The 72,089-nt window shown below is 38.9% G+C and overlaps 2 protein-coding genes across 5 annotated transcripts in view; one reads left to right on the plus strand and one right to left on the minus strand.

Moving 5' to 3' along the window:
- Positions 1-20,393: 20,393 nt before the first annotated feature.
- Positions 20,394-44,244, plus strand: Parp1 (Poly-(ADP-ribose) polymerase). Of its 2 annotated transcripts, none has more exons than XM_045741779.2 (20): positions 20,394-20,551; positions 22,516-22,657; positions 23,247-23,404; positions 25,676-25,881; positions 26,076-26,265; positions 26,990-27,072; positions 28,058-28,183; positions 29,537-29,626; positions 30,613-30,779; positions 32,865-33,010; positions 33,597-33,648; positions 36,089-36,195; positions 36,636-36,739; positions 39,483-39,678; positions 40,652-40,777; positions 41,001-41,249; positions 41,932-42,162; positions 42,325-42,444; positions 43,172-43,332; positions 43,442-44,244. In XM_045741779.2, the coding sequence occupies exons 1-20, from the start codon at positions 20,438-20,440 to the stop codon at positions 43,692-43,694; spliced, it is 3,021 nt and encodes a 1,006-aa protein (XP_045597735.2). In that variant the 5' UTR covers positions 20,394-20,437; the 3' UTR covers positions 43,695-44,244. The 2 variants fall into 2 exon arrangements, with proteins under 2 accessions (XP_045597735.2, XP_045597736.2); XM_045741780.2 differs by lacking the exon at positions 20,394-20,551 and adding an exon at positions 20,710-20,731.
- Positions 44,245-61,990: 17,746 nt separating this feature from the next.
- Positions 61,991-72,089, minus strand: part of LOC123757880 (tolloid-like protein 1) — a 230,328-nt gene continuing 220,229 nt past the window's right edge. Inside the window, exons 17-19 of one of the 3 annotated variants that reach the window (XM_069338662.1) lie at positions 71,807-71,920; positions 71,088-71,272; positions 61,991-63,327 (exon numbers count right to left, since the gene is read on the minus strand). In XM_069338662.1, coding sequence (XP_069194763.1) covers positions 63,241-63,327; positions 71,088-71,272; positions 71,807-71,920 — 386 coding nt within the window. In that variant the 3' untranslated portion in view covers positions 61,991-63,240. Of the gene's footprint in view, positions 63,328-71,066; positions 71,273-71,806; positions 71,921-72,089 lie in introns of all 3 variants that reach the window. The other 2 variants (XM_069338661.1, XM_069338663.1) reach the window with 2 other exon arrangements.

Raw genomic sequence — 72,089 nt, forward strand, 5'->3', positions numbered from 1 at the left:
TGTTTGGGTCCTTGATGGTGATTGTTTAGGTGCCAGGTCTTGGGTTGTTTGAGTGCTTGATGGTGATTGTTTAGGTGCCAGGTCTTGGGTTGTTTGGGTCATTGAAGGTGGTTGTTTAGGTGCCAGGTCTTGGGTTGTTTGAGTGCTTGATGGTGATTGTTTAGCTGCCAGGTCTTGGGTTGTTTGAGTGCTTGATGGTGATTGGGGGTCAGATTCGTTATACTTTCAAGCGTTGTTTGCGTGACAGACGCCAGCTGCTTATGTAGCGGTTGTTAAAAAGGCCGAAAACTGGTTGTTTATTAATGATTCAGTAGTTTAGTTACTGGTTTAGTGGGTGAGGGTGATGAGGGAGTGGGTAAGGGAGAGGATGAAAATAATGAGTGGGTGAAAGAGAGAGAGAAGACAGTGGGTGACGGCTATTGGTGAACAAAGGCTGGTAGGGAAGTGGGACGTAGATAGTGGTGAAAGGAATGAGACGTAGCTAGTGGTAAGGGGAAGTGGGACGTAGCAAGTGGTGAAGGGAATGAGACGTAGCTAGTGGTAAGGGGAAGTAGGACGTAGCTAGTGGTAAGGGGAAGTAGGACGTAGCTAGTGGTAAGGGGAAGTGGGACGTAGCAAGTGGTGAGAGGAATGGGGCACAGCTAGTGGGTATGCGAGGCAGGTGGGTGGCCGCACACTTAACATTCAGTGACAGGCGGGCAGCTATCTGTTATACTCCAGCGAACACCTCGGCTCCCTCACCCACCATCATCTTAATGCTTCCTTCCACAATTCTCTCCCCCGGCATCTTGCCTCCAAAGTGCCGGATTTGGGGAGAAATGTTGACCAGGGGAAGAATGTCAGCTTGGGGAAAAATTGCAGACCTGGGATTAATGGTGGCTTGGGAAAGAATTTGGGGACTGGACAAAAATGGAGGGCTTTTGAAGAATATTGAGTCAGATAAGAATGTCGGAGTTGGGAAGAATGTCGGGTCTGGTAAGAATATCGGATCATGGAAATATGTCTGGGAAGAATGTCTATTTTGTCAAGAATTTTGGATCTAGGAAGAATGTAAAGTCTTTGGAATAATATTAGGGGTTTACGAATAATTATTAATATTGAAATATGCAAAAGCAGAATAGTTTGATCAAACAGACGAATAATGATTAGTGACGAAATTATAATGCTGGATCAGGGAGAGAGAGAGAGAGAGAGAGAGAGAGAGAGAGAGAGAGAGAGAGAGAGAGAGAGAGAGAGAGAGAGAGAAAGACAGACAGATGAATCAACACGTCAATTACTCCCATATTCTCTCTCGAGATTCCCATTCCTCAAGCTGGTGTCTTCTTTGAGGCTTCCAGTCCCGTCTGCGTCTCCTCCCAAAAGTTCCCATGCCAGATGACCTCACCCCCCCCCCCCACGCTTGACCTCTCTATGGCTGACCTCCAACAAGACTGACACTTCCCCCATATTTCACCTCACGAAGGCATCGTTCCCATAACACCAACCTGAGGCCAGATTCACGAAACAGTTATGCAAACACTTGCGAACCTGTACATCTTTTCTTAATCTTTGGCAGCTTTGTTTACAATTATTAAACAGTTAATGAGCTCCGAAGCACCAGGAGGCTGTTTATAAGAATAATAACAGCTGATTGGGAAGTTTTCATGCTTGTAAACTGTTTAATAAATGTAACCAGAGCCGTCAAAGATTAAGGAAAGATGTACAGGTTCGTAAGTACTTGCGTAACTGCTTCGTGAACCTGGCCCCAGATCTCCAAGTGTCTTAAACAAAACTCTCCTGTCTCTCTTTGTATGCCATCCAGCCTCTCACCAGGTTCTTGGGTTGGAGTTGGGTTTAAAGCCTATCAAAAACAACTGAGCGTTGCTAATAACACCCAACATACCCTCCTAACTATCCAGTTGACGCAAATTGATCATGTTCAATCTTTTTCCAAGCAGTGCTTCGCTCATTTCTTACGTTCGAATCGGTCATCTCTAAATGATTCACAAAAATACCGCAAATATCAACAGAATCAAAACAGCTAATATAACGTAGCCTAGGCCTAATTGTAAATTGAAGTATATATATACTTCAGGTTGTGTGTAAAGTACAAAATTAAATTCCGTTCACATATCTTATGAGTGGCTGCTAGAAGGCGTGGCTCTTGGCCCTTTGTTTGGAATAGGGTCCCAGACACCCTTAACAAGCGTCCAATGAACACCATAACTCATGTGATCAACTCGAGAGTTAATGAGCTGTTGTCGACTGCTACCCGGCAGGTGATCGAAGTGTCTCGGAGTCAGTCAGCTTATAACTCAAAGACACAAGTTGGGAGCAGGTTCCCAAACTCTAACGAAGCATTAATTGGACTTCTGAAACTGTTGAACTGATGAGTAGTTGGCAATAAGCATGATATAAGTTCAGGAAATTAGCTAGTAAAATATTTGTCAAAATGTCGATATGCTTAGTTTTTACTTAAAGGCAAATTTTCACGTAAAATATGAGGATTTAAGTCAGTATTAAGACTTTACGAAAACGTAAACATTGAAATAAGCGGAACGTGAGTGTAGTGGGAATGTGTGTGTTTCCTGGCTACGATAACTTGAGCATTCACATCCATAACAGCATCACTGAACCACAGTGTTACGGGGAGCTGGTGGCTGAATGGACAGCGCTCTAGGCTCGTGGACCTAGGGACTGTGGTTCGATCCCCGCAGCCGGCGAGAAACAATGAGCAGAGTTTCTTTCACCCTGATGCCCCTGTTACCTAGCAGTAAATAGGTACCTGGGAGTTAGGCAGCTGCTACGGGCTGCTTCCTGGGTGTGAATGAAAAAAAATAGTAGTTAGTAGCAGTTGATTGATAGTAGCAGTTGATTGATTGACACTTGAGAGGTGGGCCGAAAGAGCAGAGTTCAACCCCCGCAAGCAGAACTAGGTGAATACAGAATTACAATTACATGACATCCTCACACTACACCATATCCTCAAACCACACTGTCACATCTCACATCATCACACCACTTCACCAATCCAGACTGTCAACCCACATCACACCATATATGTGCAGTATATATATATATATATATATATATATATATATATATATATATATATATATATATATATATATATATATATATTTGGTACCCAAAAATATATCTTTTTTATATTTATGAATGTTTCGTTAAATATTCTGTAGTGATTTTTTTTTCTTCTTTGGGGCTTCTATCCCTCTAACTAGTGCTCTTGCCTCTTGGTTTAATTGGAGGATTTCTGCAAATGTCATATTTGTACGAGAAGAAAAATAAATAATTAACTGTACAATGTATTACACTTATTATAAAATTACAAAATGTTTCGAACCTACATGGTTCATTCTCAAGTGAAAGGACAGTGCTTGTTGTTGTTGTTGTTTCAGATTTAGCTACTCAGAACGAAGTGTCTATGTAGCACGGGTTATGGTGAGCCCGTAAAGGACAATGCTGGGCGTATTGGAATTTATATCATTAGTGAGGTCAGGTACATAATACAGAAAGGTGAGGAGTACATCGTAAAGGAAGAATAGGGCATAAATTGTGAGGGATAGAGGACGTAAATAGGGACGAAGAATGTACAAAGATTAATCAAGTGTAGTGGACGTGGCATGTTGAGCAGTGTCTTCTATGTTGGCATCTTCACGTTACGGTCTTGTAGTATTAACTACAGCATTGTAGTTAATAACTACAGCATTGTAGTTAATAGCAGCGACAATAGTAGTGGTAGCATTAGTCGTAGGTGTAGTAGTAGTTGTGGTTTTAGCACTAGTGGTAATACTAGTAGTAATAGTAGTATCAGCAGTAGCAGAATAAGAAAAGTAATAGTAATAATGGTTGTGTTAGTGATGCAGTAGTAGTAGAAGAAGAAGAAGAAGTAGTTATAGTAGACACAGTAGAAGTAGAAATACTAATAGTCCTTTTATTATTATTATTATTATTATTATTATTATTATTATTATTATTATTATTATTATTATTATTATTAAATCACATTCACAGTAACACAGGTGTTCGTTATCAACATTGGATTACAGTTGTTTATTTTCCAACAACGTGTAACTACTGTATTGTTCAATTACATTCTTATTGTTGTCGGGGTTGATGAGCTAATAATTATTTAATATTGATTCTTTTAAGTGTTTTTTTATTAGATTTTTGTGTTTTTATTCACTTTATGTTTTTTATTTATGTGTTTTAATTTGTTTTGTGTTTTTATTCGTTTTACATTATTTTAATCATTATATGTGTTTTTATTGATTTTTGTTTGTTTTTATGGTTGCTATTTTCTGATACTTTTGCATTTTCAATTGATTTTATATCACGTTTGTGTTTTTATTATGTTTTGTTAATATTAAAATCGCTTAACATTTTATGCAAATTTTTTTTACATTCACTACATTTTTATTTGTTTTTGTTTTTGTATGTATGTCCTTTTTCTATTCTTGTTTCCGCTGGTATATATTATACTTCATATTTATAATAATGCTCCCGTTTTTCTTGTGGGAGGGGGGGGGGGGTTTCCTTATTTTCACTGGTACAAATATTTTGAATCTGGCGCGGTACTGGAGCGCTGCTTCTGCTTGGTCCTTGTAGAGTAGTCTGGTAGTCCTTCCCTGAGGGGCTACTGTGCCTCCTGCTGCCTGACTCCCGTAGGGTAGTCTGGTAGTCCTTCCCTGATGGTCTACTGTGCCTCCTGCTCCCTGACCCCCGTAGGGTAGTCTGGTAGTCCTTCCCTGATGGGCTACTGTGCCTCCTGCTGCCTGACCACCCTTAGGGTAGTCTGGTAGTCCTTCCCTGATGGGCTACTGTGCCTCCTGCTGCCTGACCCCCGTAGAGTAGTCTGGTAGTCCTTCCCTGAGGAGCTACTGTGCCTCCTGCTCCCTGACCCCCGTAGGGTAGTCTGGCAGTCCTTCCCTGAGGGGCTACTGTGCCTCCTGCTGCCTGACCCCCGTAGGGTAGTCTGGTAGTCCTTCCCTGATGGGCTACTGTGCCTCCTGCTGCCTGACCCCCGTAGGGTAGTCTGGTAGTCCTTCCCTGATGGGCTACTGTGCCTCCTGCTGCCTGACCACCCTTAGGGTAGTCTGGTAGTCCTTCCCTGATGGGCTACTGTGCCTCCTGCTCCCTGACCCCCGTAGAGTGGTCTGGTAGTCCTTCCCTGAGGAGCTACTGTGCCTCCTGCTGCCTGACCCCCGTAGAGGGAGGCACAGTAGAGTAGTCTGGTAGTCTTTCCCTGAGGGGCTACTGTGCCTCCTGCTCCCTGACCCCCGTAGAGTAGTCTGGTAGTCCTTCCCTGATGGGCTACTATGCCTCCTGCTCCCTGACCCCCGTAGAGTAGTCTGGTAGTCCTTCCCTGATGGGCTACTATGCCTCCTGCTCCCTGACCCCGTAGAGTAGTCTGGTAGTCCTTCCCTGATGGGCTACTGTGCCTCCTGCTCCCTGACCCCCGTAGAGTAGTCTGGTAGTCCTTCCCTGATGGGCTACTATGCCTCCTGCTCCCTGACCCCGTAGAGTAGTCTGGTAGTCCTTCCCTGATGGGCTACTGTGCCTCCTGCTCCCTGACCCCCGTAGGGTAGTCTGGTAGTCCCTTCCTGACGCGCTACTGCGCCTCTTACTCCCTGCACACGCAAGCAACTCTCCCACAACTAGAGAGGGCCAGCAGGTGGGAGCAGCCCCACATTACTGCTTTCTGATGCACCCGGAGCAGCTCCGGCCGTCACATAACTACACCAGTAGGAACTCCAGCAAAACAAGCGAATAAATTCCACCCCCTCCTCCCCCCCCCCCCCCCCCCCCCCCCCGAGCGTCCGTGGACGAGAGGATAGCCTCCCCGTGGCTCTCCTATCCTGCACTTCATTTTCCTAACACACTCCTCGCTTACCCCCCCCCCCATATTTGTTCCGTTTTTCATCTGTTTTATTTTGTTTTTCTTCGGTACGAGACGTAGTTTTGTTTCCATTCCGTCTGCGGGAGGGAGGGACAGTAAACTCGTATTTCTAACGGCAGAATTTTTTATATTTTTTTAATCAAGAGACAAGTTTATGGATAAAGTTTGCTAGCTGGATTTGGAAAAATTATGAACCCGCCGAACCAGCGTATTTCTGTGTTCTACGTGAATCATAAACTTTTGTCAGGGAGGAAATATACGAGGACATTGTGGAACTGTTACCTGCCGGCGGCCAGCCCGAGGAACCTGTTCTTTGGGAGAACCTTGAGCTGGTGTAGACGGAGCCTCTTTCTTGCCAGGTGAGGGGGAAGAGCCACACTGTCACGGGAACCGCCGGGTACCCTCTGACTCCACGCACCTCCAGAGAGAGAGAGAGAGAGAGAGAGAGTGAGAGAGAGAGAGAGAGAGAGAGAGAGAGAGAGAGAGAGAGAGAGAGAGAGAGAGAGAGAGAGAGAGAGAGAGAGAGAGAGAGAGAGAGGAACGAAGAAAGAGAACGCGTTCAATCTCCAGGACAAGGATTTCCCATTGATGTACAATAGGACCTGAAATTTCCTCAAATATCCCACAGCAGTCTTTCCTCATTTTATTTACTTTTATTCTTGTTCGCTGATATTATTATTATTATTATTATTATTATTATTATTATTATTATTATTATTATTATTATTATTATTATTATTATTATTATTATTATTGTTGAGAAAATTCTGCAGGACCGTAAAGAGGGCGCGAACCTACAGCCATGGCATTGCCAGCCGCAGACTTTACCACTGGACCACGTTAACTTGTGAAAGTCATACAACCGGATTTCGCAGGAAGTACTGAAGACAGTCCACAGCCTACTGAAATCCGGTTGAATTTTTTTCTAACAAGAGCCTGTGGTTCAGCGGTAGAGTATGCAGCTGACAATGCCTTGGTCGTAGATTCGCGCCCATCTCACAGCCCTGGTGGATTTTCTCATTTACCTGAGTTTACCTGAGAGCCATTAACACTAGTGGCCTCGACGAGGACAGGAAGCTCCTCCTTCCACACATTAACGGCTTCGGCAGGTAGGCTGTTCCATGGGTTAATAACCCTGTCGGTGATAAAGCATCTGTTGTTCTCAGTCCTACATTGTGGCTTGTTGAAACCGTTGTTCCTTGTTTGTGTTCCACCCGACCTTTTGAAGTCATTTTCCGGATCAGTATCCTCCAATTTTTTCAGTATTTTAGACGTTTCAATAAGATCCGGCCTGTCATGCCTCGTTTGTAGTGTTGTTAGCCCTCTGGCCCTCAACCGTTCCTGATACGTGAGTTGACTTTACTCTGGAATGACTTTTGTTGCCCGGCGTGGCACGTACTCCGGAGCAAACAATGTCCTTCTGAAGATGAGCTCTCCATGCTTGGGTACAGTAATCCAAATGGGGGAGCACCAGAGATTTATACAATTGAATCATTACCTTCTTTTCCTTTAATTTATATATATCACGTTAGTGTGACTTCTGTGTGATTATTATTATAATTATTATTATTATTATTATTATTATTTAACAGATTTAATTTTAGGTTAATGACACCAGCTCTATTCTGTGAACAAAGATACCCATGGGAAGCTGTTCTGTTTAGATCTATGAAGGTACACACTTCTTTAATTTGATTACAAACCTCCACTCTCTGTGTTAAGTGCGAGGGAACGGAAACTATCAGGAGAAGGCGCCAGGAATAGTCAGTGCCCTTTTTTTTATACAGTTGTAATAGACATTGATTCTGAATTATCATGTTGTATTTCTGTGCGTGTTAGTCTGTTATATTTAGTAAATACGCCTGCATGTAAACAAGCCACCCTGAAGATGAAACAGGCAAACAGTGCACCCTGCTCTGTGCAGGGTGATGAGGGAGCCGGCGGCTGAGCGGACAGAACACTGGACGCGTGATCCTGTTGTCCCGGGATCGATCCCGGGCGCCGGCGAGAAACGCTGGGCAGAGTTTCTTTCACCCCTGATGCCCCTGTTACCTAGCAGTAAATAGGTACCTGGGAGTTAGTCAGCTGTCACGGGCTGCTTCCTAGGGGGTGGAGGCCTGGTCGAGGACCGGGCCGCGGGGACACTAAGCCCCCGAAATCATCTCAAGATGACCTCAAGATAACCTTCTCTCCCGTACACAACCTTACTGTCCTCATGCTGGCCTCTCAGAGCACGTCATCTTGCGAAAACATTTTATTTATTATTAACATCTTTATTGACAAAATTGAATTACAATTTTGCCTAATCTGAGGATTTTAATTAAGTCTTATTAAAGTGAGGATAATGCTGGTATTCACTGTCAAGCAGGACAGAGGGTCATACACAAGACAATAGGTCTAAACTGTAGGCTGAAGCACATATATAATATCATGGTTACAGTCAATGTTGTAATGTATGAATATGTAAAATCAACTTTCTATTGTGCACTGCCACACAAGGGCAGGGATGAGTTCATTAGAGATGCAGCTTAAAAAAATATAAAATTGTTCTTCATTCTGTAAAATGGACAAGCAAATTTTGGATAAATTGTTAGGATGTCGTCCAGTACACCAGATTCAATGAAATAGTTACACAGTTGGTGGTACAATAGGCCAGGAGGTCTAAAATCTTTTACGGTTTTACATTCAACAATATAGTGTTCTAGTGAATACATTAAAGGTTTATCACAGAGTTTACAATCTGAATATTCTGGTAGTGGCTCAGCCTCACTAACCTGCCAGATGTGTCTAACTCTATAGCCAAGGCAAATTCGCGCAATGACTACATCACATTGCCTGGTTCGGTTACTGTGCTGACCATACGAATACCTATTATTACAAAAGTTGTCATAACTTTTAATACTGCAGCTTTCGGGTCTCTGTGCATTTCTTAGTTCATCTAAATCTGAATTAATTTATTTAATTTGTATGTTTCTAATAATTGCATTAGATAGTCCAAAGTCATAATCAATGTTTTCTTTCCTGCAAGCCTCATTGGCCAATCGATCTACAAAGTCATGTTTTCCAACTCCAACATGGGATGGGATCCACACAAATGTTATACAATAGTTATTATCATTGGGAAAAATTACATTCCATTTAATATTTCAAGCTACTACAGACATACATTGTGATAAACAAGGCCAGTTTCGCCTGACTTCACACGACCTGCTTTCTGGACCCATTGTAAACTATACCAGCTCACACGACACTCTCTCTCTCTCTCTCTCTCTCTCTCTCTCTCTCTCTCTCTCTCTCTCTCTCTCTCTCTCTCTCTCTCTCTCTCTCTCTCTCTCTCTCTCCCCCTCCCTCCCTCTCTCTCTCTCTCTCTCTCTCTCTCTCTCTCTCTCTCTCTCTCTCTCTCTCTCTCTCTCTCTCTCTCTCTCTCTCTCTCTCTCTCTCTCAATCTAAATCTAACGCTATTTTTCTCCTATTTCTCTATTTCACTGCTGTTAATATCATTTTATCTTCTCGTTGTTCTATCTATAATAATTTGCGCCGTCGCTTGAAGCAACAAGTATTAAGTATAGTACATATCGCTGTGTACATGTGTAGGGCACTTGACATCAAGAGGGTGTAGTGTAACAACTTACATGAGGTAATACAACCCACCAACAGTTAATAACTGAACTTTCACCTTCGTCTGCTGAACTGTAATTGAAATAATTTGTCCTAACTAAATAACTATAGAATGTAATAGGTTGGATAAAAAAAATAGGAATTGTTCATTTAATTAAGGTAGTAAATATGCAGAGTATTAATTAGCAATATCCATTGGCGTAATTATAGATTTAATCTCAGTTTTCACATAAGGTGTAACAAACCTCAGGTCCCGAGTGTATCCAAGCACCGCAGAACCTTCCATTTAGGTGCCTAAATACGTTTGCCTCGTGTTTTAAGCCTCATAATCTCTCTCATTTGTGTAAGCAAGCCCATTCGACGATGCTCACATGTCTGGAGGCGGCACGGGGAAAAATTATGGCATATATACACACGAATTCCTTTGTTTACATTCCCACGTCTGAACTTGGGCACTAAACTTGTGGGTAATGGATTCAATTTGGGGAAGAATGGCGTCTTGTCCCCTCCCAAGAAGACTTTAAAAACAAACTTCAAAATCCTCTTAACTGCCTCTGTGTGCAGCTGACGGTCGTCTACGAAGTTTCCCTCAGGGGGGGGGGGGGGGGAAGGCGCTAAAATCGATGGCAGGTTTGTAATGTCCACCAGTTCCTCCCACACCAGGTGGTACAATTGAGCTCATCATGTTCCGCAACCAGAAGACACAACTGATGAACCAGAGATTCAGCATCTATATATAACGCCTCACGAAATTATCTCCTGGAAAGTCAATCATAGCAACCCATCCTCCTGTTCAGATAGTACTTTTTGTAACTATGTTCACCATAGTACAAAGATTGACGTCAAAGGCAATTAGATAGTATAATTTGGTACAATTCGCTTTATAAGAGTCCGAAAGAAAATAAAGGTAGAAAACAAACTTCCATATATCTGAGCCTACTATAGCACATTTATGTACTATATTAGGCCTCAGATAGCGTGTATTAGGCTGAGGAAGGTTAGGTTAGGTTAGGTTAGGTTAGGTTAGGTTAGGTTAGGTTAGGTTAGGTTAGGTTAGGTTAGGTTAAGTTAAGTTAGGATATATTTGTAACATTAAATACAAAACCTTTTCCGGTTTGTCCAAATTTAGTGGTAACGATTTTTAATTGTCCCATTACGTCATATATGTACTATGGTTGTCATCGTTACTATAAGTAATAACTAAACAGGAGGATAGGCTTTAAAATTTACAATAAAGAAAATAAGTGTGTTTACAAGTGATGATATATCACGGATCTTTATCTTTTTTAACAGTCTGTAGCAGTTTATGTGTTGCGGAAACTATTATATTAATCGCCAAACAATTAATAGTTTGGCGATTAATCGTGTTCTTTTCGTATATAGCAAATAACAATTTAAATTTATCTTTAAACATCATTAGTTTGGTAAGTCAGTTAGCCTAGCTCTAGATTTTGAAATTGGCTCATTTCTAAGCTTAATTTTGTTTTAGCTTTCTTCAAAACTTTGTAATTAGCTTAATTATGGTAATAGTTTTTTCTTATTAATTAGTTAAATTATTATCTTAGTCATTAGTTGTCTTCTTTCTTTAGACCTAAGCTTTGTCATTACCTGTTACATTTTGCTTACTTGAATAATTAAGTCATCAGTCCAATTATTTAAATATTCTCCAAGTTTTTCACGTGCCTAGCAATAAGCTTAGTAATTGGCTTCCTAATTAGTTTAATTCTTGACTTTGTTATTACTTAAGTCCTTTAATTATAGTACACATTCCGGGGGTTAACCCCATAGTGCCCCGGGTTCCCTCCTACCCCTGCTCCCTCTCCACGTCTCCTCCTTACTCCTAATCTTCCCCTCTCTATCTCGTCTCTCTTTCCCTATCCTTCCTTTCTTCCATTTTCCCCCCTCAGCAATTTTCTCCAATCTCACGTTTCTCCTCCCCTGTCTTATCCTCTTTCATATTCTCCCACCACTTACACCTTTCTACCCCCACTCTCCCCTCTTCCCCTCACACACTTCTCGTCCCTCTGTTTCCCTCTCTACCGATCTCTCCCCTCTGCTCCTCTCTTCCTCTCCACCTGCCTCCACCCCCTCTCTTCAAATATCCACGTTTCTGTCCCCTCTTTTCAATCATTCCCCCTATCTCCTTCCTACTCTCCCTATCTTCATTCATTTCTGTTTGTCTAGCTCTGTCTTTCTCTGTGTCAGTCTCTGTCCTTCTGTCTGTCTGTCGCTGTATCTGTGTGTGTGTGTCTCTCTCTTTCTGATGCATCACGTTAGTGTGATCTCTGTGTGTGTGATTCAGGTAGACAATGTTAACATTACCAGTAAAAATGAGGGAAAGTTCCTTAGCCTACACATGGACAAGAGACTGAACTTCAGCAGCCACATACAACACAGCCAAAAAGTCTCAAAAACAGTCGTTATACTTTCTAAAATCAGATACAGTATTATGTTCCCCACTCTGCTCTCCTCTCATTATACTACGTGTTAATCTATCCCTATCTAACATACGGTATCTGTGCATGGGGTTCAACCACTGCAAATTACCTTAAATCTATCATCACTCAGCAAAAATCTGCTATCAGAACTATAACAAACTCTGTCTTCAGACAACACACAGCCCCTCTATTTAAGTCCCTTAACATGCTAAACACACACTCACTCCACACATTCTCATGTGTTATCTACATGTACAAAACCTTGAAACGCTATGCGTGTTAGTGGTTTTACATGAATGTAAAAATACCAATCTTATGTAATCTCACCAACCCATTGTACATTCTTGCAAATAAATTATTATTATTATTATTATGATGATGATCATGATGATGATGATGATGATGATGGTCTGGCGTAGCTTTGTTGGGGGACAGGAACCTTATTAAGATTCCCCAAGAGCATGAAAAGGTTGTCTGCACTCTCACCTATCCAGTTATTTGCCAAACTCACAAGTATTTAACTAGACTGCTCGAGTGATGCACACTTCATCCACAACACAATATATAAACACCAGCTTCCCCTTCTACATATCACCTTACCTAAACACATTGCATAAACATTAACTCTCCCCCCACAAAGACCTTAATCTGCCACACTCACTCTAAACACCAGCATTTCTCTCCCTCCTTCCCACTACTTCCCTTCGTTGATTCTCTCCTCGTATATATATTTATCCTCCTTCCCCCCTAGAGATAGGAACCTCTCACTAGCGAAAACTGGAATAATCCTTTGATGTCGCTTGAGAGTAATGAAGCATGGTGGCGGACATGTTATGATGCGGCACGTCCTGGGCCCCAACCATATCCTAATTTATCAACCAGACCGCCGCTCGGGGTCCACTGGCCGGGCTGTTATACGTGACTCCATCCTTATTCTCACTCGCTGGAGCCTCCCCCCACTCTGCTGCACACCCCCATCCGGAGGAGAGCCCCACACGCGTCCTCAGGATACAGAAGGAGGAAGATACGTTCAAGGGACGGCGCGGAAGACTTTCCTTTATCGTCAACCGCCTCGGTGAGTGCAGATTTACAACCTTCATGACTTTGTTTTAGTTACCCCTTAAGGGTCTTTACAGAAAATAGACTTTTAGGATTAACACGCGTAATTTAAGTGCCTTGAAGAATGCCTCCCAAGAGTCTAATGATCCGGATTGCCAGGTTCTTACTTGAATTTTTATATTTTATCTTAACTGGGAAGTGGATAACCTTTCTGCTTACGGCAGAGTGCAAGAACCGCGAGGGGTAGTCGTCGAGGTTGTCGTAACACTGATAATGGTTAGCTTAATTTGAATAATTAATACATAGGAATAATGAAAAGGCAATTCATGGAATAAATTTTGTACACAGGGTTTATGTAAAGAGTTTAATGTAAGGAGTTAAATATTATGGCTAGATCACTCAAGCCGTGATGTTTAAGTCGTGTTATTAAAGAGTCTCGGTATTACAGATAATAATAATAATAATAATAATAATAATAATAATAATAATAATAATAATAATAATAATGATAATAATAATAATAATAATAATAATAATATTTACAAGAAGGTACAATGGGTATGTGAGATTACATAAGATTGCTATTTTTACAGTCTTGCTATGCCACTAACACGCATAAGCGTTTCGGCCAGAACAGATGTATTTGTTCGACTCACAATCGGGATTTTCGGGTTCGAATCCCGATTGTGAATTCGAATTCAAGACAGAAATGGTTGGGTACGTATCCTTTCACCTAATGCATCTGTTCATCTAGCAGTAAATACGTACCTGGAAGCTAGTCAACTGTTGTGGGGGGTAGTATCAAGGGAAGGGTCAGTAGTTTCACCTTGCGGGGGTACCTCGACATAAGCCTAACATATATATAAATACACATATACACATGTAAATACAAACAAATGTAAATACTCCGCGACAAAACGAATTATAAACTAAGCCACAATGTAGGACAGGAAATAGGAAACGCTTTTTCAGCCTAAGGCTCACAAACCCATGGAACCGCCTACCCGCTGAAGCTGTACATAACGAAATTGCTGAAATTCAAAATCCAGCTGGATAAAATCCTCAGGGAAAAAATGAGGGGGGGGGGAGAACCCTTGACAAGCCTCCTGGTTCATATTGTTGTCGAGGCCACCAGAGAGATAGTGGCTCTCAGGTAAATTCAGGTAAAATGCAGTAACATAAATTTCCAAAATAAATTATGCATCTGGTGAAAAATAATTCAGATATATTATTAAATTCCACAACTATATACACTGTGTATAACTGAATAATTGTGATAGTTTTAACACACATACACACACACACACACATACACACACACACATACACACACACACGGGACCAAAGAGCCAGAGCTCAACCCCCGCAAACACAACTAGGTGAGTACACACACACTGCAACCCATTCTCGCACTTTCTTTAAGTCAACATTGACTTATTAAATACGTGCATATGTGACATACTAATTTATTGTGAATATTTTAGTTTACCTTGAAAAGCTTCATAGAAAACACCGACCTTACCTAACCTTCTTAGTATGTTAAAATAAGCGTCTTATTGCTTCGTAATTACAATTATTACTTAACCTATACCTATATTAGGTTAAGTAATAATTGTAATTACGAAGCAATAAGATGCTTATCTTAACATACTAAGAAGGTTAGGTAAGGTCGGTGTTTTCTATGAAGCTTTTCAAGGTAAACTAAAATATTCACAATAAATTAGTATGTCACATATGCACTTATTTAATAAGTCAATATTGACTTAAAGAAAGTGCGAGAACGGGTTGCAACCACACACACACACACACACACACACACATACACACACACACACACACACACACACACACACACACACACACACACACACACACACACACACACACACACACACACACACACACACACACACACACACGCCAGACCTGTCCCCTGCAGCCCATATCAAGAGGATAACATCAGCGGCATATGCCAGGTTGGCCAACATAAAAACGGCATTCAGACACTTGTGTAAGGAATCATTCAGAACTTTGTATACCACATATGTCAGGCCAATTCTGGAGTATGCAGCCCCAGCATGGAGTCCATATCTAATCAAGGATAAGACTAAACTACAACACACACCTCTGTTTTAATCACCGTTCCTATATCTACAGCACAACGCAACAAGCACCTTGGTAGCTCCATTCATCTTCAACATAAACGTGTCCAACAACATCAGTACTGGTGCAGTCATCGGGAGGACAAACCCTTCATGCAAACTGCACCGACTATCAACAAGAAGAAGAAGAAACTGAAAAAGGTTCAAAGGTTTGCCACCAGACTAGTACCCGAGCTGAGAGGTATGGGCTACGAGGAGAGACTACGGGAATTAAATCTCACGTCGCTGGAAGACAGAAGAGTTAGGGGGGACATGATCACCACATACAAGATTTTCAAAGGAATTGATAGGGTAGATAAGGACATTCTATTTAACACAAGGGGCACACGCACTAGGGGACACAGTTGGCAATTGAGTGCCCAAATGAGCCTCAGAGATATTAGAAAGAACTTTTTCAGTGTCAGAGTGGTTGACAAATGGAATGCATTAGGAAGTGATGTGGTGGAGGCTGACTCCATACACAGTTTCAAGTGTAGATATGATAGAGCCCAGTAGGCTCAGGAATCTGTACACCTGTTGATTGACAGTTGAGAGGCGGAACCAAAGAGCCAAAGCTAAACCCCCGCAAGCACAAATAGGTGAGTACACACCTAAGGAACTGGACGTAACAAAGGCAATAGGACCCCGACCAGTTACCACCATGGTTACTGAAGGAAGCTGCAGGGAAACTGTGTTACCCCATTTACTAAACAGTTCAGCGGCACAATCGAGACACGAGAGCTTCTGGAACCTTTGAAAAAAAATGCAAATATAGTACTAATTTTCAAGAAAGATGACAGACATGAAGCACTAAACTATAGATCAGTGTCATTAACATGCATTCGATGCAAATTGCGGGAAAAGTCATCAGAAATTGGACTGTTGAACATTTGGAGAGAGTAAATTTTATAATAGGCTTCAGAAAGGGCAAATCATGCTTAACAAACTTGACTGAATTCCATGATAGGGTCACTAAAATAAGACAAGGGATTGAAGGATGGGTAGACTGCATCTTCCTAGACTGCCAGAAAGCTTTTGAAATAGTCCTTCAGGAAAAAAAACTTACACAATATGGAGAGACAAGTGGGATAACAAGCAAGGCACTGGACTGGGTACGGTAGTACCTGGCGAACACGACAAAAAGGGTCATATTTAAAAGTGGATATGTCAGACTGGAGAGGAGTGGAGAGTGGTGTTCCACAGGGCTCTCTCCTAGGACCATTGCTCTTTCTGATTTATGCAAATGACCTCCCAGAGGGAGTGAGTTCGTACATGTTAATGTTTTTACATGATGCAAAGTTAATGAAGAGAGTAAGAACTATAAAGCACTGTAAGGTGCTGCAAGAAAACCTTGACATACATCAGGAGTGGGCTGACAAATGGCTACTGGAATTTAATCCAAATAAGTGCAAAGCATTAAAAATGGGTAAGAACTATGAGTTATGATGAAAGCCTACATGAACTGAGCCTCACATCGTTGGAACACAGAAGAGTTAATGACCAAACCACATCAGAAAATGGAGAAACGACGTGGTTTGGTCATCATATATCCAGCCACATTATTGTGACTCATCGTCTACACAAGAGTTTAGGGAGACATGATGGGAATTGATAACGTTGATAAAGACAGACTATTTATCACGAATTGTACTCGCACAAGGGAACACAAGTTGACCAAAGAGCCAGAGCTCAACCCCCTCAAGCACAACTAGGTGAGTACAGGTGGCATTTTAGTACCCAAATGAGCCACATGCAGAGACACTAGAAAGAATTTTTCAGTGTCAGAGTAGTTAACAAATGGAATGCATTGTGCAGTGATGTGGTAGAGACAGACTCCACACACAATTTCAAATGTAGATATAATAGGAACAAACAGGCTCAAGGAACCTGTACACGTAGTGACCGACAGTTGAGAGGCGGGACCAAAGAACCGAAGCTTAACCCGCCACAAGTACAATTAGGTGAGTAGCGGTGCAGCTAGAGAACCACCAGACCACAGTGGCCAGAACTCAACCCTCCCAACGAGACAGTGTCGAAGCCACTGTCATACACTCCCCATCAAATGTCTAATAAAGTTTATCGACGGTGATCACAGAGAGGGAGTAACATGAGGGAGGGGGAACTGAGGGGAGGATCGAGGAGGAGAGGAAGAGGAGATTATGAGGAGGAGAAGGAGAGGAAGAGGAGATTATGAGGAGGAGAAGGAGAGGAAGAGGAGATTATGAGGAGGAGGGGAAGTTAGGTAAGGAACTAATAGAAGATAGGTCCCATTTACCATGGCATCTTTGGTATGAAATTGTTCCCATTTACAATGGCCAACTTTGGTATGGAATAGGTCTCAGTTACAGTGGCAACTTTTGTATGGAATAGGTCGCAGTTACAGTGGCAACTTTGGTATGGAATAGGTCGCAGTTACAGTGGCAACTTTGGTATGGAATAGGTCGCAGTTACAGTGGCAACTTTGGTATGGAATAGGTCGCAGTTACAGTGGCAACTTTGGTATGGAATAGGTCCCAATTACAAAGCGGATGAGACTAAGGAGAGTAGAGGCGGATGAATACGGAAATAGGATGAATTTAAGGCATGCACAATAAATCAAATAATTCATGAGACAACATAAGTCGGAAGAATATTCCGAACTTATCACGAATTAGCGTACATACCGAATCACATAATACAGAGAGGAGAGCTTACAGAGGGGGGGACTTACATGGCACAGGAGCGGGGCTGTAACTGTCCTTCCTAAACTCGTGCCCAATTGGGGAAAAAAAAGTCTTCCAGTGGTCTCCGGCAGAGCATGAGCCAAACGCCCACCACACCAGGAGCTCACCAAGACCCACCAATTTCTTTCACTTCTCGGCCAAGTCGGCGTCAAACACCATCATTCCACCCGAAAATCCAACCAGAAAACGAAAAAATCTATTATTTCCCCCTGTGACGCCAGGTGGCGATACGTACGTCTCTCGTCTTATCAATGCGGGTCGTTGAAGAAGACTAAGTAATGGCAATATCGAGACCCATGATGATCTCAATACCGTCATGAGTTCCGGGCGTTCCCAGGCATTGCAAGGCGACAAGGTTATACCAGTTCATTCCTTATCTTTTCTGCGTTATGCTGTCCATGAAAGCTGTATGTCACTTGCTAATTTTTTTTAGGAATTTATATGCTAACTTCTTGTTTAGTGTCGTGTCTGCCTCATTAAATTTACAAATAAGCTGTCTTATTTTAAGTTATGCTCGAAACGCTTTGCATATTAGTGACCTTATTAAATATGCATAATCTTTAACAATTATTATACCACTATTTCATGTTTTTTTTTTATATTTTTAAATTAGTCCTATATTTAAAATTTGTCATATTTTCCCATTTCCCGAAACTGTTGTTGTTGTTTAAGATTCGCTACTTGAAACAAAAAGTTCCAAGTAGCACGGGCTATGGTGAGCCCGTTGTGGACTTACCTGGCACAGGAGCGGGGCTGTAACTGTGCCCGAAACGCTGTGCGTATTAGTGCTTTAGGCACTTCATGTACTAGCTCTATCTAGAAATCCAACATTATGTTTGTAACTCATCTTGAATGTATGTATTCTAGATGAGTTACAAACTCATCTTGAATACATACCTGAATACATACCTTTACCTGAATAAACATTTGATTTGATTTGATCTGAAATAATAATTGTATTATTATAATTGATAACTGTTATAGTTAGAGTCAGATATTCGCTTCTCTTACTGTTGTAATGAATACGTTTTCTATGGATGGTTGTCTGGGTAACTTCAAATGAATTTAACTAGATAAGATAAGATGATATTTATTCAGGTAAAAGTTCATACATTCAAAATGAGTTACAAACATAATGTTGAATTTCTAGATAGAGCTAGTACATACTATGTCTAAAGCCATTAATGAGCACAACGTTTCGGGCAACTGTAAATATGAAGCTGGTGGATTGCGAAATGTCCCCCCCCTCATTATTATCTAGACTTTTTTACATTTATGTTTTGGGCTGACACGCTATCTTGGTATTTAAGGCAGCGGCGAGTAGGCCGCTTATTTATTTATTATATCTTTAATAATAAAGCGTCTCCTGTTGTGTCCTACATTGAAATTGAAATTGAAATAAGTTTATTGAGGTAAAATACACACAAAGGGATGAGGTAGCTCAAGCTATTCTCACCCCGTTCAGTACAACGTGTTAGTACATACATATACACACATCACAAACAATAAACATGTTACCAAACATTCTGAGAGATAAACATATACATTTCCTCCTTCACAAGTAGTATGGTAACAGACGTACACACAAATACTTTTATGACATTGTGGCTTGTTGAGCTTAATGCTGTTGCCTCTTGTGAGTTACATTGCACTTTTAAAAGAAGTGGTCTGAAAAAATGTTTTCCAATTTTTTCAGTATTTTAAAGGTCTAGATGTGATTAGCCCTATTATGTCTTGTTTGTACAGTTGGTTTCGTGCTGGGGACAGAAAGCCTGCTAAACTACAGAGGTTTCCCCTGGTTCATTGACTGACCTTCCTCGGGATGTAATCCACAGTTAAATAATTTGATACCTACGTACTGTTAAAGGTGAACAGTGAAGTGTAATAATGATTGTGGCCCAGTTTGTTAGTGGATTGGAGCTATCTAGTTAGAGCTTTGACTAATTTGTTGTCTATACCGCCGTCTTTCTGTTGCACAACGTGATGGTGGTCCGGAACGGACTGAGGTGTCGTCGTTTCTTCGTTTTTCTAATGTGTGGTTTAAAATCGGCTGGCTATCATCAATGAGTTTGGGTGGCTATAAATAGGAGTTGCCACGTGTGGGCCAATAGGCTTGCTACAGTTTCTTTAATTCTTATGTTCTTATTTCATATGCAGTACAATTTCATTATATATAGAGCTGTCTAGTCTCAATTCCCGTATCTTTTCTCACTCCATTACATAGTGATATAGAGTGTGTAAATAAATTTGCTGACACAGTTTGCACCTTCTTGTAGGTAAATAAATAAATAAATAAATAAAATAAATAAATAAATAAATAAATAACAATCTTTCATATCGGGTTGCAACTTGTTTACACTTTCCAAGGGTTATAAATATAAGAACGGCAAAACTTTACGATAGAAGCGCTTTTATTTAAGATTTAAAATGTCAGATTTCCACAAGAGCATAATGTGTGGTGGATACCTGAGTAAAAATGACTGACTACGGGGAGAGAGGTAGAGAAGAGAGCCGTGGAGAGGTGCATCGGTACGCTCCCTCCCAAACACCCGGTCAGTCATGGCGGACGAACTTCCCTACCGCGCCGAATATGCCAAATCTGGCCGCGCCTCCTGCAGAGGATGCAAGGAAAACATCGGAAAAGAAACTCTGCGACTCGCCGTGATGGTGCAGGTGAGGGGGGCGGGGTTCTCCACTCGTGGTAATGTGTATGTGGTGAGAAAGTGGGGTGTTGAGGGCAACGGGGCGGCGTTCCCGCCACGGCCTGCGGGTCCCGAGAGGCGTCGGGAATGCCTTGTTTCTGAGGTCCTGAAGGAGGTTATCGGGGATTAATTAGCCCATTAATGAATTTAGGTTAATGAAGCTGTTCATGTTTTGTCGTTGACGCGATTCAGTTTTGTTTGAGAGGTATTTCAAGGATAATTTGTGTTGTGGATTTCTGGTTTTCGCCCATGTTTCAGCTCTTAGGGATGTATAAGGGTGTTCTATTGGCAGTATAACATTGTCTGGGACTTGAAGTCTGTTATCGGGGTTCTCCTTGCCGAAGGCGAGGCAGTGCACGGCCACCTTTCTAGTTACTGGCCAGACCCAACTGCTTAACCTGACTGACTTTAGTGACTCGTATTTCATTTACTGCCCCAACTTTGGTCTTGCCACGGCCTGTACTGTCAACTGGGATACATGTTTAACTTAGAAATAAATCTTTAGGACATTGATTATTTAATAAATGATCACATAATACGATTTTAATATAGTACACTCAAATAAAAATATTTATTTTTTAAACCTGATTTCACACTGTCCATAAAATTCACTTTACTTAAATTTACCCGAGTGCCACCATATCTCTAGTGACGTAGATGGGAGCAGGAAGTGGGCAACTCGTCAAGGTTCTGATTCATTATCCGCCGATTCATACCATTGAACGTTAACAATGTACATTGCTTTTAAGGTGCTCTGTACATTTACTTGGTTAAAAAGAGTATTTACACACCATTACCATGTCCCATAATATTAAATCTTAATGGTTAGAGGTCCCCAAGAAACATACCACCAAACTTTGGTATATTTATACAAGAAGGTACAGTGGGTTTGTGAGAGTGCCTAACATTGGTGTTTTTTATATTCTTGCCAAGCAACTAACTTAGTGATTTTGGCAACTTTACCCCATATATTTTACCTACATTGAAACAATTTATCTCTTCCACATCTATTATATCTCCATTGTACTCCCTTGTTAATTAATAATTTTTTTTTTTATAAATTAAAATACCTTTATAATGCATGTTCCCTAAAAATTACTTGATATATTGCATGATACATATGTTCGAGTTTTTAACACTGTCTTGATAATGTTGAGCACTAATTGGTTTGGGCTAATTTTACCATTTTCTTTAATTCTTGGACTGTGTTTATTCAATATACTTGTCATATACTGTATAGTGCAAGCCACAATACAAGTACAGTACTGTACTTTGAAAGCTATTAAGCTTTTATAAATTTTGTGTTCTTATTCTCGTAATTTAATGCCTTGAAATTACAATATTAAGAGCATAAGAACAAAGGTAACTGCAGAAGGCCTACTGGCCCATACGAGGCAGCTCCTATCTATAACCACCCAATCCCACTCATATACATGTCTAACCCACCTTCAAACAATCGAGGGACCCCACCTCCTCCACGTTACGCAGTAATTGGTTCCACAAATCAACAACCCTGTTACTGAACCAGTATTTACCCAATTGGTTCACTTTGACTTCTCATAATCGGACAGGGAGCCTGATAGGCCTATCAAGGTTCCCCCCCCCCCCAGGCCAATTCCTGGCCTTTCCTCAGGATGCAATCCCACAACAGTTGCTAACTCCCATATATGTATGTATTTACTGCTAGGTGAACAGAGGCTCAACTGAGAACAGAGCTGCGTGGGCCAGCCAGAGGCTTAGGGCCCACGCAGGAATATCCCTGCAAAAAAAAAAAAAAAAAAAAGGTGAAAGGAAACATTGCCCAAATACTTCTATCTTGGTGTGGAAATCGAACCTGAAACCTTTTAGTGGTGACTTGACTGGGGTAAATGTTTCTTACCAAATTTACCTAACATAAGCTAAATGTGAAAACATTTTCTTTGTTCTTTTTTTCAGTCGCCAATGTTTGATGGGAAGGTGCCTCATTGGTATCATCAAATGTGCTTTTTTGGAAAACAACGTCCCCGCACGGTAGCTGATATTGCTCACTTTGATACTTTGCGCTGGGAAGACCAGGAGAAAATTAAGGCAAAAGTTGGTATGTATTGGAGTTTTTGGGTTACTGGCTCAGACATCAAGAATTAAGTTTTTTTTTTATTTTATTTGTTATTGAGCTTATCAGTGTACTTATCAAAAGAACTGTATTATATAATTTAGGTAAGGTTATAGCATTTAAGTTCATGAGCTTATATTTGCATGTTTAGATGTGGATGCTTAAGAGAAAGGTTGTTTAACTGCATAACTCAAGCGACACGTAGAGATAATTATATTAAAGTTCTTACTCTCGCACACTATTTAGCTTATCTACTTAGCATTTTCATGTAAAGCAACTATTATACCCAGTACAAAAGGTGTGTGTTTTATTCTGATTCATTATAAATTTATAAAAATTTAGTAAAGCATTTAATAGGAGAAATATTATGTGGTAAGTGCTGCATTCATTTACACAAAATAGTATAAATGATCATTCACATTTATTTTGTGAATCATTTTTTCAAGGCATTCGGAATAAGTTCTGAAATTTATTCAGAAGTTGGTATGAATAGTGATTACTCGTATAGTCATTGACCTGTTTTGTTATCTACTTTTATGATGTGAAAAATTGAATATATACATCAATCTTACAGAAAGTGGTGGTGGTGGTGGTGGTAGTGTCCCAAGTGGCAATGTTAAGGCAGGGAAGAAGGGGAAGAAAGCAGCAGCAGGTGGTATGCTGGATTTTCTTACTGAATATGCCAAGAGTGGTCGGGCTATGTGTAGAGGATGTGAGACCAAGATTTCAAAGGTAGGTGTAGCCTGGGAAATAAGTGCCATACCTGCATAAAGGTAGCAGTTTTCTGTATGTATTAGTAAATTAGTTTAATAGTCAATAACATATTGCTTATTCTTGTTTACATTAGTTTGGTCATATTACTTTTTATGCAAAGTTTCCATCTGATTTCTTGACTTGCACCGATTTGTTCATTGCACCGCCTTGAAATTTACAACACTTGCATATGATCACAAAAATGAGCTACTGGTTAAAATCAGGATTTTTCCTTTGTTTCCATCCATTCTCTCTTTGTTTGGGCTTTAAGTCTGCTGTCCTAGCAAGTGTCCAATACAGTACTCCAGGCTACAATCCTTTTACCATGTCGTGGCATAGTTATCTAGAGCGTGTGCCTGGGAACACCCAGCGCATAGGTTCGAACCCTTATCACGGCTCCTGATTATCTGACTATACATTGTCATGCACAATTACGAACCACTAAGTCTGTCTGGTGGATATGGTGGTAATGACCATGGACAGCACACACACACACATCCTTCAGACCATTCCAGCAGACGAAGCAATGCGATGAAGCAGAATGTGTCACAATATAATATGCATATCACTAATTCAAGGCATAGTGTTGCTATTATTATCAGCATCTTGATAACAAAAGTGTGTAATTTGATAAATTTATGTAATAAAATGTGTGGAACATTAGTATACTCAAAATATGGTGTGCATACAGAGAGAGTAGTCACACTAACGTAATGTAACAAAGAAAATCCGTAGGAGCTGTGATGAGGATTCGAACCTATGCGGTGAGTAGTCCCCCCCCCCCCACACGCCCCAGACAATTGGATCACGACATGATCAAAAGGATTGAAACCTGGAGTTCTGCTGAACACATGAAGGTTTCCTGAGGCTTCCACTGAAGCATCTAGGAGTGTTCTACCTCTGACACTCTTCTTTCAATACATAGATAAAACAAGCTAAAAAAAAAAATTTAGTAACATAAATAAATAAGTAAAAATATCTTTGTAGCATCTCCCACCCCGGGGCAGACCATGGCGGGACAACTGTTCTGTCAGTGCCTGTAAATTGCCAGACTTCCTGACTCCACCACAGCCATAGTATGTCGCATTCAATTTTTTTCCTTGGTTAGTGAGCGCATATAAATAACATTATAAGGAAAACAAATTAATTTTTTCCATGCACTGTGGGATTGTACATGGTGCATGGAAAAATGAGTAATAGGCATGCAGCCCAAGGGTAAAGTACGGTTCTTAACTTCACTACTCACATTGACAATTGTGTAAATGAGCAGATTGATCATCTCTCTGACACTTACATTCTTTCGAGAACTATCAAACTATATCTGAATTCATCACGAGTCTGATGTTCCTCCTCTGGATTTTTAAACCAGTAGCAGTTGCCAATTGACGTTGCTCACTGCACTTTAGGTTACAGATAACTTTCCGATCCCTGAAGGTTGGAGAGAATCGCTTCCACAGTGCTGACTGAAGCATTACACAAATGAGGGCCCACATCATCTATGACTTACCACAAAACCACCTTACTGCTATAATACTTCCTAATCCTTGAAGTCACCTCTATTGTGATTAATTACATTGCCTTTCATTGCTAGAGTACATAATTTACTCAACAAAACAAAACTTACTTGGCTTATATAAACTTATTCTGCCAAGAGGAAACTTCATTGGCTTACTGTTCTTATGGCCAATTAGGATTAGAGTGCATTATCATGGCTACTTTGGCAGTATTTTCTTAAATGTTCTCCAAATGGTGGTGATGTTACTAATGTTATGTTGCCAAAAACATGCCAGAGAATTCCTCACGGCTCCACCATCTTAACGTTACTGTCTAATCGGTCATGTGAATACAAAAGTGAGGTAAACACCCCCCCCCCACACTAGTTACTCATAAACATTTCTGTATTTCCATATTTAAAAAAACATAAACACTGGATATACTGAGTAAATACTTAGCATATTTATGGCATGCTGTGGGTACATGTTGAGTTAGAAATATAGCAAGACAGTGATGCACCTCGTCGCACTATATAGTAGGAAGTTTCTTCATGGTAACCAAAATTTGTTTGTCATTCATGTGTCATATTCTTATCATGTGTCTTGATAATTTAGGTCAGTATACCTAAATCCATATTACAGCAGTATTACATTATTTTGTTTGTATTAAGCCTAATCTTCTTAGGCATGTCACTCTAGGAACTTAATTAATATCATTTATGACTACTTATCTGATTACCATAATTATATCTTACAGGGTGAAATAAGAATTAGTAAGAAAGAATTTGATAGCGATCGGGCAAAAATGTATGGGCCAGTAGACCAATGGCACCATGTAGATTGTTTTGTCAAAAAACGAGAAGAGCTGCAATTTTTTGAGAGTGGAGACATGCTTCCTGGGTATAACACACTTTCTGCTGATGATAAGAAGACATTAAAGGAAAAGCTGAAGAAAATTGAAGTGTGAGTAGTTCTTGGATTACTACTAAAAAACAAACAAAAAAATTTGTTTAGATTCCAAGACTGAAAAACTTTTAAAACAATTATTAGTCTATTTATATCCTAGAGTTTGATTTTTAATGCTGTTTTTCATATGATTCTCAGTGGGTTTATTGTAAATTTGTAACGGTTGTAGTTAAGTGTACTCTTGCTTTTAGGAAACGCAAGGCAGAAGATGAGCCGGACACTGTATCTAAAAAAATTAAAACTGAAGATGAGGAAGCGGTGCGCAAACAGAGCAAGACATTGTATAAGTGTCGTGATGAGTTAGGCAAATGCCTTACTAAAAAGGATCTTAGCAATATTTTGGATCACAATAATCAGTTTATACCCCCTGGAGAGAGCAAGGTAAGATAATTACTGTTTTCAGTTTTGAGAATGATAATTTTGTAAATTACTGTGGCATATTAGACTGTGATGATGGGATATGTATTTTAAGTTTAATTTATACTTGATTTTGCTTTGTTAACCTATATAGTAGATTTTTGTCTAGGTGTTGCATTGTGAATTTCAATGACAAGCAATTAAAAGGTTTTTGTTGGTCCTGAATAGTGATGTCTATTTTCAGATGTCATTTATTTCTGGGGCAACTCGAAAAGAATTTGCATTTCTGTCTATTGAGACTTGTCTTTTTCTCCAATATTGATGTGATTGTATTAGTGCAAGTGGTAAAACTTCTATTTGTGTACAGTATATTATATGCCAAAGATACATAACAAATTCTGTTTTAGAATTTCCTTTGTTTATCCAAACATGGAAGCCAGACGATTGAGATATAACTTGATGATTCTGCCAATTGCATTCAGATTTCTATTGAACCAAGTTCTATTTGAACAAGACTATTGAGATTATTGTAATTAGGTGTATAGTTCAAAGGTCATTGTCAGCATAACTTTAGCTACATGCAATAATTTTTTTTTCTGCTACACCTCAAAAGCATATCTTTGATAAATCTCTGATTGATAAATTTAATTTGATATATTTGTTAAGTTTTTAGGTTAACACAACATGGGCTATGAATATTTTTCCTTTTTTGCAAAAACTGAAGTAATTCACTTTTGATATTTTGCAGATGCTTGATGCCATTGTTGACATTATGACTTTTGGGGCATTGGAGCCTTGTGAAGTTTGTAAAGAATGCAATTTTCGTTATACGTAAGTACCTTTTTTTTTTATCTTGAAAATATTAATCTGTATAGTACAGTTTTACTCTTAAGTCTGTCTTGATTATTAACCAGTATTCTCAAGCCAGTCATACAGAATTACATTTAAACACTTGATTATTGTGCCTTTATCATCCCTGTGAGTTCATGCTGAGATTAACTGCCCTTTTAATCAAGGGAAACTGCATACAAGTTGTCCCATTTTCTATAATTCCTAATTCATATTGTTAATTTTATTAATTCTTTTTAATTATCATGCCTGAAATGCTAGGTAAATTTTGATTAGTTTATATTTGAATTAAAGCAAATTTAGTGAAGTCTGATATCTTAATCTTTCTCCTGGAGACATGTTAGTACATGGTTTTCCTTCTGAAATTAGCTGTTGTGAATGGAAATCGGTTGGGTGCTAGGTGCCAGAGTTGAGTAACTTATTGACTTAACTGCTTACATACTTGGTTTACAGTCATGGTTAGTGACTTGATAGTTTATTGAAATGTTAATAATAATGTGTGCGCCACAACACTAGTTATGTTTTACTTTTCTGTCATGCAACTGTAATGTAATTTATTGCTATTTTCTCATTTTCAATGAAAAAAAGATTGAAAACTTTGCAACATGGTATCTGACTCATTCCAGGGCCCCTATAATAAAATGTATATAATTTAAGGAGTAAAGTTATCTGCACTTCAGTGCTGAAAAATGTGCAGCACTTTTACCATTTAATTAATCAAAATCACAATAGTGCCTTCTTCACCTTGTACTCGTTGCAGTTTCCTGTAATCATTCAGCCCTATGTTCTCATTACACCACGTTTTTGTATCCTGAGAGATGGTAGTCTGAGGATACAATCGAGCCTGGCCTGAGGCCAGGCTCGATTGTAGCTCAGGGATTGCAGGCTCATTGAGTAGAAGAACTCGCGAAACCCCCTCTCTCTAGGTGGCTAGATTCTTGATAACCCATGGCATTTATATTTCCAGATCTGGCAAGGGCTATGATTGTCGCGGTAATCTGACGGAATGGACAAAGTGTACCAATTTTGTAGAAGAACCTAAACGACGACCATTCCGTTTACCTGAGGAGCTGAGAGATAAGTCCCCATTCTTGTAAGAGCCATACTAATGTTATGCATTTGTAACTATTTTGATCTTGATAAAATATTTTTACAATGGGATGTGCTTGAAGATAATACACATTTTTGTTGTATTTTGTTTCCTAATGCAAGCAGGTGGCAAATGCTTCATTTTAATTTCAGCCAAATCATCACATATAAATCCTCTATAACAGGCATGTCAAATATGCGGCCCTTTGCAAGTACATCTTCGGCCCACACAAAGGATACTGCAATTTGGTCATTTAAAGTTTAAAAACTTCAGAAAAGGCCCCTCATGACAACACAAATGTGACCCATATGGCTCTTGGGGGGACCCTCAATTTGACATGCCTGCACTATAAAATTTAAAGGTAATTCAAGGAATTTTAGGGATTTTAATCGTGTGGCCACTCTGTGGGAAGGGGATTTCTCAAAAAAGAGTAAGACAAAAATGCAGATATTGATAATTTAGGCATTGTAAATGGATAAGATAGTAGACCATTTGGATGCAATCAGTGGCATTTATTTTGATTCGTTCGGGAATTATACTGATAATGAGCTCATTCTTTCTTTCTCCTTATCTCTCTTTAATCTGCTCACCACTTTACATCTTGTTGTATTCCATATGGTATTCCCATCCCTCACTTGGCTTAAAACCTCCTTACTGTTTTATGCAGTTATGTTTTGATTAGGTCACTCAGGTTCTCAAATGAAATTGGGTGCTCTGTAAATGGCATTGTGTTGTTGAACAAGAATCTCTCTGTATCCTGAAGTTCACAAATATCTCTGCAAAAACATTGGGATTTTATTTGCAGCTAACTAATTTATAATTGCAACCAAAAATGATAATTGGTGCATTCTATACCTAGATTCTTTAAAAATGTGTATTTTTATTGTTTAATTTTTTGAACACTTGCACTGAATTGTGGTCCAGTGAATGTACAAGGTAGCTCAGCCAGAAGAATTCCAGTGTTCCATTGTAACCAAATGATCATACTGTACTGGAATGGATTCCTCCTGTTACATCTGGCTGTTTGGTACATCAAGTTTGTGCGTTCAGTAATCACCTTTGCATTGGTAAGATGGCCAATAAACACAAGCTAACTTCATTGCTCAAGGTACTGGTAATGGCCCCAAACAGCCTCCACTTATGGGCTATTCATGCCTGTGCCACCTCTTGGGTAGCTTAATCTCTTTTATCAATCAATCATTGCTCAAGATTTACAGATTATTATGGTCGTTTCTTTTAAACTGTTGTATCTCCCATGGTTCAGAAAGGAATAACTGTATACATAGACTTAATTATCTATGAATTGTTATACTGTCATCAGACATTATATATGAATATTTTATTTCTAATTTCCAGAAAAAAATACAAATTTAAGAGCATTGGGAAGAGAGTTTGGATTGATCATGGCCCAACTACTGCTGAGGTTGTTCAGAAAGATGAAAATGAGTAAGTATGTCTCACCATTTTTTAGGGTGGTGTGTGGATGTGGGTTTTTATGTACAATACATTTTCTTTGCTTTGCCCCCTCCCATGGATATAATTAATAATTTTAGACATGTTAGGCTTATATTGAGGTCACCCCAAAGGTTGAACTACTGACCCTTCCCAGGATGTAACCCCATAACAAACTGACTAACTCTTGGGTACCTGTTTACTGCCAGGTGAACAAAGGCATTAGGTGATGGAAAACTTGCCCAACCATTTCTGTCCCACCCGGGATTCAAACCCAGAATTCCTGATTGTGAGTTGGGAACGAACCCACCTGTACTACAGAGACCCTATGGAATTGGACATTTATTGTTCAGTGTGTCCATAGAAAATTTAATTTGTGAATAGTGAATGATTTGGTTATGAAATTTGATAGTAGTACTTTGAAACAGGACTTCTGTATTTGCTTATGTGAAAGTATTTCTTGTAGCTTTATTTGTTTATGTGAAATTATTTCTGGTAGGTGACATTGAAAAAAAAAAATATATATATATATATATATTTTTAATATTTGGCATTGTATATGTCAGATATATATGGAAAACTGCCTCACAACACAAAGACAGTGGGTATAAGTAGAAGTTGCCATTTATTGGTGTCTTGCAGTTTCCTCTATTTTTGGGTTCTTAATGAAAAAGTTTGACATTCCTGTAAAATAGGAAACAAGACATTTATATACAAAATAAAAAAATATTAATAGACATGCACAAAATTTTTTAAGTGCCCTCAGTAGTCTCAACTTGCCACACAATTTGTTGTAGACTATGTGACTATTACATGAAGGTACATTAGGTTTGAGAGATTACATAATATTAGTATTTTTACATTCTTGCATAGTCACTAACACGCATGTTGTTTCGGGCAGGGATAGACTAGGGATATATCCTTTAGTTGCCATAATGTGAAATTGCTCATTGCTAAATTTTCCATTATATTTTCTTCAGTGTGACTGTGTCTAAATCTTCAAAACCCCTGGAAGGTATGACGTTTGTCATTGTTGGCAGCCGCTTTACCAAGGACAAAAAAACGATGAAAAGTAAAATTAAAGAATTGGGCGGTGAAGTAGTAACAAAAGTACAAGCAACTACTACAGCTGTTATTACTACTCAAGGTCAGTACTTTCTATTCTAGGTGGTAGCATCGTTGCATAATTTGCATAATAAAGGTTTAAATGTTTACCAAGAATGTGTTGTGTTGCATAAATTGAACCTCTGTGTAGTAGGTAATAAGTAATGATTTGCTATAGGCAAATCCTGGTGTTTGGCAGGCCCTTGGAAGCCCAGATTCCTGGTAGCATTGTAGATATTTGGGATCTCTGCAATATATGCAGTATATATATCTGCCAATGCACTGGGGAGATATTGAGAACCAGCCCAGAAAGGGTGGGATTGTAAACATTAGTAACCCATCTACTACGAGTTTAAATATGACAGTGATACTGTGATGTGGACTATAGGGATAAGTTGGTTAGTGCATTGTTCCTGCAGCATAGTGAAGTTGCTGTTGTGGCCGAGGAGACTGGTGTGCAGGGATTGAGTGTGAATGGTCCACAAAACAAGGCTGGGTGGAAGAATTTTTTAAAATGGTGGTGAACTTGTTTGTTTGTGCTGTGTGACAATTCATAAGGAGTATGTTAAAAGGAATGAAAAACAGCCCGAAAGTGAAGGAGAAGGGTAGCAACAATGGAAAGGGAAGTAATGGCAGAGATCTTAATTATTTATAATTTCTACCTCAGAAACAGATTGATTGGACAATGAAAGATCCTAACGGTGGGTGTGATAAGTGGAGAGCACAATCAGTACCTGTATTCAGCAGTCACAGATTTCTTGATACAAGTCATAATGCTGCCTACCCTAAACTTTATATTCACCTTGAGTGACTCAATGAAAGTACTGTCAAGCTTTGATTCTTTGCAAGGGGTATGCTCCTAGAGCACAAGATGCAGAGCAAACTCAATTTCACATGGGAGAACATTAATACCAGTACTGTATGTCTACCTATAAATGACTATAAAATTAACATTTCCAGTTTCAGTAAAACATCTTTTCTATGTAGGTGACAAATTGGAAACAAGTCATAGTTAGAGGTGATGTCATAGATTTATGGGAAATAGTAAGCAAGGTCCCATCAAAGGTTCAGCTTTGGCACACACTATTTACACCCCTTATTTTCATTACTCATTACTGTATTCATTACATCCCTTGTACGATTCTTTTACACTCCTGCGCTCATTACAACCCTGTATGAATTATAGTATACTTGTTTTATATTTACTTGACATGTTTTCATAATTCCTCTTGAGCTTAGCACTAATGGTCTCCCTGTTCTCATTTTACACATTGCACTTCAAATACCGGAAGAGAAGAGAGGTGGATAGAGCAAGTACTTTCAAGCGTTACATTTTTAAATATGAATTATAATTATTTATGGTTAGGTCAGGTTTATGATTGACATAAATAGTGTGTATGTGGAGGCTTGGATTGAGAGTGAACAACTCACAGATGTGGTAAAGAGTAGGGCTGTAAATATATTTATTTGTTAGTACTATGTAAGACAGTTGATGCAGAGCACTATACACCTGGTTTTATTAAGTGGTGTGTGGATGACTGCTAGTGTGTGGTAGTGCCGTGTTATCCATGATGCTACAGTGCAACTGTGAATGATAAAAGAATGTGAACAAGTAATATTGGTTATTTTTATTTAATATTGATTGGGCTTTTTTTTATACTGCATGCAAAAATGTTTTAGAAAGAATGAATGAAAGAGGGGAGAATAATGCATATTTAATCAATGAATCTATGAAGAGAAAGAACATTTGGAAGGGACTGGTAAGTCAAAGCAAGGAAGGCAGATATGGCATTTGTATATTTAAGATTAGTTCATATCTTTGTAAGGTATAGTGAGATACGCTGACTTGAGAGACCGCTAATATCTTCCTCTAATAGCTAGGATTGAAACATATCTAGTTTTATTTTTTAGAATATAATTGCAGTTTGTATTTTTATGAATTCCTGGTATTTCGTAATTTTAATTGTAATGAAATAGGTAGGCTTGGATAGCCAGTGACTCCTTCCTCAATCAGTGTTCATTTAGTTCTGTATATTTTCTCATGTACCTGCTAGGCATTTCTTTTATAAGCTTTGCATTTATGTAACAAAAGCATATATTGTAAAAATAATTTTCTTTTTGCCCATAGATATTATTGGAGGCACAGACAAGAAAATTGATGCTGCAAAGACCTTCAATGTGCACTGTGTGAGTGAAGATTTCTTGGACGAAGTAGAGAATGGAGGTGCTGCATTGATGATACAGAAGAAGAGTATTGCTTCCTGGGGCGGTAATGTATGTATCTTGTACCATATTTACCTATAGAGCCTCGCCTTATACCTATTATACCAATTTGTAACTCCTGATTTTCCAGTACTCGTGTCAAACTTGCCTTTGGATTCTGTAACTATGGATGCTTTTACAATGTTTGGTTAGAGTTCATGCCACATGTTCACCACCCTCATTTCATAGGGATATTTTCCTACGTTTCACTGACTCATCTGTGTGTTAACTTCCACTTGTGCCCCTCTTGGGTTGTCCCTCACAGTGTGGCAAAAATTGCTATGGTCCTACTTCCTTGCTTACATTAATTCTTCTAGGTGTTTCTATACCTCCTCAGTTACAACCATAACGCATAGTGGTTTTCATGATTCTGCTAGCTGTCTCCTGTAGCACTTCCAGTATAGTTATATAGTTATCTACATACGCAAATAATTCTTTGAACAGTGTCCTTATGTGATCAGAGAAGCACTTGTTTTTAATTTGAAAATATAAAATTTGTCCTTAAATTAAATTATGTTACTGATAATTTAATTAAAAACAGAAGTGCCTTGCAAGTTTGTGTGCATATATTTACTTTTGTTTTACTTATATTTTTCAGCCTCAAGATAGAGTTCAGAGCAGCAAATCCTCATCAAAGTCATCAAAGTTTGGTAAGTTCCAATTTGTTTATCTTGATTAGTTTTCACATTATTGTTTATAGCTTTCACATTCTGCTGCTCCCTCATGCAAGATTCCACTGCATCCTTGGACTTCAGAACATAGTCAGGAAGATGGGGGGGGGGGAGGATACAGCTCAGAAGTGCAGGGAAATTTTGATGCATGGTCATATTTTGCTCAACTTATTGGAGACATGTATATGTACTGCACCAACAACTACTAGATGGCAACACCTTGGCCACCTCTGGTTTTATTGACCTGAGAGGGCCTTCCATACTCCCTGACTGATGACCAGTAATATCACTAGCAATGCATATCTGTTATGCTCCAACATTTTTTCTATATATATTAGCTTCTCATGTGTGGTTACAGTATTTGCATGTCCCTGAAACTCTTTGGCCTCTTTCAGTTCATTGCTGGGGTACACAGCAGTGGCTTTGTTTTCTCAGCAAAACTGCTGTTCTCATCACAGGGGGTCACAGGTGTTTAATTATGTGCATTGTGCACATTTAACAGCTATGGAAGAGTGGATGACTTAATTTCTTAATATATGTCCACGAGCATCTCGTGTCTTCCTTTTGTCAGGAGTCACTATGAAATTAGGCTTGACATAGTTGAGCACTCTTGCCCTTCACCCAGGCTTCTTCCTTGGACTGAAGTCTGGAGCAACAGACTTGGTGATTTTTGTAGGTCTCATTGACCTTGTTTTGCATCCAAGTTCTTGGTGACTAGAGCATAGCATCTTGGGGACTGTGCCATGCCTGGGCAGTATATCTAGTGTTAATTCTTACGAGACTACATTGCAACATGGCATACCTTGGAGATGTACATTTCATTACCTGGGCAGTATGAAAGAGTGCTCTGCCGTTTATTTTGCTAGTATGAATCCCACTTGAATGGTACCCATGATGAAGCTGAAAAAATTTGCTAGCAGGAACAAGCCTTGCTACAGTGGAGTATGGCGTCTACTATGCCAAGACAATCTTGGTACTTAAATGTATATTCTCCTGCCTTTAGTATTAAATACTATTATCTAGATGCATTTAGTATTAAATGCTATTATCTAGATGCATTTAGTATTAAATACTATTATCTTTTATTTGTTGTGATGTTTCAAGTGCAATAATGCAATGGACTGTCAATAATGTTATTTGTATCACAGACTTTCGTTCATAGGTATGCATATATATTCGCATCGCTAACATGTGCACCGTATTACATTCTTTGAGCAATAAAACAGTTATTGCTGTTATTACACTGTATATACATGTTATATATCACCGTTTTTAATCACCATAAATAAGCAGTACCGCACAAGGTGTGGTGGGTGTGGCAGTGAAATAAAGCACAGCATAGCGCTACACACTACCAGCAAACTATGCAACGTGATGCAGCAAAATGCATCATGATATACTATACACATCAATAATTCTAGACACATTGCTGCTGTTATCATATTCCTGGACACTAATTCATGAATGAATAATTTTTCCCCAGTTTATTTTCTAAATGAACATGGGGTCGGGTTTCGTGATGCATACATGCAAGAGACCGCAGCTATCTGCTGTGAATGTCTGCCTCGCACAGAAAACATCATAACCAGCATTGTGTTTGCTGATATCTGAACCTTGTACAGACATCATCACAGTCATGATCTTCTATAACACTATGATTGCAAAATAATTGCAGTTATTAATTTATTTCTTCATAACCAATTGATTCTGTGGGCACAAGCTGCATGGTGGTGCTGCTGTGAGCTGGTGCTGCATTCGCTACCCACTGTTGCTCTCTCAGTACTGAAGCCCTCACACCCTGCAGGGGGTACCCATGATTTTTGTCCATGGTGGCTTCTGTTTACTGGAAGTCTGAGGAAAGAAAAGTGAACTCCATTTATATTCGGGATTTCTATATCTTATGTGGTACTGCAAATCGTCCTTGTGTGACTCTCATAACAGAAGGGTTAAAGATAGTTTTGGCTGGTTTAAAAACTTTTAAGAAATGCATGTAGGTGCATAGGAGGAGAAACATCTTGTATGAAAAAGTGTGTTGATGTGGACATTGTTGAGCCATTCAAATATAAATTACAACAGAGCACTAATATGTAGAATATTACTGAGGACAAATTCAGTTTTAAATTTGTATCACTGATAAAAGTAGTATGGTAAGAAGATATTTACTTCCTGAAACATACAGCATTAGTATAAGGAAATTGAGTGGCCATAAAGTTGACATAAGACATTGCCATTACAGATAATATTTAGTTTGTTCTAAACCTTAAGCAAGTGTACCTCAATCTCTCATTTTGAAGTCAGGCCTCATATGGTCTCACGAGAACTCGCAGGAGGCTTAGAGTGTGGCAGTAATGTACCAGATAAGGAATTTCTTGCAAAGATGGTTTCAGGTGTCTTTATGTTTAAATGCTTTCATTTTTAGATTCACGCTTTGTTAAAAGCATGCCAGAGAAACAGAGGATAAAGCTGAAGGGCGGTGCTGCAGTAGATCCAGATTCGAATATGGAAAACTCTGCCCATGTGTACCAGGTACAACTTAGATATCTCTAGTTTTTCATTTGAGATGTAAACATAGCAATATTTTTTCTTGAGCTTTCTGTACATGCAGAATTATCTTGTAGTTTTTATGATGGGCATAATAAAGCCCTATTTTTGTTACAAGGATTGTATTTGCCTCCTTGCAAATTATCTTAAAAAATTTTTGTTTGCAAGAAAACAATGCAGTTATATGGAAATAATAATGGTAAAACTACCAGGTTTAAGCATTGTACTGTAATATCATCAATGATGCTTAAAGTAAGAGCACCTGAGAGCTAGCTTAGTTCTGCTTGCTTTTATGTTCTTTTATAGAAAAAAAACATTGATTTTTAAGTATCAGAGACATTCAGCAGGCTTTGAGAGTAAAGTATTGTTTTGTTGGTCAAGTATCTAGTTAATGTTGTGATTTACGTAAAATTATTTAATTACAGCGAGGATCCAAACTGTACAATTGCGTTCTGGGCATGGTTGATATAGCGCGAGGGACAAATTCTTACTACAAGCTTCAAGTTCTGGAGAGTGATAATAAAAATGGGTTTGTAATTTTTCTGTCATTTGTTAATTTATGAGGGAGTAAGACATTGCCCATGTCTTAATGGGAAATGTACATTTCCAATGCTTCGATTTCTCTTCATAAAGCTTAAACTGTTGATTATTCACTTTATATTGAAGTCCATGAATATGCTTATCCATTTTCTACCACCAAGACAAAATGTCTTGAATGTTATACTGTATCTGTAATATTCCATAATACTTTTCATCTGGGTGTTTATAGTAACTTTTTAATGAAGGTGCTGACATTTGGGCACCTTTTAATGACAATGCCCACATGTGGTTACTGTGGGCACTCATTTGTTAATGGTCAGGGAAATGTAGTGCTTGGTGGACCGAAGATAGGAGCATGGCCCACTGTTCTCGTCTCTTGTTGTCCAACACAGATATCACTTCTTTGCTACCCTCTGTATTTTTATATTTGTTGTTTGGTTTTGGTCATGTGGTTTCTTTAATTTCGCTGATTTCTTGTCACAAATTTTTTGTACTAGCCTAGTTGTACTTGCGGGGGTTGACCTTCAGCTTTTTGGTCCCACCTCTCAACTGAACACTTTTATAAGACGAATAAATCTGCCAAATAAATAAGATGAATCTGCCTCCACCACATCAACTGTCAATCAACTGGTGTAGATATTCCTGAGCCTATTGGGCTCTTTATCATATCTACATTTGAAACTGTGTATGGAATCTGCCTCCACCACATCACTGCCTAATGCATTCCATTCAGTCGGGGAATGCAAATTTTGTCCGGCAGAAGTTCCACCTCCTTTGCTGGCTCGGTTTTCCGGCTCTTCCTGCTCGGTGGTCGCACCCGAGATCTTCCCACAGCTCCGCCTCTTCTCGACTCGTTTGGTCCATGGCGGGACTGGTTCGGCTCTGCCTTGGGTCTCTCACTTTCTGTTGGTCGGGTGGCTTCGTTGGTGGTGTCCCACCTGCGTTCTTGTTCTTGGCGGCAGTGTGGTGGGTTTTTGGCGGTCCTTCCTTTTTCCTTCTGTCCCTTCTTCAGTTCTTTGTTTTGTTGGTGTGGTCTTGTCCTCTTTTGCGGGTTCGGGGCCGTCATTTTGCCACATACTGTCACCTCGTATCGTGCAGCGCTGGCGGAGTAGCTTCAGCTTGCTTTCGGCATTGAGGTGACTTCTGCTCCGTTTAGCATGCTCAGGTGTTGTTTCGCCTCCGGCCTGCTCATGCGCCGCCTGAGCGGTCCTGATCATTGGACAGGGTGCTCTTATCTTCTCCTCGGTTTGTTGTGGCCCCTTTGGTTCCGGATTGTTTCTCCAAGGCTCTTTTTTTTTCTGTTGGCCTTGGCCTCTGGAGGTCGGGTTGGTGAGCGTCCTGCTCTCCTCCGGTGCAGGAGTTTTCTGCTCCTTCGGTCATGGCAATGGGGGTTTTCGTTGCAGCAGTCTCCTTTTTTTCTGGCGGAGAATGAGACGGCTGCTTTCCGGAGGGGTCCTTGGGTTGTTGATGCTTGGTTGGTTTGGCCGGAGGTGCATCATGTTTGGTGTCCGATGGCGGCCCTCCACCGTTCATTGCGTGCCACGGCTTCTATGTCCTGAGTCGCTCTTTGGGTTGATTCGGTTTCCCTCCTTCCCTGTTTGCGGGTGCAGGTCTCCCGGGTCGTCCGCAGGATTATTACGGCTAGCCGGCCTGTGGTCTCTCCCTATGTCCATGTTCGCGGCTCTTGCCGCTGTTTTTGGCAACATGTCCTGGGCTGTCATTCGGGTGCGGGGTTTTTGGTGGTCGAGCAGGGTCCTGGCTTCCCATTATCTCCTGCGCGTTCCTGGGCCTGTGTCGCTTTGGATCGGCAGTTGCAGCCGGTTGTCTCAACTTAGAGTTGAGGAGTAAGCAGCGACCGTCTCCCGGGTAGGTCCCTCTATTTTCCTCTGTGGGGAGTTAGCTCCGGGGAGCCAAAGGGGCTTCCCCCAGAAAACCAGCGTTGAATGTAATGAAACGCCATTTTCTGAGTGAGTCCTGGAGGCTCCCCGGCATCCCTCCCTCCCTCCGGTCGGCGGTTTTTCACGTTTTTTGACATTCAGCCTCAGAACTAGGGATGGATAGCTGGCGTGATGGGTCTGGGGCTCCCCCTTCCCCCTCCCGGGGAGGCGAGAGCTGCGCGGCAACGTGTGACGTCATGATTGTTTGCTCGTTTATTTTAGGGGAGTTCTATCCACTTGTTCGGCTTGTGGTACTGTAGTAATTTTCACCAGAATAGGGGTTTGTTTTGGGACGCTTACCTCTTTGGGTGCCTAACCCGGTCGATGGCAGACAGAATGCTTCCAACCACACGGGGGTTTCTATAGGCCATTGCTCCCCTTGCCTCTTCTGAGGGGAGCCTGGCTCGTGGTCCCCGGTAGGCCCATAGAACTCCATACACATGACTGATGCCAAAGTCTGATATTAGCATATCAGCCTAGTAAGCTCCGAGGAGCCTCCTGGACTCACCCAGAAAATGGCGTTTCATTACATTCAATGCTGGTTTTTTATTCTAAATTGAAAATCTGAAGTTTTCAATATTAAATTTTAAATTTAATTATGATTCTCTTGTTTTTCAAGTTACGCTGTGATCATTTAGACAAAGTTGGAGCATTAGCCTAGTTGATTATGCAAAAAAAATTGAAGAGAGTTTGTGCAAGTTTTAAAAACTTATGTTTAATTATTTTTTGTCAAACCATGTATGTATGTCTTAGCCATTATAATATATATATATTATTTTTTCATGGTTTATAAAGGTGGTGGGTGTTCCGTTCATGGGGTCGAATTGGTACAACCATTGGCAACAACAAACTGGAGGATTTTGAGGATCTTAATGATGCTGTCAGACAATTTGAACAACTTTATGAAGAGAAGACTGGCAACCGGTTCTCTGCAAGCGAATTTAAGAAAATTCCAGGGGCTTGGTATCCCCTGGATATTGATTATGGCCAGGTATGAAGCATTTATTTATTAAAATTTTACCCGATTTAACTGATAACCATTGTTGCTAGCAGCTGTGGCAGAGACAAGAAACAAATATGGCTTGTTAAGGAGCCTCCATTTTTCCTTTTTGTTTTGCTTATATTTGGTGACAGTATGCAATGAAATCAATACAATAACCCCTACCATTATGTAATGCAATCAATCTTGGATCTCCTGCTTTATGGAGGTAGGGGAATTGAGCTTGGGACTTACCTACCAAAAAATTATCAGTAAAGGCAAAATTGCTTTCAGATCCAGAACATGCTTTTGGTCAAGGCTCCAAAAGCATGGGCTGGAATTGGGGAAATTGATTAACCAGTGAATTGTGGAAAGCATATAGACACTTGGCAGGCTTATACTAACATTTCAGAGAGCAATCTGAATCCAGTTGCCTAAAAAATGTTTACACATTCTATAATGGTCACACAGCTTGAAGTAAAAATTAAAATTTGGGGTGGTATTTTGCTAATTGAAACTCACTCAGATTGACTGACTGACTGAAAGGAACACAACACTAAAGGCAGAGTGGAGGCGAGGTGAACAACAAAACAGTATTTTCGGGAAGATACAAGAGGAAGACAGACAAGAGCAGTAACGTGGCTTTCACCGACACTTCTAGTGCCCATATGTGTCTGCCCCTTAAGCTCCCCATTGGTTGCAGATTCTCTTGGTCATAAGATACAGGGTCATAATGTTAATTGTTTTCCCCCCTCCTCCTCGAGGGCTCGTATTTGTGAATTTGTCACCTTATTAGAACTCTAGGAGTTAAGAGATTTGGCACATGTAACTGAATTCAGTTTTCTATGACGTTTTTTGTGAGGAATATCTCAAAATTGTAGGCAGACTTACTTTTCTAAATTTGTGATGTGTTACATATTTTGTCATAATCAAATATACTTGATTTGACAATCATAAATGTATTTTTTTTTTTTTCAATTAACAGGATGATGATAAGGTGTCACAGCCTGTTGTAGCTGGGTCTAATAGCAAATTACCAAAACCTGTGCAGGATTTTGTTGCGCTTATCTTTGATGTGGATACAATGAAAAAATCAATGGTGGAGTTTGAGGTGGGTAATTATGCAGTTATGTTTGGTGTCGATTTAATTCTCAACATTCTGTTCTTGTATTAAATTTAATGGTATTGTATAAGAATGAATTTTGACATTATTATTATTATTATTGAGCAGAAAAATAATGCTAAAAGTGTAGTATACATTACTAAATACCGTATTTAATGTTAAAGGGGTTTAGTTTTAATGTTTATTAATTATTTTAATATTAAATTTACAGCTTGATCTTAAGAAAATGCCATTGGGAAAATTAAGTAAGAAGCAGATTCAGAAAGCATACAAAGTTCTGTCGGAAGCTCTGGAGCTAATTCAGAAGCTGGAGACGAAACCTGAAGGTGAAACATTAGTGTCTAGTGCAGCAGGAATTAAAGCCCAGCTTTTGGACTGTTCTAACCGGTTTTATACTTTGATCCCACATGATTTTGGAATGAAGAAGCCACCTCTACTTGATGATTTGGATCTAATAAAGGTTAGTTTTAAATCTAGAGTTTATTATAACAAAAATGTTGTAATAAAACATTGTTATAAAGAAATTAAAAATAATGTTGTACATTTTCCCCATGCTTTAATGCGTATAAAACATTTGTCTTTAATTATAATTTGTATAATTATAATTATCTTTATCAGGGCTAATCTGATTTTCTGTGTACTTTGAGATCATATAATATCTTTGATTAATTTTGGGTTCTGTATTCCCTTGGAGTAGTTTAAGATCCTTGATGCATTTTCATTATAATATGAGGAATAATAATTTCTTTAGGTTTGAATGCTTTGTTTAAATCACTGGAGATTTATTAATCATTTATTTGATTTTGATTGGAAACTAAATTTAAAACTTGCTTTGTAGTTCCCCAGTGACAATTGTTTTAAGTTTGTTATAACCCTCAGTGTCATAGGAAGATACTTTTTGAGAGAGAGATACCAAGGTTGAGGTGTAGTGTGTCCAACAGAGAACTCCCATGATTGTGTTAGATCTATTGTCTTGATTAAGATAACTTCAAGATAACTTCATAAGATAACTTCAAGATAACTTCAAGATAACCTCAAGATTGTGGCAAATTTAAATTATTATTATTATTATTATTATTATTATTATTATTATTAATGTAGAGGTAATTGTACATTTAAGTAATCCTAATTAAACCCCACAGACAAAGATTGGCATGCTAGATAATCTCAGTGAGATTGAGGTTGCCTATAATCTTCTCACATCTGAGGATGATGGCGATAAGGATGCTGATCCAATTGATAAACATTACCATAAGCTCAAGACAAAGATGGATGTATTGGATAAGGATAGTGATGAATTCAAAATGATTCAAGACTATGTAACCAATACACATGCAACAACTCATTCACACTACAAGCTACTTGTTGAAGAGGTAAGACTATAGATAATACTAATAATTTATTACAAAGACTATACATTAAAACTCTTAAGAACCTAATGAGTCACAGTCCATTAGGATTTGTGTGTATTGTCTAACTAATATGAATGAATTAAATGTGGTGACCCTGGTGTTTAAATTTTGTTTCACTTCCAGGTATTCAAAATTGAGAGGGATGGTGAGAAGAAGCGTTACAAGCCGTTTAAACAGCTCAATAACCGTAAGCTCCTGTGGCACGGCTCTAGACTTACAAACTTTGCTGGCATTCTTTCTCAGGTAAAACACTTTATTATCTAGGAATTAACTTTTTTATTATTATTATAGTGTGTGTTTCTTTTATTTTGGGAAAGTGTCATATGTAAATATTCTATGATTTTGTATAAAGTAGAAACATTACCTGAACAGTGGATAAATAATGATTCACAAAACTTCAAAATTAAAAGATTATCATTTAAAAAGGCCTGCTAAAGAATGGGTAATGCAGTATCTAAAATGAAATGTAATTTGAAACAAACATTTTTTTAAATACACTGATACTGATTGCTCTTGTTGCTCAGTGCTTAGTTGTGGAAGTTAGCATTGAAATGTAGCCAGGTGTGACTTGACAAAGGGGTCATATGTTTCATGTTCATGATGCTCTTCTTTTTTATTTAATATACAGTACTTAGATAACAGGTGGGGTATATTTTTCCTGTTTAGGGTGCTTTTTTTTTTTAATATCATACAGTACTTAGATGCAGGTCATTATAAGAGAAGTGATGCCTGGTAATACAGGAAATGTATATGTTTATCTCTCAGAATGTTCGGTAATACGTTTATTGCCTGTGATGTGTGTGTATGTATGTATTAACACGATGTACTGAACGGGGTGAGAATAGCTTGAGCTACCTCATCCCTTTGTGTGTATTTTACCTCAATAAACTTATTTCAATTTCCTGGTAATACCTCTGTAATGCCCTGTTATTATTTCTTAATGTAATGTGTCTCTCTCTCTGCTTTACAGGGTCTTCGGATTGCTCCTCCCGAGGCTCCCGTTACTGGTTACATGTTTGGAAAAGGTGTATACTTTGCTGACATGGTATCCAAGTCTGCAAACTACTGTTGCACTTCTCATATTAATCCTACTGGCCTCATATTACTTTGTGAGGTTGCCTTGGGTGAAATGTAAGTCATTTTAATTTATTTCATGGCTTTTCTAAATTGATAGAACACTATTTACATTGCATAAAACAATTTAAAATACTGTATTGTTAAAACTTTTTTTTTCTTACAGGTACGAAAGAACTCGTGCCGAGTATGTTGAAAAGTTGCCAAAAGGTAAACACAGTACAAAAGGTGTGGGCAAGACGTGCCCTGACCCGAGTGGGGCCCGCATTCTCAAGGATGGCGTAGAAGTGCCTCTTGGTAAAGGTATTCCTTCAGGTGCCAAGGACACTACTCTGTTATACAATGAGTACATTGTATATGATGTTGCTCAAGTCAATGCTAAGTATCTTCTCAAACTCAAATTTCAGTACAACTATTAGTTTAATATTACTAAGTAGGTAGGTCTGTAGATAGTTTTGGTTTGTAAATTTACCGAGTAGAAGTGAAAATTGGTTTTGATCACCTTGTAAGTGCATGCGTGTGTTTGATAACCAAATGTTAGTGTGTTTTATGTGAGTGTGGTGCTTTTGTTGTTTCATCAGAGTATTATACACTAAAAACCACAACTTTTCATTAATATCTTTAAATTCTCAGTGCTGTCTGTATTTAAAAATGTAGAACTTTTAGCAATAGAAAAGTTAAATCATAATATCATTGTATTGCTTTTACGAAAGCAAAAATAGTTTTAATTATATTTTTTTACTAATGAATGTATAAGGAGCATGAATGGGGAAAGAGATTGCAGTATATGCAGTTTCTTTTTGATTTGTACTGGTGTTAAAATCCTAGTATTGTACTTATATAAAATATACGAACCAAATGATCCACGAGTTTCTGTCCCTATAATGATGTCATTAAGTGTGCCCTTGTTATAAGACTGCAGGTATTTTTGTTTTACAAGTTATATTAATCAATAAACAAAAAATATATCTTAAGACATTTCATTAACATTTAGACCAAGGTGGTCCAAGTTCTTCGACACCGTGTGACACATCAGCACTAAACTTATAAGTCGAGGGCCACAAATTATACATATAATGTATTTATATATTTAAGATTAAAAAAATGGTAAGATCTTTTAGTGATACAAAAGCTCTAGGCAAGGGCCTGCACATGAAGGAATTTTTTTTTTTAGGGGCTCTTGAATTTATACAAAAATAATGCTTGTCATATCCTGACCAACTAACAATGTCTGTGGTTAAGACTTCTTTTACCAGTCTCTTCATATTGATTCCAATGTTGGTGGGCAAGTTGAAGATACGCATCCAGGGTTTTATTTCCTGTCTGATTTCTGGTTGTAGTACTGAACATTGAGTGTAGCTTCAGTGCAAAGTCTCGCGGCTTGGTGAGTCTGTCCTTGCAGACCAACTTCCAGAAATTCCCGATTCTTAATTTTCTTTGCAAGTAACAATTGGTCAGACGGCATTTCACAGTATTTCAGGCTGAAGTTTTGGTAACCGTGTCTCCATATCTCTCATTTCCATATTTCTGTATTGTTAAGTATTTAATACGTAACATGACATTGTTAAGTAAAAGGAGACTGGGTTTCAGCCCAAACACTCTAGATAAGTTATATTTTTTACTGACAGATTTGAAAAGTCTTGACATGACATCATCTGTTATGAGTTCATGACAAGAAGCAAAGTATGCAGGATCATTACTTCTTAAGCACTTTAAATAGCTGCAGCTTCTTGTACAAAGATTTTATGAGTACAACTAGAGAAATATTTTGTTGTTTGCCTTGTAAACTCAGGTTCAACACATTCAAGTGGGCTGTCGTATCTGTTAGGAATGCCAGGGTTTCCACATTTGGATATGTACAACGAGGGTGATTCACAATTAATTCTCGTTGGATACTGTCATGTCTCTTCCTGATGGCAAAGGAAGGCTCCACACAGAGAAGAATGATTCTCAATTTATTGGTCAACACCCAAATTTTTCTATGTTGACCAAACCACACACTAGAAGATGGAGAGGATGATTTTTTGGTCCGTCCTTGACTTTCATCGAGTCGACTGTGATGGGAGTGAGGGCATAAGTGAGGAGATGAAAGGTAAGAACAAGAAGAAAAAAGGGGTATATACAGATGGAATGAGTGTAAGAATAAGAGGAGAAAGAAAGTGAAGAAAGGGGGGCAAGTTTATGTTAGGTCACGTTTGTTAGAAAGGTTAGAGCACTTGAGTATGTACTGTGAAAGGGAAGAATTGACAGCAACAAAGCCAGGACTAAGGTTCATGTTGGGTATGTTGTGTATCGGAGCCGATTTGATAAGACAGCATCTGTGAAGAGTTGAGGCAGGAAAGATTAATTAAGAAGACCAATTAGTAAGATGATTAGTCCCCCTAACATGACTGACAAGAGCATTGTTGTGTCTGCAGACCGAACAGGAAATAGAGTAGACACCAGCAGCATTAGAAGCAGGATGGAGAAGTGTGAACCAGGATTCTCATTCCATCATTCTATCTACCACTTTTGCTGTGGTATTTACGACCTCCAAAAGCCTATTGCCTTGTAGCCCTTAATCTCCAGGGACTGGCTAGGGCTTTGTTAACGATACCTCTTACTATATTCAGGAATTTTTTTTGGTAAGGGTTAAATCTGAATCATCAGGATCCAGAGGTTTGTGAACTAAGCTTTGGGTAATTCAGGACTTGACTAATACTTTTAGGGTCTTAGCAAATCAAGACATTTAGGGTACATATCCCCACCTATATGGGGAACAGGTAACATTTTCCAATTCAGTCTTTTGAGATGTTTTCTGCACATCAATAAGAGGTGGTGTAACTGGTCTCATATCTAGTTCTTCACAGTCTCTCATTTTGTTTCTTTGGTGACACTCATTCTTCATGGTTAGATTGCTAATGATTTATACTATTATATTAATTATATTAAAGCAGTTTTGTCTGATCCTCTTTAGCTAGGTTTTGGTGTTAATATCAGTCATCCCTCTTTCTATGCACCAATGAAACCTTTGTCTTTTGAAAAACTCTTTAAGAATTCTTGAGCTTGGATTGATTTCTAGTCTCCATGCATTTGCAGATTTGACCCTCAAGATTTTGTCCCTTTTCACCCTTGATACAGGAATTCTAATCATATTAGTTATGCTTTTGTTCATATCCATGCCACCTCTTGCTTCCTGGTTAAGAATAAAACCAATGCCTTTGTGGTGGATTTTCCCATTGTTATTATGGTCTAGTTCCCTAGATTTTCCTTACACTTAATGAGGGGACCAGATTTTGGTGCTGGTCACCAGTAGGTGGTTGTAATTTGATAATCTGGTGTGATAAGTGGATTTGGATAACTCCAGGTGGGTAGCTTAGGAAGGAAGGTTCAAAGAAACCCCACCAGAAAGAGACATTTCATTACATTCAATGCTGGAAGTTTTACATTTCTAGTGAGAAAAAGAATAGTATTTTCATATTTAGCACTAGCAGTATCCGGCCACAGCAACCTTCCCTATCCCCCAGTCCTCTCCACCATTCCCCCCTCACCCGTCTCCTCGGCCTCCCAACCATTCCCCACTCCACCGTCCCCTCGTCATCCCCACCATTCCCCACTCCCTCGTCCAATGCCTTCCCAAATGGTCTGATGTTCCCATCAGAAAATTGGGAACATCAAGTGATCTGATGTTCCCATCACTGAAATATAAGAAAAAGTTAAAAATAAAATTCAAATATGAAAAAAAAATAAAAAAGTAAACTACTCACGAAATGAACGGTATGGTAAACAACACAGCTCAATTCCAACGCAATTCACACAAAGTAATTAAATCAAAATGAAAATAAATCGAAATCTATGAAAATTCAATATCAATGCAATCAGAAACATTGAAATGGAGTTGCAACATATTTAGTATAGCATGTGTTTTGCTCTTAAATGCAACAGATGGCGCTGTTTTTCAAGAAAAGCATAGTTTTACCTGTCACAGGTGTGGCATATATACATATACTTACAAAATGAACGGCATGGTAAACAACACATCTCAATTCCAACACAATCTCACAAAATAATTCAATAAAAATAAAATAAATGAAAATCTGAAAATAAAATTTATCAATGCAATCGGAAATATTGAAATGGAATTCGTGACATATTTAGTATAGTGTGCATGTTGCTATTATGTGCAACAGATGGCGCTGTTTTTCAAAAACCCATGTTTTTATCTGTCAAAGGGGAGGCATCTATATAGTAGATATATAAAAAGACACGCCTATTCAAATGCAACATTGTGTCAAAATTTCAAAGTAATCGGTGAAGAACTTTCGGAGATTACAGCGTGCGTTGCTCTTACGTCCAACAGATGGCGCTGTTTTTTAAGAAAAGCATGTTTTTTTCCTCTCACAGGTGAGGCATGTATATAGTAGGTATATAAAAACACGTGCCTATTCGAAAGCAACGTTATGTCAAAATTTTAAAGCAATCGGTAAAGAGGTTTCGAAGATTTCCCTCACATGAAAAAATATGAGTTTTTCAAAAAAGCATGTTTGTTTTTTTCCATCACAGACATGACATCTATATAATATATATATAAAAACCTGCTTGGATGCGAATGTAACGTTGTGTGAAAATTTCAAAGCAATCGGCGAAGAACTTTCGGAGATTAATAATTTTGAACAAACTAACATTTACATTTTTATCTATATAGATTAATCATTATAGCAACCATAAAGATAAAGGAAATTTTAGTAATTGTTCCTTACGGACACATGTATAGGTCTACTGCATCAGGGAACATTTTCCTCTTGCCACCAAATAGCTGCAGCTACCAGGCCCAAACTTATGTTCTGAAGACCAGGTGTTTGGACCAATGTTCCAGGATGTTGAAATTATTTGTGGGAGGGATCCCTTAGTAGCTCCCATACCCAACCTTGCCTTCTTGAAACCAATATCAGATTCTGGCTTGTTCCACAAGGCTTGGGGAGCTGCTGGGTCACACAAGAAATGTGTGTGTGTCTGTGTGCATTATTTATTTTATTTATTTACTTTATTTATGTATTGTAGGGTGCATGCTGGTGTAAATTTGCACTTGGTCATTCATTGTAACACCATATGATTACAGTTAAACCACAGTAAAAGTTTTTAAATCAAAATTAATATTCAGTAATAATTATAGAGTACTGTACTACTGTACTGTATTAATAATAACAATAATATTTTATTTATGCAATATACAATGGACATAAAACATTTGATGTGTAGTAGATAGAGTAAAGGTATAATAAGTAAAGCAAATAATTATGCATAGCATTTTAAGCTTAACTTAAAATTATTTAGCAGAGTTAATAGCAGGAAAAATGAAAAATCCGAAATGTTTATTTTTAAATTAAATTTGTGATATGAGTTTCACTGGGTTCTAGAATTCTAATTTTTCTTGCACAAATTAAAATTTTGGAGTGATTTGGGTAAGCAAATTTGGTCTGTTACTTAGAAGAATCTGCTACTGTATTTGGAGGGTCCACTATATGTGTACTCACCTAATTGTGCTTGCGGGGGTTGAGCTCTGGCTCTTTGGTCCCGCCTCTCAACCGTCAATCAACTGGTGTACAGATTCCTGAGCCTATTGGGCTCTATCATATCTACATTTGAAACTGTGTATGGAGTCAGCCTCCACCACATCACTTCCTAATGCATTCCATTTACTAACTACTCTGACACTGAAAAAGTTCTTTCTAACGTCTCTGTGGCTCATTTGGGTACTCAGCTTCCACCTGTGTCCCCTTGTTCGCGTCCCACCAGTGTTGAATAGTTCATCCTTGTTTACCCGGTCGATTCCCCTGAGGATTTTGTAGGTTGTGATCATGTCCCCCCTTACTCTTCTGTCTTCCAGTGTCGTAAGGTGCATTTCCCGCAGCCTTTCCTCATAACTCATGCCTCTTAGTTCTGGGACTAGTCTAGTAGCATACCTTTGGACTTTTTCCAGCTTCGTCTTTTTCCAACTTCATGTGTGTGTGTGTGTGTGTGTGTGTTCCTAATTTCCAGAACTACACTACTAGGCCTAATATGTAATGACCATATTTTTTCTTAACCACCGAAGCCGTTTTTAAATATTTCTTTAAAAATTACTTTTCACTTAATAACTATACTATTATATTATTATTATTACTATAAAATAATAACTATAATATGGCTAGATGGATTACTAAATTATAATACGGCCTAGTCTTCCCTATATTAGTATTTAGGAATGGTTGGCATAATTAGATTAGGTTAGGTTGCCAAGTTAATTTTTTGCTTAAAAAATTGCATTATGTTAAAAATCTTTCTTTTTGTCTTCTTTTTAATGAAATTTGGTTTGTTAGGAAACTATGGATGTAATATATATCTATACAATAGTGTACCCTACCAAATCTGGACCTCCATATAACAGACACCATTAAATTATGGCCCCAATTTGCCCAGTGATGTTAACTCTGAAATTTAGATTTAACAAAAAATATACCTTGATTTGGAAGGGGATAGCAAAATCTGGATTGCCAGTTTATCACGTAATTTCTATAAAAAAAATTCTTGTTATTGCTAATCATGCATTTTTATTTAAATATTATTCAAAATAATACATTTGCCATATATTTTATATATGTTTCACTATGCAATGACTACCTTAAATTGTTCAAATGAGATTGAGAAGTTTTTTCTGAGGCATCCAGACCACCCTGAGGGTATGTGTACTGGCCATGTGTTCTACTCGAGTGTGGTCTGACCTCTAGTTGCTCAAGCTTTATCATTGCCATTTCATCTGAAGCCATGCTCTCTGGCAATAGTAGCGGTACATCAGACATCAGTAAGAGGAGCTTCTCACCATGGATAATAAGGTTGGAAAGTAGGCTGACAGAGGAGTATGGCATTGGTACTAATGTTGTTTCTGACATAATAAAGGTAAAGGAAGCACTGGAGATCATATTGTTTATGAATACAATGGATAACACTAGTGGAATGAGAAGAGATATTAAAGCATTTAGACTTTCTAAAAATGAGAATTTAGATGGTGCTGTTTACTAATGATTTTACAGTGCTGTATCCTGGGGCAGGCTGTTGGTGGTAAACATTTACAGTCTATAGTTGAGAGAATAGTATTAAACATAGCCATAAAGGACTTCAAGACCAGTTCGGGAGGACTGTAGAAGTTTAACAGATGGCATGATGTAGAACTGTAACTGAATTATGCTACCTCTGCTACAAAAATGTAAGTGAATACATTAATTTTGTGTACATAATACATTTTTATAGGAACATAAATTATTTAGTATATATTTTTAAATATGGATAAATGTTATATTGCTTGTATTTCCAGAGATCCCAGCTTCATGCATGTCAAGATCGAGTCCAATGTTATCCAGATATTTAAGAGGCCTCCCCCACCCCTCTCTTTCTCTCTCTGAAAGTGTGATTACCTAAATGTAGTTGCAGGATGGGAACTACACTCGTGGTGTCATATAACTCCTTGAAACTGCTGATGGTTTTGGCATCAGCAGTACCTTTGGTTTCTAAGTTTAAGTCTGGCACACCTTATTCTAGTTGTTGCATGTTTTTAAAGATGTCACCTTGTCAACTTTATTGATTTCTATTCATAATTTTGTGTGATGATTATATCGCCTCTTTTTTTTCATCTATCTTTTTAGCTTTTGTATGTTTTAAGACCTGAAATCTTTCCTTATAGCTCTTGGTTTTAGGTCTGGGAGCCATCTTTGCACCTTTTCTATTTTGTTTGTGTTGTTTTAGATATGGACACACACAACTGCTGCATACTTCAGTTTTATCTCAAATGTTGGGAATAATTTCTTCGGTATTTCAATATCCATGTATTTAAAAGTGATTTTGAAGTTTGCAAGTGTAGCACAGGCTTCTCTCACAATACATTTGATGTGGTCCTCTGGTGGTTGTTTACTATCATGAACCACCCCTAGTTTTCTTTCTTTGTCCGAGTTGTTAAATATCTTTTTACATAACTTGTAGGTTGTTTGTGGCTGTTTTTCCCTATTTCACATTTAATTATGTGCCATTTATCCAACTAGAGACAAGGGTCAACAAAACGAGAGCCTTCAAAAAAAATCCCAGACCAAACTGGACCTAGAAGAAAAAAGAAAAACGGGAATGAGGCGTAAAGAGCAAACGGGCCCAAGTGGCTCATGAGCAAGCCAGAGAAGAAACAATGTGTGAGAAAGCTTATGAAATTGTGCCGAGAACGTATTGATGCCAAATGTAAGCAGCCTTGGCTCCATCGGCACTTCATGCAAGCAGTATTTGGCATGAGGTGCTGATCAAGAAACAATGAAGATAGGAATGAAAGAACCACATGCTCAGAAACTGAAGAGCAACAACGTAGAGAAAGGAAGTGACAAAAAAAGCACCAAGAAACCTCATTCTGCTGCCAAGAAGGCAGCTACAGGTGGAACACAATCAACGTAGTTACCTGCTTGCTATAAAGATGCAAAAAAAATGACCAGACTCGAAGAGCCGAAGAGAAGGTCGAACCAGTGAGGAATGTCACTAGGTCGATCTTTTGGAAGAGGTGGGGCTGTGAAAAAATGCCGCGTTCAGAAATGGAGCAAGCAGGGCCTGAAACCGAGGCTGAGTCATCCACCAAGGAAACAGAAGGACCACCTTCCCTTGGTAGGAATCTAACCTGGCCAGAACCTGGAGGAACAGTTGAACCAGGGGAAAGAGGTACATTACAGAAACCCCTGACCATGTCCAGCCAAAAGGCATCCACAATGAGGGCTTCACAATTAGGGAATGGAGCCACGTAAAGAGGGAAGGTGCTGATTTCATGCCAACACAGAGATCCACATCAGGGTATCTGAACGTCTGGCAAAGTCAAAGGAAGGAGGTGGTGACACTGTCCATTCCATGGAAATGAAAGGAACTGAGAAAGACGATCCATGAGAGTGCTGGACACACTCCGAACGTGAACTGCACAGAGAATCAAACCCCAAGAATCCAGCAGATGAGCTACTCACAGCGTCCCCAATTCCAAAGGGCAATGGACTGAAGAGAACCCCCGATTCAGTGAATGAACTTCTGGTGCACAGTCTGAATGGACCCAGGGCACAAGGCCCAGAGGAATCCAAATCCTCCTCAGAGAAGCTTGCCAAATGGCCGTAAACTCCCGCACCATACTGTGCGCCCGATGGAAAGTGGGTGACGAACAACCCTTAACTGCCTGGTGAGAGCTGATTACATAGTCCCAACTTTGAGTTGAGGTGTCCATAAAGATTTTGAATAAGGGGGAGAGGAAGGGTCCAGAAAACCAAATCCCAAAAACCAAAGAGGAAGCTAGCAATGTAGCACTGCCAGCAAAGGGCAAATGGGGCCTGCACCCAGTGGATGCGATGGCGGTGAAACTGGGGTGGAACTGGAGAAACTAGAACTTCCCCCCCTGCATTGGAAAACAATGCAGGCAGAGTTCAGACTCCTTCATAACCCCTGAGCAACTGCTGTGTCAGCCAGGACCACCTCAATACCAGCAGGTGGCAATGCTGCAGCCAAAGCAAAGCTGCAGGAGGAAGGGAGAGGGACGCCGTCTGAGAATCCCATGCGAGGCACAGCCAAATCAGAACCTGGGACGAAACCAATTGGAACTTCAGCCAATTCACCAGGAACTTGATTCCGGCAAGCTGGGAATGAACCAGATTCCTGGCAAGCAGACACACAGACTGACTGCTGGCCCACACCAGCAAGTTGTCGAGGCAGGCCAAAAAATGTGTATGTTGCGAAAATAAGTAGGAGCTGTGAGGAGAGTTCGAACCTATGCACTGGGTGTTCCCAGTCACATGCTCTAAACAACTATGCCACGACATGGTAAAAGGATTGCAACATGGTGTTCTTCTGCACCCTCTAGGATTCCTGAGGCTTCAACTGAAGCTGAACCAGAATTTTACACAATCACCCCCATGCACTCTGGGTCAGTCATCTAAGAATGTTCTACCTCTGATGCTCCTTTCTTAATACACAAGTGCCAGAATGCATGGGGGAATTGTGTGAAACTCTGGTTCAGCTTCAATTTGACCATGTCGTGACATAGTTGTCTAGAGCGTGTGCCTGGGAACACCCAGAGCATAGGTTCGAACCCTCATCACGACTCCTACGGATTTTCTTATGAAGCATCACAATGATGTGATTACTCTGTGTATGCGTTGCCTTTACACTGCTAACAGTAGTTTTTGGTTCCTCATTCATCTCCGGCTTTCCTTCTTCAATGACTTTTTACACTGATCCATTTTGCATTTAATTCTTGTAGCTGCAGTACACTCAAATTTCTGATTCAACTATGTACTAATATGCACATACTTACGATCTAACAGTTCTTCTCTTTTTTCCGCTGTAAATGTTTTATCAAAGTTCATTGGACTGAAAATATTGACTTGGCACAAAATACACAGCTTTGGATGTTGGATGAACTTTCCATGGTTTCATGGAATGAAAATGAATAAGACAAATTAAAAACAAAAAAATAACAATTACTATGATAAATTCCTAACTTTAAATGGCATAAGGGACACGAGGCAAGATATGTAGACATAAATACATGTCATCAAGAGAAAACAAACCCTATCTCCTTAAGCATTAAAGAGATAAAAAAATTCCTTATATACAATTTTGTTCATTGTTTCATGCTTAATAAAAAAGGTTTTATGGATTTCTTCATAGTGGCACACTAGTAATATACTCAATTTAGATGTCAATTATAACATCTTAAAAACCATAGGGGGAAAATATTAAGGCAAATGCCCAGCACCACATCACTTTGTATCATATAAGAATCATATGTATCATATGATGAGGTCCTCCACACAGTCGCACCTTCCCTTCACAAAAAAAAAAAGCCACAAAGTAGGTTAATCTGCATTATGATCCTCTACTTTCACCATATGTATCACCAAAACTGTAAGTAGTGTGTAAGCAACTGTACAAGTGATGGACCACAGTATGGCAGCTTTTGTGGTGGAATCAAAACTGTATCAGGCATTGGATACTTTGTGTGGATTTTTCAAGCTTACACCAATACAACTCCCACTTTATCAATATTCAGTACTATAGATCATAATCTTCAAAATATCACAGTTGTGAGCCTTAACTTGTATTCAGTGTACACAAGACTCCTAGCAATGCTTGCTCTCATCCCCAATATTCCTTTTATGTGCTAAGTGATATTGTGTGGCCAGACCTAATGATTATCTTAAACAAAGCTACTTGTATATATATCTGACTCCATAAGTAACCAAATGCAAAAAAAAAGGATAGTTTACACAAAGAGGAATTCAGGAATTTACAGTACTTTGGGGCAAAAAAATAAAGCAATTTTTCATGTACATTATATTAATAGTACCCATTTAATTTAGTTTTATAATTTATTAATTAAACAAATTAGGCATAATAACCTTTAAAAGCAAAATAATAGCTGCTGCATGCATTTTATAAATCATTGCAAGTTCGTATTATGCTTTAAATTTGTAATAAAATTGTTGTGTTTGGGGTAGACAAGTACCCGAGAGCCTATTTTGACTCCCCTCCCTCCCATTCCGTACCCTATTGGCAGTCTTTGTGAACTGGTAGATCTGCCAACTGCCACCATATAAATAACTTAAAACAGTATCTTACAGCTTAAATGATCACATATTACATAATCTAATGAATATTTTATAATGCTTTATAAATGTATTCAAATAGATTAATAACTATATGAATAAAAATGCAAACATTGTACAGTAGCATAAACAAACCCAAATCTTGCCACAACTGGTGAGGTCACCATCCACCTCCGTGTAGATTATTTTCTGTTCTTGAAAATAATTAACTCAAATTATTTGTTAGAAGCTCTAAGAGCTTCAGTGTGCCAAAATCATGTAGTGACAACTAATATCAATACAAACTGCATGTTAATATAGTCTTGAATAGAACACTTGGACAATTTTTTTGTCATTCAAAATGTATTCTTTTATATGTATGGACGGTGCAATTTCTCAAGCATGCTTAGTTTTTTAGGTAGGGCTCTGTCCTGACCTTCTTAGTCTATGACTAATTACTGCATGTAACACACATTATTATAATCATATTGATTGCGTGAGGTCTTCTTCATTAACAAATTGTAAAAAGTACTTTTAACAGTAATATGATTAAATCTGCTTTAATACAATTACAAAGCCATACAACTTGAATATCATTAATGTTTTTTACAGTTTGCATCCATTTTTAATGGATCAATTAAAATACTGTCTTCGATGATTAATAGACAGCTATCCCAATGGGGATATTGCTTCCAAAAACTCGCTTGTATTTGGTTATTAGGCCATCTGCAGTTTCTCTCTTGTTCTTATGATCATGAACCAATATTACAAAAATGTTCTTTTTTTTTCTTTTTGCCTTGTCACCTTCCCTTTTCCTGTCTATATATTTAAGTACCTGTATTGTATTTTACTGATTATACTTTTGATGATGTGTTAACAGGAAGTGTTCAAGTAATTTCTTGTTTCATTTCTCTTTGTGGTCACACATTTTCACATTATTCATCAAGTGTTAATTTCTAATTATTATTCACATACACACACATGCATGCACGCACGTACGCACATAAAGTTAGAAGGTGGTGGATGCCAAAACCATCAGTAGTTTAAAAGTTTTGAAACCTTTTTTTTTATGGAATGAAATTTTTTGTTGTTACATGTATATTACATATGATTGTGATTTTTGTATTGGAGTAAAAACTAACTTAGAAATTAAAAAAAAACTGATCCTAACCTAATCAGAGATCAGGAAATTAAAAAAAAACTGATCCTAACCTAATCAGAGATCAGGAAATTAAAAAAAACTGATCCTAACCTAATCAGAGATCAGGCCGTGGGGACATTGATCCTCAGAATCACCACAAGGTAATCTAACATAACTAAGTAGTACCTCATGCTCTTAATATAATAATTACAAGATATAAAAGAATGAATCTATTTGTAAACAAAATGCTCTGCCTGTTAGATAAATCTTGCTTATCAGGCCAAGAAGTGTAGTTCTAACTATTAGGTATGGCATTAGTACATTATACAGTACTGTGTGTACGTATATATGTACATGCAACAACGATTACAAAAACACTGATCCAAGTATGCAGAAAAACCACATTTTATGAATTAGAGAATCGGCTCAATTCGCCTTTGTCAGAGCAAAATAGTCTCTCCTTATTTTGTTCTGACGAAAGCGAATAGAGCCAAAAACCCGTTCAGCATTTTCTGATTCTTCAAATGTGGTTTTCGGCATGTACGTACATACAATATATTGTATGTATATTTTTTGTTTTCTTATTTTTTCTTCATCTGAGAAGGAAGTCGAAAAATTAACTCTCCAAAATTCATTTTCCAATTTTATTTGACCTGATTGTTGACTGTATGATTGTGTAATGTTATGGTTAGAGTTGATGTATGGAGTGGGATAGATGTAATGTGGAACAGATGTAATGATAGTGTGATGATGTAGCTTGATGGTTTATTGTGATTGTGATGGTGAGGTTGGGGTTGTTGAGTGGTGGAGTAGTTTGTGGATGTGGTATTGGATGGCAACATGATGGTGTGCAGTGAATTGAGAATGTAGTGTGTTGTAGCTGTGTAGTTGCGTTATGTAGTGTCTGGGTTGATTGCTTGATGTCGTAGCGTGTGTGCTGAGATCGAGTGGTGTGATGATGTATGTGGTTGGGGTATTAGTGTGGTAATTTAGTGTATGTTGCATGGTTTTATAATGTATGGTGTATTGTGTTTGGTTGTAGTGTGGTATTGTGTTGATGTAGTGTGGGGGTGTTGTTATGTGGTGTGATGTAGTGTGGGGGTGTTGTTATGTGGTGTGATGTAGTGTGGGGGTGTTGTTATGTGGTGTGATGTAGTGTGGGGGTGTTGTTATGTGGTGTGATGTAGTGTGGGGGTGTTGTTATGTGGTGTGATGTAGTGTGGGGGTGTTGTTATGTGGTGTGATGTAGTGTGGGGGTGTTGTTATGTGGTGTGATGTAGTGTGGGGGTGTTGTTATGTGGTGTGATGTAGTTTGATGGTGCACATGGTGCAGTGATGTAATGGTATATCTGGGTTAGTGATGTATGCAGTGTGAAGGTGTAAGGTTCATGGCGGAATATGTGGGTGTAGTTTGTTGGTGTGGTTTTATGATTGAGTGGTGTATGTAGTTTGGTTGTGTTGGAGGGATGCTGTAGTTGATGAGAAAGGGGGGTTGTAATTACCTATCAGGATGAGGATGAGTTACAGGTTGAGAGCTATGCTTGTGTCCCATCTTCCCTGCAATCTTTGTCATATAATTCAAATTCTTTGAAACTACTGATGGTTTTGCGCTCCACCATCTTCTCGCTTGTTCCAACTGTCTACCACTCTGTTTGCAATTGTGAATTTCCTTATATTTCTTTGGCAGTTTTGTTTAGTCGCTTAAATCCATGACCTCTTGTTCTTGAAGTTCCAGGTCATTGCAATTTTTCCCTATCAATTTTGTTAATTCCAGTTACTATTTTGTAAATCAATGATGATATTGCCTCTTTTTCTTCAATTTTCTAATTTTGGCATATTTAATTCCTCTAACCTCTCCTCATAGCTCTTGTCTTTTAGTTCCAGGAGCCATTTAGTTGCATGTCTTTGCACCTTTTCCATTTTGTTGATATGCTTTTGAATATGTAGGCACCATTCAACTACTGCACGTTCCAACATTAGTCTTACAAAGGTCATAAACAATTTCATTATTATTTCACCATCCATGTATTTAAAAGCAAATCTGAAATTGGAAAGCATAGCATAGGCTCCTCACACAATGTTCTTTATGTGGTCCTAAGGTGAAAGTTTTCTATACGCAGAAATCACAATAGCATGATAAATCAAATGAACAAATCCACAAGGGCCATGATGAGGGGTTCGAACTTGAGTCCGGGATGATCCCAGACGCACCTTAATCGACTGCACAATGACATGGTTAAAGAATTGCAACCGGGAGTGCTACTGCCCTCACACGGATCCTGCAGCCTCTCTGAGACACAAACCAACATTTTACACAATTCCTCCATGCACCCGGGTCAACAAGCTGTTCTACCTCTTCGCCCTTACTTCAATACAGTCTAGGATCATCTCAGATGTAAGTTCGAAAGATCATCACGGCCCTTGTGGATTTGTTCATTTGACAGTCTTCTATCTAGAACCACCCCTAGTTCACTTTCTTAATCAGAATTTTTTTAAAGCTTTTTCACATAATTTGTAGGTTGTGTGTGGTCTGTTTTCTCCTATTCCACAACATGGCATTTATTCACATTAAATTCCATTTGCGAAGTGGTGCTCCACTTATTTTGTCCAGATCTTCTTGAAGGGCATGACAATCTTCTAAGTTTCTTATCTTCCCTAGTATCTTGGCATCATCAGCAATATATCCATATAATTCTGTATCCCTTCTGGTAGGTCATTTATCTTGAGATGATTTTGGGGCTTTAGTGTCCCCACGGCTCGGTCCTCGACCAGGCCTCCACCCCCAGGAAGCAGCCCGTGACAGCTGACCAACACCCAGGTACCTATTTTACTGCTAGGTAACAGGGGCATAGGGTGAAAGAAACTTTGCCCATTGTTTCTCGCCGGCGCCCGGGATCGAACCCGGGACCACAGGATCACAAGTCCAGTGTGCTGTCCACTCGCCCGACCGGCTCCCAGTATTTTAATACAAAAAGCATAAGTTCAATTAGTGCAGTTTTGGTTTTAATCACCCATTAGCCTTTTTCTTGCCTAAAATAATGCTTACAAAAATTCAACTTTTAATATGTAATATGATTCCTTAAGGAACAGACTAAGAAACTGTGTAAAGTTTTTCATGGATACATTTTATTTAGACATAATTACTTGTGTTTTTCTCCTATAGTTATACTGTACTTTTTGTTGTGGGTTGTCTACAGTACTGTTAAGTTACTAACAGAGTTAGTAAATTAATAAGTTACTTTAACCATAGGAACGTCTCAATGCACGCTACACCTAACAACAGTCACCTTATTAAATTTGGGATTAGTTCAGAGGTTAGGAATTCAGTAGGAGCAGTGATGAGGGTTCGAACCCATGCGGTGGGCGCTCCCACGCACACACCTCTAGCGACCAGACCACAACACGGTATAAGGATTGCATCCTGGAGTTCTTCTGAACACACAAGGATTTGCAATCCTTATACCGTGTCGTGGCATAGTCGCCAGAAGTGTGCGCGTGGGAACACCCACAGCACAGGCTCGAAACCTCATCACTGCTCCTATGGATTTTCTTGCCTAAAATAATGCTTACAAAAATTCAACTTTTAATATGTAATATGCTCCTATGCTCCTATGGATTTTTCTTTTCTTTTCCATTTATGTGGAAAACAAGCATTACTGGTGCAAGAACTGAACCCTGTGGTATGCCACCCATAGCTTTTCCAAATTCCATTGCTTCTACTTACTTGGAACCCTCCCTATCACTCCTCCAGTATATTACAGTTTCCACAACAACTTCTTATGTGGGACTCTGTTGAAGGCATTTTTTAGTTTCAGATAAATGCAATCAACCCAACCATCTCTTTCCTGTAAAATCTATGTGGCTCTCATTGAAATTAAGTAAATTTGTTTACAGGATCTTCCAGATCAAAAACCATACTGTCTGTCTGTTGTTATATAATTTTTCTCCAGGTGTTCTACCCATTTGGTTTTAATTATTTTTTCCAATATTCTGACTACTACACTTGTCAATGATATAGGTCTACAATTAAGGGGGGTCTTCCCTGCTGCCACTTTTTTTTAGACTGGAACTGTGTTAGCTCTTTTTCCATATAGCTATCAACTGTATACATTAGTGGGCCAGCTAGAGGCTTATGGCCCACGCAGGAATATCCCTGCTAAAAAAAAAAAAAAAATGTATACTGAGGTGCCTGTAAAATCAATTGAAATGGAATGCTGAGGTCAGGTGTGCACTCTCTCAGTACCCAAGGTGAAACTCCATCTAGGCCAACTGCTTTGTTCCTACTAAGCCCTTTTAGCATTTTTTCCACTTTGGCTGAAGACACCTCTATGTACTCTGTGATTTGTGTTGTCTGGTTCTCTGAAAACATTTTGCACAAACACACTTTGGAAGTATTCATTTAGTGTTTCACACACATCCTTTTTTTCTCCATGAATCTTCCCTATTTTCGACTCTGGTTCCTCTCCTAACAAATGATTCTTTTCAATCAATTTTTTTTTATATAACTTGCCAAGTTTCCCATAGTTTACTCTTTAAATCAGGTTTTTCCACTATTTCCTTTTCTCCAATCTCTTCCAAATTATAATTCATTGTATATTTGATTTCCAAAAGGTTATTGGGCGCTGTTACCCAGTGATGGAAGGAATTAAATGTAAAATCTCTCTTTCCTGGTAAATACTGGATCCAGCAATGATGGAGCATCACCTCTCATTCTTGTGGGCTGTTTTACATGTTGATACATAAACTCCAGGATGAGAGTTCAAATTGGGCGGTCTGGTCTCTGTTCTTGCTTCGTACGCTTCCCGGTGTGTTGATTTAAAATTTAAGTTAAGTATCAACATTATGATTTAACCTTATCGTTTTTTACAATAATCTTTCCTATGATCATTATAAGGCCTTCTCTTTTGTCATCTAGCTGCTCCTCAGTTATGTTATGTATTATGGTGGGTGTGGTATGCGTGTGCTGTAATGTTGTAGCCTGATGATGATCGTGTTGTGATAGCATGTTTTGTGGCGGTTGTATGATATTGGTTTGGGACCCTAGTGTGAGTATCATCAATTTTGTGAGTCAGTTCTCGTGTAAATAGTCAGTTTTGGCCTTTGCTTATGGTAGTACAGTATATGGGAGCCCAGTGCTTGTTTTTCAAATTGCTTCAGAATGATTTATTTTTATATCGAGACGTGTGTCTGTTTTGTGTTAAATTTACATCGTTCCTTGTTTTATTACAGTACAGTACTTCTAATTTTCCCTCGTTTGCATTTTCACCCATGTTTATGTTTAATAGGTAGTTAGCAATATTGTTTTGGTTATCTTCCTTACTACCCTTGGCTCTCTCTCCATTGTGTTAAGTCTGAAAATGTCTCCATTCTGATATGAAAATGCTCACTTTTGATTTCACACGCACGCACAAGCACACACACCCACCCACACACACACGCACAACAACATTTGCATGGCATTGAAGTATTGTAGATGAAAAATATTCATGGAAAATCATTAAATAATTTTCACAAAATGCAGAGCAGACACCTCTTTTCTAGTTTGTGCTGGAACATCCTGACAATTATATTTATTTGTAGCTGTAGATAATATGGAAAAAACACTTCCATATTATTACAGTATTCTACACATTGTTCTGATTGACATCACAAAGCAGCCAATCCACATTTGTGCCATGTACACCAATAAACCCGCTTTAAATTTGTGAAGACATGGGCCATGAATCAATAAGGTGTCCTTGCTCACGTGATTCCATGTCAGGAGGAAGACCATAGTAATTATACCAGCAGCTTCAGCCAAGAGCTGGCTACCTGACTCTGCCAGTGTCCAAACATCAGAGTTTGGAATTTTTATGTGGGTTCGGGGAATGATAAGTTGCAAAGCAGTAGTAATTCTTTTAGATGGAGAATCTAGTCTATAAAGAATTACCAGCTGGTTAAACTGTTGCAAGAAGGAGATTTAAATACTATGGAATTTAACCAGTTAAAATAACATAACCAATTACAAACAATGTAAAGTAACCTTAACAAAACTGTGACTAGTTCTAAACAAGTAGTGAGGCACAAAGCCATATCTTTGAAATGGAATATTTATAATGAATCTACAAGCAAAGAAGAGACTGCCATGCCTCACTACTGCAAAAAGCACAGATGAAACAGATGTGCAGAAAATGGCAACAGGTCTCTGAACACCAGTTATGAACAAGAAAAGGGGGATCAGAACAAATATTCTCTTAACATCACAACAACTAGACTGTCTCTTATCCTATCTGATATTGAGCACACGTCTATAAAGTCAATGGCGATCTCATAACCAAATGAGCACCATAAATACTGTACCAGGTAATGCGCTTTCAGGTAACAGTTAAGCATCACTTAATGCTCATTTGTCACCATGAAGATTGGATTCAAAGGGTTTTGTTATGAGTTCAAAAGCAAACAAATGATTTGTCACTGAAGTTTAGTAATACAAAAAATATTTTCCAATAACAAATTGCAAGCGTAAAGGAGCAGTCTCCTATTTCCTCTTGGAATCTGCTGCAGTTTCCAATTGTGGAGTTCAAGTGTATACTTTCTGTTCAGAAGATTTTATTTCAGTTTCCAGAATACATATTAGAAAACTGTACAGTGTACTGTCACGGTATGGCACGAGAGCTTATAGTTTTACACGTATGATTAAAATCATACTTAGTTCTTAGCATAATAAAATTACTGATTGCCATTGCATCATAAACCACAGCTGATAGTCGCACCACTCATTTTAGCACCTGTAAAAAGCCTTTTAAATAGGCTGATAGTTCTATCGTAGCAGTTAATGTGAAAAATAGAGTCAGTGTTTTCTCTAAACATCCATTGTTGCAACACTACAAAACAGAACTTATTGGATTAATAACAATATTAGATCTATAAATTAGTTTTTTTCTTGTAACTGATGCACTGCTACATTTCTTAAACAAAAAATAAAAACATTATCATATCACTTTTTCAGTACAAGATTGAGGTTTGACCCTCTGGATACTGTACATCTGCAGTTTTTAATACTGTACTGTATATGTGGACCTAGGTTTCATCAGCAATCCATTAAAACATCCTTTGGATCCACCCAGCTCAGTACATTAAGAGCTCATGGTGTGATGAAACAGTAGGTGTAGGTGTTCGAGATTCCTCAGCACCACTCCCTGAGGCTGATAGCCCGCAAGGGGGGTGGTGCTGGGCGTAGTCTCAGACGACTGTTTCCGTTCGCAATGAGGTGCGGCTGAGGTGGTGAGCCTGCCGAGCTCCCAGTACTGGTGACAAGCTGCGATCACCCTGAAAACAAGATGATTTTAAAAATCAGAGTTGTGAAAAAAAATATAGTTAATGTTAGTGAGTATCAAGAAAGGATTTGACTACTTTTTCTGTGTAATTGATGAAAACATGATGTGTTCTTGATGTGCTAAGAATCAAATAAATGGGAAAACACAGTGTTATACTTAATTTTTTTGTACGAGAAATATGAAAAAATAAAATGCCATTCTTTATATTTACTATTTATATTTACTTGAGTATTTACAGAATATTCTTTATATTTACTGAGATATAATTAGGATTGAGACAGTGACAGTCAAAGCAAAATTACTTAAAATCTATAAGATAAATGGTTTGATTGCATTAATCTGACAAAGGGATTAATCTCTGGTCTACTGTTACAGTACATCTCGATTCAAAATTTGTGTGAAATGTTAAAACAAATATAACCATGCCACCCCTCACACTCTCTTTGCCTCTTTCTCAGTACAGTACTGTCAACCCACCCATATACTGTAATGTTAGTGAATTGTGTACAATGTGTTTTCCTGAATGATAAAACAAACTAGGATGAAAATATTGCTGAAATTAGTCTTGATGCTGCTAAATGTGGTAGGAACTTACCTAAATTAATACAAAGTACAGTAAAGCCTGGATTTACCTGAGGGATACCTTCATGGAAAACCTCATGCAAATGATATTCATGCAAATGAAGCTGAAGGTTTTGTGGAAATAATAGTATGCATTCCACAGACCTTCCAAAGTTTGGGTATTTTCCACTCTTAACGCAATAAACCACATGCTGGTCAATACAAAAGTCCTCCTGCCACTTTTACCAATACAGTACTGTACATTATACAGTACCCAGGATAGAAAATGGAAACTATAATATACCCCTGCCTTGAATGATCATAACATTTCCTAGCAGCAATTTTCATTGGAATAGCTGCATTCACATAAATAAAATCGCCTGAGAAACAAGTGCCCTTAATTGGTTGTATTGTAGGAGGTTGTTAGTATAATGGTCGGCAACACACACAAAAGGTTGTTGGTGTCGAGAGGTTAAAGGTGTTAAGTACACCAAAGCTAGAAGATAGAAGAAAGAAGTAATGTGATCACCACATCCAAAATAGTAACGGGACTCAACGAAATTGACAGAAGAATTCTTGAAATTTGCATCTTCGAGAACAAAATGTCGGACTCAAACTGACCCCCCCCCCCCAATCTATTTTTGCAGTGATAGACAGTTGGAACAAATTGAGGTAATGGTGGTGGAGGCTAAAACCATCAATACAATAATTTCAATGCAAAATATGACAAAGACTACTGGGAAGACAGAATACCATGAGCTTAGCTCTCATCCTGTAACTTCACTTGGGTCATTGCACACTTTCCCCAGACTGCTGCTACTTCCCCACTATTATTCCAACTGTTCCTCCTCCCTCCACACACATGGCTACTACTTCCCCACACACACTACTCCCGCGTGCGCGCACATCATTATTTTTGTTGAACCCTTTAATTTCTTCAGACTTCTGCCTGTACCACTCCCACACTGCATAATCAACTAAATCAGCATGAAATTTGCCTCAGTAGAAGACACTGAAAAACTACAAACATAATAAAATGGGCAGTGGGCACTTGATATTCAGACAACGTGATATTCAAGTAAGCAATTTCAGCTACACTATGGTGGCACCCCAAAAATCTAGATCCTGATCTAGTGGATTTCGAGGAAACCCAGTCAAATCTCACTGGATTTTGCCTCTAAATTTGAATTTCCCTCAAAAAATAATCTGGACTTCATGGAAGATGAGGTGAAAAACTTGCCATTAGGTAAATGGGCTGGTATTAGTTTGTTGTGGCACAACTTTACCCTCGCTCCCACCAATGTTTTCCACAATGTTTTTATGGAGTGGGTGTGGGAATATTCCAATGTCCCTGAAATGATTGTGGAAGTAGTGTGTGTAGTAGTAGTAGTAGTAGTAATCAAAGCTGTCGAAGAAATAAGAAAATTCACTTTCGCAGAGTGGTACACGGGTTGAAACAAGTGAGGTGGTGGTGAAGGCCAAAACCATTAGTAGTTTCAAAGCGTTACATTACAAAGTGCTGGGAAGATGGGACACCCTGAGTGTAAACCATCCTGTAACTACACGGCTAATTTTTTACACACACAGATAGAGCCCAGTAGGCTCAGGAACCTGTATATTAGTTAATTGACAGTCGAGAGATAGGATCAAAGAGCCAGAGCTCAACCCCCGCAAGCACAATTAGGTAAGTACATACACACACACACACACACACACACACACACACACACACACACACATGCCCATATCTTAACACTTTCGCGCTTTATATTAGAGATAACTCGTCACTGGGTTTTCTTACGATTCCGCATAACTGCCTACTTTTCTCGTCAATCGAAAAAATATTTCTATAAATTCCATTTTTTAACCGAAATGGATGGGGATACTTTTGTTTTGTAGAGAATTTATTTGCGAATTGTTTGGTACCAGAATGAATATTATATCACATAAACTTCTATGAGTAAAAAAAAAATACACAAAGTATGTTTGGGGGTGTGGCGAGCGTGTGGCAGTGGGTTCCCTTTAGCCGTTGATATATCCAACACGTGGGAAATATTTGTATGTGTTATGTATATGTCTGTGTAGGGAATTTTACTGCGATCACTGTCATACAAATTATAAAATGTTTCAACAAGTATAAACATGACAAACATCAAACGAACGAAAACAATGCGTTCATTTCTGCCGCGAACGCATACTGAGCGACGTGGTTCTGTATTTGGCGCTTCTCTTACACATGCTTTGTACCAATGTTATACAGTTCATCTTATAGAAAATTTTATTGCGAACACATTGGTATAAAAAAGAAATACGTACATAGAAAAGTAGGGTCAGGAAACGTATAAACTTTCCAAGCATGATTTCCCCCCTGTGTTTTCGCCAGTGCGCTCGCGGCTAACTACTCTCCACTTCACACACTCTTGCGGGTGGGCAATTACCTATATTAAACATTCATATGCATATGTCCGTGTAGAGAATTTTATTGCGATTCCAATGATACCAAAATTAGCGATGTAGGACATCTGTAGGCTTCGCAACCATTAAGAAAGTGGAAACATTTTGTTGCTGTTTGGCGCTCTCGTCAAGTGATCTGCATAGTTTTTTATTTGGTGTTGATACTCCTTATGCTTGGGCGGCATTTTATAGGTATGCTCTTATAGACAATTTCATTGCGAACACAGTGATACCAAATTTAAATACGTGCGCCTTCAATTATTGTCAGGACAGTCAAAAGAGTGTACACTTTTTCGGTCTTACCGCGTAGGCGCGCGAAGTGCCGAAAGCATCTGGGGTATTGTTTTTTTTGAGCGCCGAGAGCGCGAAAGTGTTAAGAAGCACATCAACAAACTGGAAAAGGTGCAAAGACACACTACTAAGTGGCTCCCAGAACTGAAGGGCAAGAGCTACGAGGAGAGGTTAGAAGCATTAAATATGCCAAAACTAGAAGACAGAAGAAAAAGAGGTGATATGATCACTACACACAAAATAGTAACAGGAATTGATAAAATCGATAGGGAAGATTTCCTGAGACCTGGAACTTTAAGAACAAGAGGTCATAGATTTAAACTAGCTAAACACAGATGCCGAAGAAATATAAGAAAATTCACTTTCGCAAACAGAGTGGTAGATGGTTGGAACAAGTTAGGTGAGAAGGTGGTGGAGGCCAAGGCCATCAGTAGTTTCAAAGCGTTATATGACAAAGAGTGCTGGGAAAACGGGACACCATGAGTGTAGCTCTCATCCTGTAACTACACTTAGGTAATTACACACACCCACACATACACGAGCCGGCCAGCCGGGCGAACAGCACGCTGGACACGTGATCCTGTGGTCCCGGGTTCGATCTCGGGCGCAGGCGAGAAATGATGGGCAGAGTTTCTTTCACCCTATTCCCCTGTTACCTAGCAGTAAATAGGTACCTAGGAGTTAGTTAGCCATCATGGGCTGTTTCCTGGGGAAGGGGGGGGGAAGAGAAGGACTGGCGGACTGCATTTTTTTGGACGGTCGGAAAGCGTTTGACACAGTACCCCATTAAAGGCTGATGCATAAGCTGGAGAAACAGGCAGGAGTAACTGGTAAGGTGCTCCAGTGGATAAGGGAGTACCTAAGCAATAGGAAGCAGAGAGTTACAGTGAGGGGTGAGACCTCAGATTGGCGTGAAGTTACCAGTGGAGTCCCGCAGGATTCAGTCCTTGGAACTATACTGTTTCTGATATATGTAAATGATCTCTCAGAAGGTATAGAATCGTTCCTCTCATTGTTTGCTGATGATGCAAAAATTATGAGGATAATTAAAACAGGAAGATAGTATGAGGCAACAAGGTGACCTAGACAAACTGAATGAATGGTCCAACAAATGGCTACTAATGTTCAACCCGAGTATATGTAAGGTAATGAAACTAGGCGGTGGAAACAGAATACCGAATGGGAGATGAAGTACAGTACTTAATGAAATGGACAGAGAAAAAGATCTAGGAGTTGATATCACACCAAACCTGTCTCCATGTAAAAAGAATAACATCTGCAGTGTATGCGAGGCTGGCTAACATCAGAACTGCCTTCAGGAACCTGTGTAAGGAATCATTCAGAATCTTGTATACTACATATATAAGACCAATCCTGGAGTATGCGGCCCCAGCATGGAGCCTGTATCTTGTCAAGCCCAAGACGAAGCTGTAAAAAGTTCAGAGGTTTGCGACTAGGCTAGTAAGAGGCATGAGTTATGAGATAGGCTGCGTGAAATGCATGTCATGACATTGGAAGACACAAGAGTAAGAGGAGACATGATCACTACCTACAAAATTTTCAGAGGAATTGACAGGGTAGATAAGGATAAACTGTTTAACATGGGTGGTATACAAACAAGGGGAGACAGGTGGAAGCTGAGTACCCAAATGAGCCACAGGGATGTTAGAAAGAACTTTTTTCAGTGTCAGTAGTTAACAGATGGAATGCATTAGGCAAAGAGATGTGGTGGAGGCTGACTCCATACACAGTTTCAAATGTAGATATGATAGAGCCCAGTAGGCTTAGGAGTCTGTACATCAGTTGAGAGACGGGGCCAAAGAGCTGTAGCTCAACCCCCGCAAGCACAAGTACGTGAATACTCACACACACGCAGCTATGATGTCTGGGTTAGAGAAGACTATTTCACATTTGGAAGGGTTCAGGAAGAGACTCGGGCTTACTTCTTTTTTGCACTGGTAATGTTCATTGTCTACATAAACGATCTACCAGATGGAATAAGAATTAAACATGAATAAGAACATGTTTGCTGATGATGCTAAGATAATAGGGAAGATAAGAAACTTAGATGACTGTCATGCCCTTCAAGAAGACTTGGACAAAATAAGTATATGGAGCACCACTTGGCAAATGGAATTTAATATGGATAAATGCCATGTTATGGAATGTGGAATAGGAGAACATAGACCCCACACAACCTATAAATTATATGAAAAATCTTCAAAGAATCCTAATAAAGAAAGATCTAGTGGTGGGTCTAGATAGAAAACTATCACCTGAGGACCACATAAAGAACATTGTGCGAGGAGCCTACATTACACCTTCTAACTTCAGATTTGCTTTTAAATATATGGATGGCAAAATACTAAAGAAATTGTTCACGGCTTTTGATAGACCAAAGCTAGAATATGCAGCGGTTGTATGGTGCCCACAGAAGCACATCAACTAACTGGAAAAGGTGCAAAGACATGCAACTAAGTGGCTCCCAGAACTGAAGGACAAGAGCTACAGGAGAGATTAGAGGCGTTAAATATGCCAAAACTAGAAGATAGAAGAAAAAGAGGCGATATGATCACTACATACAAAATTGTAACAGGAATCGATAAAATTGATAGGAAAGAATTCCTGAGACCTAGAACTTCAAGAAAAAGAGGTCACAGATTTAAACTAACTAAACAAAGCTGTCGACGAAATATAAAAAAATTCACTTTCGTAAACAGAGTGGTAGAGTTTGGAACAAGTTAGGCGAGAAGGTGGTAGAATCCAAAACCGTCAGTAATTTAAAATTTATACGACAAAGAGTGCTGGGAAGACAGAACACAACGTCTTCCCAGCACTCAACAGCAGAGAGACTCATTCCTCTCAATGTTTGCTGATTTTTTTTTTTTGAGATATATACAAGAGTTGTTACATTCTTGTACAGCCACTAGTACGCGTAGCGTTTCGGGCAGGTCCCTGGAATACGATCCCTGCCGCGAAGAATCGTTTTTTCATCCAAGTACACATTTTACTGTTGCGTTAAACAGAGGCTACAGTTAAGGAATTGCGCCCAGTAAATCCTCCCCGGCCAGGATACGAACCCATGACATAGCGCTCGCGGAACGCCAGGCGAGTGTCTTACCACTACACCACGGAGACTGTTAACTGATGATGCAAATATTATGAGAAGAATCAAGACAGATGAAGACAGACAGAGACTACAAGATGATCTGGACAAACTAGAGGAATGGTCAAGAAAATGGCTACTAAAATTTAACTCAGGAAAGTGTAAAGCAATGAAATTAGGAAAAGGGAGCAGGAGGCTGAACATGAGGTACCATCTGGGAGGTGAAATCCTGCGAGTCAAATTGAGAGAAAGATCTGTGGGTTGATATCACACCAAACCTGTCCCCAGACATTAAAAAGATATCAGCAGCAGCATATGCTAGAATGGCCAACATAAAAAATGCCTTAAGAAACATGTGTCAGGAATTATTCAGAATCTTATATACCACTTGTGTCAAACTAATCCTGGAGTGTGCGGCTCCAGTCTGGAGTCTATACCTGGTTAGACACAGGACAACGTTAGAGAAAATTCAAAGGTATACCACCAGACTAGTCCCAGAACTGAGATGTAAGTGCTATGAGGAAAGGCTACACGAACTAAACCTCATGTCGCTGGAAGACAAGAGTAAAGGAAGACATGATCACTACCAACAAAATTCTCAGGAATTGACAGGGTGTACAAACTATTTAGCATGGGTGGAACATGAACAAGGGAACACGGGTGGAAACTTAGTTCCCAAATGAGCTTCAGAGATGTTAGAAATAATTTTTTCAGTGTCAGGGTAGTTAACAAATGGAATGCATTAGGCAGTGATGTGGTGGAATGAGACTCCATACACAGTTTCAAATGTAGATTTGATAGAGCCCAATAGACTAAAGAATCTGTATACCAGCTGTGAGGTGGAACCAAGAGCCAAAGGTCAACCCTGCAATCACAACTAGGCAAGTGCACACTGTACTTATTTACTTAGTGTACACATTATATACATTTTTACATAAAATAAAGAATTCATACTTTGCACGTGCAAGAGTGAAAAGTATTCGATAGAATGCATGTAATTTTAATCTTGGCCAAGTTCAAGCAGGAAGTATACAGCATTATTACAATATACAGTATTCTCAACTTGTGCTAATTATCGTTCCAATGTGTAAAGTCAAGGTAAAACTTGAAAACGATGACTTAAGAGGAGGATAGTTATAACCAAGAGCAAGACATACACATGGTCATTTTAGACAGCACGTCACACTCATGGGGGAAGTATCACTTTTTACTGGAATGAACTAAAACATTTAGCATGATATCAACCACCCGGTCTTCTACACATTTTTCTTACTAAGAAAAGGAAGACAGCTAAATTCAAGAGGGCAAACATGATGTACGTTAATACCGCTGTGGCCTACACTGTCCACTGAGGCAAATCGTGCCCCACGTTCACACACGTGCACATGATGAGGAAGAGCGCCGTCCTCCCGCCGTTTCACGTGTTTCCGGTGGCACCAGATGCATACCACAATGAGGAGGACTGATGAGATGCCCAGGCCCACACCAACCAACATTAATACATTTACTACTGGATCTTTTACACCTAAGAAGAGACAAAGAAATTAAGGGTGACATTCAGTGAGAATTAGTTACACATTCTGAATATTCAGAGGTAGATTCACCCCCCCCCCCACCTTACAGTTCACCTATATACATGATGAATATACTCAGTGGATTACTTCCCAGTCAAACATTCCTATAAATATATGAACTGTTCTGTCAGTAATGATGCATGTAATATGATGATATATATCATAGAAATGTCTTGTATAGTTAGGAATAAATAATGATATTTTCTCATCAAATACCCTTTACAGTTTCATCAAATTTTAATTAGAAAGTCACAGTTTTTAAAAGATAAAAGTATTCCAACTGAACATCAATGTATGACCCGTAACAAGTGTAAATACCTAAAGAAGTGTATATAAAGCAAGATACTTAGTACATAGTGCAATTTACATCACTTTATGCCAATCCAGAAAAAAGTTTGAGGTGTTAAGAGCATATATTAAAGTACCCAATAAGTAAAAGTTTTAATTTATAATGCTCCGCCAACTTGACACGTTCCTCTACTTACAATTGTCTTCATCTGAGAGATCACCCACACCACAATTTGGTACTCCATTGCACAGAAGATTCTTCGATATGCAGAAGTTGTTTTTCGAGCACAGGAACTGTTCACATTTTGGGCCTGAAGGGAGGAAATCAGTGGAGGAGATGTACTTCACTGTACTATTCTAAACATTATCTCCATTTTGATGATCCATTCAAAATCTTCCGATAGTTCAGCGAGTAAAAACGTGATGAAACTTCTATCAAAAGATGATGAATGAGGCATACTTTAAAAAAAAAGTTTAACC

Source organism: Procambarus clarkii, chromosome 40, assembly GCF_040958095.1.
Source record: "Procambarus clarkii isolate CNS0578487 chromosome 40, FALCON_Pclarkii_2.0, whole genome shotgun sequence".
In the NCBI taxonomy this organism is placed as follows: Eukaryota; Metazoa; Arthropoda; class Malacostraca; order Decapoda; family Cambaridae; genus Procambarus; species Procambarus clarkii.

What these genes read in the sequence shown, in the direction of transcription:
- Parp1 (XM_045741779.2), top strand. Translation starts at nt 20,438, where the DNA reads ATGGCGGACGAACTTCCCTACCGCGCCGAATATGCCAAATCTGGCCGC. An exon ending in AAGCTGAAGAAAATTGAAGT is followed by an intron (nt 25,882 to 26,075) that starts GTGAGTAGTTCT and finishes TCTTGCTTTTAG; the next exon opens with GAAACGCAAGGCAGAAGATG. An exon ending in AGAGATAAGTCCCCATTCTT is followed by an intron (nt 28,184 to 29,536) that starts GTAAGAGCCATA and finishes TCTAATTTCCAG; the next exon opens with AAAAAAATACAAATTTAAGA.